This window comes from Melozone crissalis, unplaced genomic scaffold, assembly GCF_028551555.1.
Source record: "Melozone crissalis strain CALT ecotype California unplaced genomic scaffold, PUWL_Pcris_2 ptg000073l_1, whole genome shotgun sequence".
NCBI lineage: Eukaryota > Metazoa > Chordata > Aves > Passeriformes > Passerellidae > Melozone > Melozone crissalis.
Genome location: NW_026535850.1, coordinates 10,653,385 through 10,725,473, shown reverse-complemented (window position 1 = coordinate 10,725,473; position 72,089 = coordinate 10,653,385). Strand labels below are relative to the sequence as shown.

General features: G+C 48.4%; 1 non-coding gene and 1 pseudogene across 1 annotated transcript; one reads left to right on the top strand and one right to left on the bottom strand.

Moving 5' to 3' along the window:
• Positions 1-31,223: 31,223 nt before the first annotated feature.
• Positions 31,224-31,306, bottom strand: LOC128946081 (small nucleolar RNA SNORD45). Its single transcript, XR_008483940.1, has one exon. It is a non-coding gene; the product is annotated as a small nucleolar RNA SNORD45 (small nucleolar RNA).
• Positions 31,307-37,715: 6,409 nt separating this feature from the next.
• LOC128946059 (antigen peptide transporter 2-like) lies at positions 37,716-52,994 on the top strand (annotated as a pseudogene).
• Positions 52,995-72,089: the final 19,095 nt, after the last annotated feature.

Below are 72,089 nucleotides of genomic sequence, written 5' to 3'. Positions count from 1 at the left end.
AATTGCTTTGGTGTCATAGACAGGGGGACATTGGTATTGCCACTGCTGTCATGTCACAGACAGGGGAACTTTGAGGTTGCCACCACTGGGATGTCACTGACAGGGCAATACTCAGTCTTGAACATCTGTGGTATCATAGAGAGGGCAACGTTAGTGTTGCGCCACTGTTGTGTCACAGATATGGGAACACTGCCAAACTTCCCCTGGTGCTGTGCCCACTCCAGTGCTGCTCCTCTGTGACACTGCAGTGCCTCCTGGGAACATTGTCACATTGTGACAATGGGACTATAGGGGCCCTGTGACACTCCAGGGTCTTGTAGAATCCAGGGAACCAAGAGGAGACTGTGAAACTCTGGGACTTCATGGAACCATACATTGTGATACCTCAGGGCCTCATTCTTTCCAGGAATCCTTGTGACACTGCAGAACTAAATGGAACCAAGGGGACATTGTGACACTGTGGAGTTCATGGAACTGAGGGGATGCTCTGAGACTCTGGTGCCTAAAGATGCTCAGGAACCATTGTGACACTGTGGCTTGTGGAACCAAAGGCACATTGTGACACTGTGGGGTCTTATGGAATCCAGAGGCCCTTGTGACTCAGTGAGGCCAGTTGGAACCAACAATCCATTGGGATCTCCCAGAACCTTGTGGTGTCCAGGGATCCTTGTGACATTGTGGGGCCTCATGGAACCAAAGGGACACTGGGACACTGTGTGATCTCAGGGAACCAAGGGGACTCAGAGACACTGTGGGGCCTCCTGGCTCTCAGTCATTTCTGACACTTGTGTCCATCTACAAGGTGGCAAAATTCAACAGCTTGAGCCTGTTGATCCAGAATATTCCCATCTCCATGGAGGGTGCTCTTGCCAGCTGTGGTGCTTTGTGTTCTCTCTGTGCTCTCTGGGGGAATTGCATCCTACAGGAGACCCCAACCACTCCAGTAGCTGACACCACAGAGCCTCCTGTGGGGTGCAGGCAGAGGCATCTTTCACTCCATTATCTTGCTCAAAGCCCATCCAAGCTGGAATGTTTCCAAGGATGGGGCATTCACTGGCTCTCCACCAAGGCTAACGGTGAAAGCAGGGCACTGGGGGAGGCAGCAGGGAGAGCAGACGCTGTGGTGGGTAAGCGAGGGAAGAGGATGAGTGCAGAAGGCACAGCCCACCAGGAGGCCACCAGGCAGAGCCGTGGAGCCTCCCCAGGTGAGAGTGACCTGCCCAGGGAGTGCCCTGCTGCCTCAGGACTGTGCTGCCACCCTTGGCAGAGGTGTTTGCCCAGCAGGATGTCCCCTGGTCACCCGGGGCCGTGCCGCTGCCCCAGGCAGGAGAGCGCTGTCAGTTGAGTGTGCCGTCCCTGGGATCAGTGGTGGAGGCGCCCCGAGCAGCCTGGCTGTGTTAAATGAGCACCCTGCAGCCCCTCCATGCCCTGCCGTGGCTGCCAAGACTCCTGAAAGCACTGGCTGCTCTGCTGCTGTGCCGTCTGCTGCCCCTTGTTCTGCCCTGCTGGCAGAAACTGCCGCAACCGCCCAAGAACAGCATGGGTTGTCAATGGAACGCACTGCTGCTGATCCAGAGGGTGGAGAGATGTCATGCTGCAGAGTCACATTGAACAGGCACTCTGCCACTCTGCTGTGCCCTGCTGCCACAACTGGAACCCCAGAAGCAGCACTTGGTAGCAGCAGCGAGGCACTTTGCCCGTGCAGCCACTGCAAGGCACCCAGCTGCCACCACTGTGAGATGCCTTGCTCCTGCAGGACAGTGCCTAGCCATGGAGTGGGGTTTGCTGCCCCTCCACCAGGCCTGCCATACCAGCTGAGATCTCAGAAGCAGTGCCCGGCCCCTGTGAGATTCCAGCTCCTCTGTGCCATGCTGCTGCCCCTGTAGCCATCTCTGCCTGCAGTGGAACGACTTCTCTCTGCTTTGCTGTGACTGAAAGCGCCCCTACAGTTGTGCCCAGCCATGGCGAGACAGTGTCCGGCCCCGGCGGGAGAGCGCCCTGGCACTGTAAAGGGGTGCCTGGCTGAGAAGCCATTCCTGGCTGCTATGGAGCTGCCCGTGCCTGTTGCCAAGCTGTACCTGGCTGCTGTGAGACTCCCAGCTGCTGTGGAACACCTGGCTACCATCAAGCCGTATCTGTCGCTCCATGTCCTGCTGTCAACTGCTGTGAAAAGGTGTCTGCTGAGCGGTTCACACGGGGGAGGTCACCAGGGTGGTCCCCAGGCGGGTGCCCCGCCTTGGCCAGCACCCAGCAGCCAGCTTAGAACTGGTGCAAACCAGGGGAATCCGACTGTTTAATTAAAACAAAGCATCACAAAGGCCTGAGATGGGTGTCGATGCAATGTGATTTCTGCCCAGTGCTCTGAATGTCAAAGTGAAGAAATTCAATGAAGTGCAGGCAAATGGCAGGAGTGACTATGACTCTCCTAAGGCAGTTTTTGAGAATATAGTTACAAACTTGGCATTGGTGCATAGATTGCACCCCCTCATGGTCCTGCTGGATACCCTGTGTAATGTAATGCAATCAATCTCTGCCCCAGCAAGAGGCAGTGGGGAACGTTGGGCGCCAAAACTGAAGCGGTCCAGCTGGAGAAAAATGGTCCTTCTCAGACGTCCCATCCAGCTCTCCAGCACCACTAGCAGTAGGTGGGCACTATCCCAATCTCCGTGGTTCGGGACAGCACCTAAGGCAAACGCTCTGTGCTATGAAAGTAGCAGTACCTTGTGGTAGGACGTGGCTTGGCTTATGGCTACAGTCAGCAGAAATAAGAAGAGAGCGCTCTCCAGCTGTGGTGAATCCAGGTTTATTGAGTCCCAGGGCAAACCGACAACCGAAGAGGAAGAGGGGGAAGTTGCAATAGCTTATAAGGAGGGAGGGACACAGGGGAGGAGTTAGTCCTTGGACGAATAGGGTTTCAGAGGGGAGTGGGATACCAAAGATTGACTTAGGGAGAACACCAATGGGGATAACTTGAGGGTGGAGCTTCGGCCCCTGAGCCAATCACTCGACGCTCTAGTTAGATGTGTCGTGGTTTGACCGGAAATGGGACATCTGGGATATGTTGTTTTTGCTGTGGTTACCAATGGGTGGTCGGATTTTAAGATGAGCACCTGGTTTGACCAGTGGGTTATTGGATCCAGACGAGCACAAGAAGGACAGGAAGCTCACCACCTGGTAAGATGACGAAATTGCTGATTCCAGCTTACTGATATTTACTCATTTGTAGTAACCAAGCACATTGGAAAATGCTTTATAAGCTTAAAAACAGTATATATACTTTACTGAATTTGTAAGTAGTGTGTGCCGTGAGTGGAGCAGTGACTCCTCGGCCACCCAGCGCTGCTTGCCCACCTTCCTTCAAATCAAAGATATAGAAATAAAATTTGCATTGACTATTGAAATTTTATGTATTAGTATGATCTTTGTGACATGCCAGCATTCCCAGTATGGTCCCAGAATAATCCCAGTTACTTTCAAGCACTCCCAGGATGGTGCCAGTTACCTGCAGCTAGATCAACCCAGTCAGTCCCTGGATTATGCCAGTTGCTCCCAGTGTGCTCCCAGTTGCTCCCAGTCACCCCCAGTCCAGGGATGATGTGCATGGTGTGTTCCCAGTCACTCTCAGAAACTCCCAGTGTTAATCCAGTCAGTCCCAGTACGATGCAGGGATGAGCCCACTGTGGTCCCAGTTGCTGCCAGTATGAACCACTTGTGCCCCACATGGTTCCACTTTCTCCCTTTCACCCTGACTTTTGTTCCAGTCTCTCCCAATATATCCCAGTTCCTTCCAGCATATTCCCAGTCACTCCTGGCATAATCTGAGTTCATCCCAGTGGAAGGCCAGTTGCTTCTAATGACCCCCAGTGTGCACCCAGCATGATCCCAGTTCCTCCCACTTGCTCCTGGCATGATTCCACTTGCTCCCAGTATATCTCATTTGCCTCAACAGGGCCACAATTGAACCCAGCAGGCTCCTACTCAGTCCTGGTATGATCCCACTATGATCCCATTCACCTCATTGTGATCAGAGTCTCCACCAGCAGGGGTCCAGCTGCTCCCAGTATGATCCCAGTATGATGTCAGTACAAACCCAGTACAATTCCAGTCACTGCCCGTACGATCACAGTATGATCCCAGTACAGCTCACTCCCTCCCAGTGATGAAACTCCTAGGATCCCCCAGCCCTCTCTGCATTCGCCCCTCCTGGATCTCCTGAGTGGAGCCCCAGGGGCTGGCAGCGCCCAGGCAGGGTGCCCAGCAAGACCCAGTTTGGATGCTCAGCCCCCAGTTTTCCCAGTTTGCCTCTCCTTTGGCCCAGGCTGGGTTCCCCCCACCCACAGTGGCTGGGAGCAGCCGAGAGCCCTGCGCTGCCCATCTCGACCTGTCCCGGCTCCATCCCCGCTCCTGCCGCAGGCTGCGAGGGCTGCGGGAACGGGGCACCGAGGGTGTGGCTGCTGCTGCGGGAGGAGGAGGGAGGGAATGGGAGGAAGAGGAAGATGAGGGACAAAGGAGGATCAGAGAAAGCAGAAGGAACCACGAGGTCAAGCACTCCATGAATTCACATCCCCACCCATGGGATCTTCACCCCTGCCATCATGCAGGTGACCGGTGAGGGGGGGTGCTTGGCCCAGATATCCTGGGGGTTTCCCTGGGTGGGGTTTTTTTGAGGGGATGTTTGGAGAATGTAGAACTCCAAGGCTGTGCGGAAAAGGCCCCATGGAGGGATATTGGAGGGTCCCAGTGGCAACTGCCAGCAGAGGCAGCCTGGAGGAGCAGAGCCCTGTGTCCCCCAGGAGCCCAAAGTTGGGAGCCCAGAGAGGGGGGAGCACCGCCATTGGCAGGAGCCTCAAGAGCCTGGAGAGGGGAAGGAGGGACTCCTGGGATCCCCTGCACTCCAAAGCAGAGAATTAGGAAAGTAGGGACCCTAGGATCCCAAAACCCCCCAGCATCCCTAAATGAGGAGATGGAAAAAGGGGCAACGTTCTGCTTCTTGGGACTTCCAGCAGGGGAGGGCGGGGACCAAGTAGACAGGGGACCCCCTATCCAAGTGTGACCCACACCAGCTGGGACAGGGGGCAACCCTGAAACACCAAAGGGAAGAGACCAGGGACAGGCAACTCCTGGGAAGCATTTTCAGGGCTGAACCTTGATGTTTGGGAGGTTTTTATGGAGCGCAGATGGCCGGTTACTTCTAGAGATGGACTTGGGCAGAGGGACATTCAATCTCAATCTGTGCTAAACCCTTGTTTTTCCAGAACCAGGATTTTCCATTCCCAATCGTGGTGGCATAGAGGAGAAGGCTGTGAGGAAGATGGAGATGCCTGTCTTAGGTTGCAAGATGTAGCTGGGGGTTTGTCAATTCCCATCTGTTAGAAGTGGGGCAGGTATCATCTGTTAATTGAGCAGTTTTCTTTATCTCTTCTACAACCAATGCCCCCTATGAGAAATATCTTCTCTTAATGGGCCATTGAGTGTCACTATATGACTGATAAAAATTCCATCATCCCATTGTGAGATGCTCTGCCCAGGGGGAGGAGCCAAGCATTCCTACTTGGATATAAGCTCGGCCTTGGAACTCCGCAACCAGCCTTTCCCACTGGATTCTCACAGAAGCAGCTTTCTTATCCACAGAATTCCCAGAGGAAGAAGCAGCTTTCTTCTCCACAGAATTCCCAGAGGAAGACCAGACCCAACACCACCACCACTGACCTTCAGAGGAAAACTCCACCCTTCTACAGGATCCCAACAGAACCACATCTGTCACTGCAGGTGCTCTGCAGCCACCATATAATGGGACTGCTACCAGCACCCTGACCCACAAGGTGTAAGGGTACACTCTGATTCGGTTAGTGGGGTTTTTTTGTACAGCTGCATTTGTATTTTTAAATTTTTTCTAGTCAATAACTGTTTTAACTAGTCCCATATTTTTGCCTGAGACCCCCTTAATTTTAAACATATAATAATTCAGAGGGAGGGGATTAATATTTTCCATTTCAAGGGAGGTTCGTGCCTTCCTTAGCAGACACCTGTCTTTTCAAACTGAGACAATGGCCCCGGACACCCAGGCGGGTGAGGAGGAAGTCACTGCCCCTTTCCCCCTCTCTCCTGCTCCATCTCCCAGCCCAACACGGCCCCCAGCTGCACAACAACGCCGCTGGCAATGCCTTCCTGCCAGGGATGCACTGGGGGGATCTCCTTCCCCTTCCCTGTAGCACAGAGGCAAATCCCATCCTGACCTTGCCCTTCCACCCGCAGGCAAGAAGCTGAGGAGGGAGACCAGGGAGGAAAAATCCCCACAGCAGAACCTCGTGGAAGAGGCCACTTTCAGAGGCTCTACTGTGCAGGACTCCAACGGAGAGGAAAAGCCCTGGAGATCCCACAGGAGATGGGGCTCCAAACCCAGCCCAGGGTGCTCTGAGGAGGAAAGACCCTCCCTGGGCCAGGAAGGTGGACAGAGCTTCAGACAGGGCTCGGAGCTGGTGGTGCATGAGCAGCTTCACGATGGGGAGAAGCCCTACAAGTGCTTGGAGTGTGGGAAGAGCTTCAGGCAGAGCAGCACCCTGATCCGCCACCAGATGATCTGCACCAGAAAATGGCCCTACAAGTGCTTGGAGTGTGTGAAGGGCTTCAGCTGCAGCTCCGCACTCGTCACCCACCAACGCATCCACACTGAGGAGAAGCCTTACGAGTGTTCTAAGTGTCAGAAAAGGTTTCACACCAGCTTCCATCTCCTTCTGCACGAGCGGATTCACACAGAGGGGAAGCCCTTCCGCTGCCCTGACTGCAGGAAGGGCTTCATCCGCAACTCCCAGCTCATCACCCACTCGCGCATCCACACTGGGGAGATGCCCTACGAGTGTCCCAAGTGTGGGAAGAGCTTCACCCAGAGGTCTCACTTGATCAAACGCCAACAGAGGCGCCCTGCAAATGCCCCAACTTCAGGAAAAGCTTCCCCTACTGCTCCAGCTTCATCTCCAATTGGACAACCCCTGTTGGGATGAACCCTGGTGATCCATGTTCCCTGTCATCAATGCTGGGAAGACACCTGTCCCTTTTCCGATCCCTGCAAATGACATGATGTGGGTCCAAGAACATGAGGGTCTGACCATGGTTGTGTCATTATATTCTCTCCTACATCAGGTCATTGCTAGGGGTAGGAAAGGGACTGTCTCTCTCCCTCCCCTGAGGAGAAGGGTGTCCTTTCCAGGCAGGAGTGAATATGTGGCTGGAAAGAGACAGTCAGTGGTGTTGTAGTTTTCCCTGCAAATAGATTTTCTTATCCCTTCTGTTATCAATGTTGTTGCTGTTCCTGTTTGTTCCTTATCTGTTTGCTGTTCCCAGTAAATTGTTCTTATCCCACACTGGGATCTTTGTCTTCTGTGCTTTCCATGGGAGGCGGGAGGGCAGTGAATGGCAGTGCGGTTTTAGCAGGAGCAGGAAATAGGGAAATCCCATTCCTATACTCTGGCCCATGGAGACCGGAGCATCCCAGCTGGTCCCAGTCCTGGTTGCCATGGCAAGGGCCTTGGGAGCCGGTCCCTGGCGGAGGCTGTGGTGAGTGAGAGTAGAAATTCTCCAGACTAGAAATTCATTTTGATTTAGGTACATCTTTGAAATGTACATGTTTGAAATGTACATCTTTGAGTCTGTAGTTTGAAAACATAGCTATTTAGTCTGACTACCTGTTCTCATAAGAAGCCTAGGCTCAGAGAAACTGCTTCAGTGAAGGACAGAGATAAGGGGGGGGAGACAGAAAGACTGCTGTGAAAGCAGGTCAACCTGACCTTGGAATTCTTTCTGATAAAGAAGAACTAGCGGCAAATGTGGAAATGGTGAAATTTGTGTAAATGAATATGTATGAACCTATTGTAAAATTGTATGCATATCTATTTGAGAGGGGGATAAAAAGGGACCTGAAATTCCCAGAAGTACACATGTCTTTTAAGGAGAGTAATCTCCACATGCATCCAGTGCTGTAATAAACATACCGGCTTTACAACTTCCACAAGATTGTGGAGTTTTGTTTATCTCCACAAAACAGGCACTGGCGAGCCAGGTAGGAGGAATCATCTCTGTCCCCACAGGGGCAGAGAGGCATAGACAGACCTCCAAAGCTCACCCTGGGATTTTCCCAGAGGAGCTCTGCTTGTCTTGGTTTGCCTCCTGTGGAGACAGAAAAGGACCTGCTGGTGTGCGGAGGATACTGTATGTATTGAGGGGCCCTCGAGGGAAAAGAGAGATAGGATGGCTGAATAAACCAACAAGAGATGTCTGAGTGCTCAGCCTCATTCCTGTGCCTGCAGGCAGACCGGTCAATAGAGCGACTGGGAGACAGGGGTTGACTATCCAATAGAGTGGCTACTAGCGACCCCGGGGGTGGGCACCAGAAGCAAGAGCCCCCCTCTGGGTTTGCCACCCCACCTCACTGGGTAAGTGAAAAAACGATCAGAGTAGTGGTATTTCACCGATGGCCGGGACACCGGCGGGCAGGTCGCCCCGCACCACCGAGCACACGCCCGGCCTCCCCCTTATTCTACACCTCTCATGTCTCTTCACAGTGCCAGACTAGAGTCAAGCTCAACAGGGTCTTCTTTCCCCGCTGATTCCACCAAGTCCATTCCCTTTGCTGTGGTTTCGCTGGATAGTAGGTAGGGACAGTGGGAATCTCGTTCATCCATTCATGCATATCACTAATTAGGTGACGAGGCATTTGGCTATTTTTCAAACACATATAAATAATATATGTTCCTTTTCTGGGTTAAATAAAGATGGCTTGTCCACCTTGGAAAAATCCGGTAAATTGGTTCAAATACAGTAAATTGGTCTGAATCAGGTGCTAATTGATGCGTTATGAATTAAAGTCTTTGTCCCTACTCACTATGAGCCACCTGTCTTGTGGCTTCCTTATGAACCTAGCTACTCTCTAGTTTATTAAAATATAAAAGTGATACAAAATAAAAAATCGCATACAAAAATCAACATATAAAAACAGCAATAAAAATCTACAAAACATTACAATGTACAAAAAATGCAAAAATTCACTACCCTGAATCATTATTCTTCCGGCCCTGCTGGTGAACATATGTACAATGTCCACAGACAATAGGAGCGCTTCTGTGGATAAAGTCTTTGCCACCATCGCTTGCCTTGATTTGGAGAGGGCAAGTGTACTCAAAAGTTCAACGTTGCCCTAGTACCATTTTCCCCGCGCTCCAAGGGGAAAGCCCATAAAAACAACGTCCTTTGCATTGGTGAGGCTTCGCACCTCAGTTTCCAAATGTTTTTACATGTTTACTTTCTCTGCAGTGGCTTCTTCCAGACATGTTTTGGAGGCTTCGTATCGTACTGTCGCTTCCACGACAAATGCACATCCGTCCTTAACAAATATCAGATCTGGTTTGTACAGCTTCTTCATGGTTTCCCTTATGTGTGGTTCTTTGAACACTACCCAGTCCCTCTTCTTCGCCTCCTCAATAAGCCTTTCACAGATGTGATTGTGCCTCTTGATTTGAGCGTCCTGAGTTCACTGGGCAGTAGCCGACGATGTGGGTGCGGGTTTCGTTGTCCGCATCACAGTGCCTACAGGCCTTGATATAATTTTCCTCTCTACCCCAGGAGAGAAATTCTCTCGTGAGGTAGAGGTTGGCCCTAAGTTGTAGTGCAGTGAGGAGTTTCCTGTGAGGTGTGCATCTATAGTATTGGAGCCAATCACCACTAATTTTATCACCTTTAAAGCTTTTAATTTCATGGCCTTGGGACACTAATTTGGTCCATTTCTGGAGTTCTTTTCTCCGCCAATCACAAGGTTTAGGAAATTTAGTTTTCAGGGTCGGTGCTTCCCACTCTGAGGTTGTGTCTGCACTGTTGGATGGTTCGTTCACCAGTAGTGCTTCCCAAATTGAGGGTATCTTCTCGCTTTCCCCTCCAGCTTGAATCCACAATTTCTTATACAGTTATTCCATTTGATCTTGCTCTAGGAACTCCTTGATTGCTTCATCCGAGGACTGCGCAATCCGGTGCAGTCTCCGGGCCTGTACACTGGGGATCAGTCCCGCCAACTTGGTGACGCCCAAACCGCCATCCTTCGTGCTCAAGTACAAGATGGCATTGCAGGTGCACGGAGGTAGTTGCAACCAGTTCTTGACCGCTGTTCAGATCTTCTGGTCAAGGGCTTCAGGGACCCCTGTTTCATTTCTGAATGGTCAGCCAGGTAGGTCAGTCGAGGGATGGTGTGTATTTTGAGGATATCAAATTTTTGCAAGGTTTAAGTGGAGCTTGATCAATTCATTCGAGCCAGAATTCTAGTTTTGTGGAGAGGTTGGTTTTTGCTATCCCAGTCCAGGGGTCAAACTGTAGGCCAAGGTATTTCTCATATTCCCCAGGGCTGATCATGTTCAGGGGTGTGCCGTTGATGGTCCATGCAGCGCAGTTATTGAAGGTGTAAGAGTGTTTTGTGGGCTTGATGTAGAAGCCGTGGCACTTTTCCCCTTGTGTTTTGAGACCGGTGAGATCGCAGAAGGTCTCTAATATCTTGATGTTTGTTTTCCTGTTTTCCCAGGAGTCGCTCAACAAGACCAGATCATCGGCAAATGCCATTGCAGTTATATTACTCTGTCCTCGGTGGAATCCTTTACCACTCTCTTCTGGCTTGCAAAACAGGGGGTCCATTGCCGGGTTAAATACAAGGGGTGACAGTGGGTCACCCTGCTTTACTCCAACCCAGATCTGGATTTTGTCTGTGCGTGTGTTCATTTTTGTGGTGACATACATACTGAAGTCTTTTTACATATTGTTCGTCAGGGCAATGATGTGGGGATCCACTCCCCTCTGCTGCAAAGCATATATGATGTGATGGTGGCCCGCGGTGTCAAAAGCCTTGGCGATGTCCACAAATACAACACCCAGTGGTCTGTGTTCACTTTTGGCAGTCCGAACCATAGTTTGCAGGAGTTTCAGGTTTTCAGAGCATCCTGCTACTCTAATAAAGCCTCTTTGCCTTGGGTTGAAGGGGCACGCTTTGCTCAGCCTTGCTGTTACAATCCTGGAGAACAGTCTCAACAAGATGGAATTGATTGTGATAGGCCTCCAGTTATTTATGTCCTTCAAACGTTCCGGTTTTCTAGATTTAGCAATCAAAGCAGTTCTGCACCCCGTCACCATGTCCGGGATCTCCCCAGATGTTAACCACAAGTTGAAGAGCTGAGCCGTCCGGGAATACCTGGAATCCATCTTTATGATGTCCCCAAGAGTAATCCCATCTGGACCTGCAGCCAAGCCCTTTCTTATTTCCTGCTCATTTCTTTCAATTTCTTTGGCCGTGATTAAGTCTCTGAAGGTGCTGTTGTCTGCCTTCCCATTAAATTCAAATTCCCCGATGCCAGGAAAATTACCAGGTGTTTCCCATCTGGCTTTAAATACCGAGTAAATTTCACTGGGTGATATATCCCAGGACAAACACTCTACGTCATCCAAAACAATTTTTGCTAGTTTCCCCCTGTCAAGATGGAATAAATGCTGAAAGTGAAGGTAATTACCGTTTTTGATCACTCTGTGTTTCATCCAGTTCTGAAACAGCTTTCTTGGTTGCTTCTCCTGGGTCTCCTTCCCATTTTTTCCATGTGTAACATTTCTTATTTGGCTTATTGATTCTAGGCATTCAAAGCAGTCCTGCACTGCCTGATTAATTATTCTGAGCATCTGCTGGCCGTCCATCAATTGCTCAAATGCTCTGGGAAAGTGGCTAATGGCTCCAGCTGAGAAGTGTTCCTTGATTGTCTTTTGGTAATGAGCCTGCAGCTGCCCCGCCCTCTGCTGGTTTCTGGCGACAGTTATCCTTATCAGGGTGTCGTCTTAACTTATCCATTGTTTTCCCTCCGGCAGCTGGCCTCCCTGGCAGATGGTTCTCCCCAGGTCCATTGTCCACAGTTCTTGCCTGGGATTGCTGACTCAACCCACGTTCCATTCCCATGCCCTCAGCTGCTCTCCTGGTGTGATGACTCACCACAGTTCCTCTGTCAGCTCCATCTGTTGGTTTCCTAGGCAGCAATCTTCTTTTGTCACTAATTTGCTTAGCTGTTTTGGTTGTTATGTGTTCAGAGATAAGTTTATTAATGTTTTTGTTTCCCTGGAACTGTGCCTCCAGTCTTATCAGCAGTTCTTCCTCCTCTTTTGTCCAGCATCTTTTGTGGGCTCCTCGATTTGATGTTTCTTTCAGTTGGGAAGCAATGATCCTTTCTTGATTTCTTATCAATGGGTGTGCCAATCTTTTGTGTTGTCCCAGGCCAATTTTGGTTTTGCAGTCTCGGCCACAGACCTCACAGATCCACTCTCCAGCTGGAACCGTTTCAATTTCTGGACCCCTGCATTTTGCAAAATGACAAATAACACTATGATAGTTAATATTTTCCTTTCCACACTTGGCACACCGAAAGCAAACCCTCCTTTTCCTGTGCAACTCCTTTAGATGTTCAATCAGGCTTAACACAGAGTTTACCCGGGTACCACAGCAGGGACAAGGTGGATTTTTGTCAGGAACAGTCACCTTCACGATGTTATCCGGTGACTGCCCTCCATGTTCCCCAGGCACTGGAGGCAATGCCTCTGGTGTGCCTTCACTCACCTCTTTGCCGCTTCCCTCACCAAGCACAAACGGTTCACTGTCTCGTGGGAGGCTAGGATCTGAGTTTCCACCGATACCCTGGACAGGCGTACTGGCAGCCCCCAGAGCGCCCCCCCTCCAAAGGACAAAATCCGGATTTTGAGCCATCGAATTAGGAGCACATTTATTTAGGTGAGAACGGAGTGGGTGGTCACTCCACTTCGGAGCTCTTTGCCCCTGTCTGCAACCGGGGGCCCAGGTTTCAGGCAATAAGCCACGCAGCCTTTACCGAGGAATTTGTTTCACCGAATTTGGTAGGAGTTCATTGGTGTCTTGGCTTGGAAAGACAGGAGTCTGCTAAGGAAGGCAGGAGCCTCCCCTGAAATGGAGAATGTAAACCCTCCCCACCCCTTTGAATTGCTGTAAATTTTAAATTAAGGGGCTCTCAGGCAAAAATATGGGAGTAAGAAATAACAGTTCTTTAAGGGGGAAAAGAAAAAAAATGTAAAGGATGAAATAAAACAATGCAGTACACCAGAACAACACTGACAGAATCAGATCCCAACCTGACACCCTGTGGGTCAGGGTGTGGGTGACAGTCCACTTGGAAATGTGGCTGCAGACATCCTGAAGTATCAGGTGTGGTTCTGTTGGAGTGAGGGGGATCTGTAGAGAAGGATGTATTCTTCTTCTGAAGATCTAGTAGGAGTAGAGACAGCCGCTGTTCCTCTGGGGAATCCTGTGGAGAAAGCCGTGCTAGTGTTCCAGAATCTCGGATTATATCTGGGTAGCAATGCTTGGCTCCTCCCTCTGGGCGGAGCATCTCACAATGGGATGGTATAGTTGTTATCAGTCATGCAGTGACATTCAATAGTCTGTTATCAGCAGATGTCCCCTCCAGAGGGAGGTGTGAATGTGGTCACTCAAAGAGAGAGATAAGGCAAACTGCCCACTTGACAAAGGTAATCTGCCATACAGATGGTAATGGAAAACATCTTGCATGCAATCTTCAACATTATCCACCCCTTTTTCTATTTCCATCTGCACCACAAAAAAAAAAACAAACCCAAAAAAAGCCTTACACACAGTTCTCACTTAAGACTGGGTCTCCCTGTTGTACACAACGGCTTTCTCCATCTTTCTGCACTACCCACCAAGTGTAAACAGTCATTGAGCAAAAACCATTCCACGGATGGGTTTGTCTCTGCCTGAGGTGGGATCAATCCAAACAGGCCTTCCTAAAATACCTTTCACATTTACAACAGGGACTTTATTTCCACCCACTGTGCGCAGGGGTTCAGACTGGGCAGGACCAGCTCGATTTATGGACCCTCTGATGTTGACCATCCAGGTGGCTTTTGCTAGGTTCATTTCCCAATTTCTAAAAGTCCCACCCCCCCGCCCACGCCGAGTGCCTTCAGGGTTGTTTTAAGTAGTCCATTGCACTGTTCAACTTTCCTGGCAGCTGGTGCATGGTAGGGGATATGATATATCCATTTAATACCATGTTCCCTGGCCCAGGCGTTGATAAGGCCATTCTTGAAATGGGTCTCATTTTCTGACGCAGTTCTCTCAGGGGTGACATGTCTCCACAGGATTTGCTATTCCAGGCCCAGGATGGTGTACCGGGCAGTGGTGTGAGGCCCAGGGTAGGTCTCCAACCAGACTGTGGTGCCTTCCACCATGGTCAGCACGTAGCGCTTGTTCTGGCATGTCTAGGGCAGCGTGATGGAGTCAATCTGCCAGGCCTCCCCATACTGGTACTTGGACCACCGCCCACCTTACCAGAGCATCTTCACTCACTTGGCCTGCTTGATGGCAACACATGTCTCAGTCATGGATAACCTGTGATATACCGTCCATGGTTAGATCCACTCCTCGTGCCCACCTATAGGTGGCATCTCTGCCCTGATGACCTGAGGCATCATGGGCCCATTGAGCTAGGAACAACTCCCCCTTATGTTTCCAATCTAAGTCTATCTTTGACACCTATCTTTGCTGCCTGATCTACCTGCTCGTTGTTTCGGTGTTCCTCATTAGCCCAACTCTTGGGGACATGAGCATCCATATGGTGGACTTTCACAGGTAGCTTCTCTAACCGAGCGGCAATGTCTTTCCACTCCTCAGCAGCCCAGATCGGTTTTCCCCTACGCTGCCAGTTGGCCTTTTTCCACCTTTCCAGCCAGCCTCAAAGAGCATTGGCTACTATCCATGAATTAGTATAAAGGTAGAGCTTTGGCCATTTCTCTCTCTCAGCAATGTCCAGGGCCAGCTGAACAGCTTTGAGTTGAACCACCTTCTCCTTCGGTATCTTGTGCAACCTGTCGGGTGGGGCTCCATACGGCTGCTTTCCACTTCTGGTTCATCCCTATGATGAGACAGGAACCATCAGTGAAAAGAGCATAGTGTGTTTCCTCTGGGGGCAGTTGGTTATATGGAGGAGCTTCTTCAGCACGTGTCACTGATTCTTGATCCTCTTCATCAGTCAGACCAAAGTTCTCACCTTCGGGCCAGTTTGTAATTATCTCCAGAATCCCAGGGCGATTCACGTTTCCAACACGGGTGCGCTGTGTGATAAGAGCAATCCATTTACTCCAGGTAGCGTCAGTGGCGTGGTGGGTGGAAGGAACCTTGCCTTTGAACATCCACCCCAGCACCGGTAGTCGAGGTGCCAGGAGGAGTTGTGCTTTCATGCCAATCACCTCTGAGGCAGCCTGGACTCCTTCACAGGCAGCCAAGATTTCCTTCTCTGTGGGAGTGTAGTTGGCTTCGGACCCTCTGTAGCTTCGACTCCAAAATCCCAGTGGTCGGCCTCGAGTCTCCCCAGGCACCTTCTGCCAAAGACTCCAGGACAAGCCATGGTTCCCGACTGCAGAGTAGAGCATGTTCTTCCCCTCTGGTCCTGTCCTGACTGGGCCAAGGGCAACCACATGAGCGATCTCCTGCTTGATCTAGGCAAAGGCTTGTTGCTGTTCAGGACCCCAGTGCAACTCCTTCTTCTTGCAGGTAAAGAGGGCTCACAACCTGGACTGTATTCGAGAATGTGCATTCTCCAAAACCTATGGCACCCAGGAAAGCTTGTGTTTCCATCTTGCTAGTTGGTGGAGATATCGCGGTGATTTTGTTGATGACCTCAGTGGGAATCTGACGCCGTCTGTCTTGCCACTTCACTCCCAGGAACTGGATCTCTCAGGCAGGTCCCTTGACTTTGCTCTTCTTGATAGCAAAGCTGGCTTCTAGCAGAATCCTGATGATCCTTTCTCAAATACTTCCATTGCCGTGTTCCCCCACACAATGATGTCATTCATGTATTGCAGGTATTCTGGAACCTCACCCTTTTCCAGTGCAGGCTGGATCAGTCCATGGCAGATGGTGGGGCTGTGCTTTCACCCCTGGGGCAGTCAGTTCCAGGTATACTGCACTCCCCTCCAGGTGAAAGCAAACTGAGGCCTGCATTCTGCTGCCAGAGGAATGGAGAAAAATGTGTTAACAATGTCAATGGTGGCGTACCACTTTGCTGCCTTGGACTCCAGCTTGTACTGGAGTTCCAGCATGTCCGGCACAGCAGCGCTCAGTGGTGGAGTCACTTCATTCAAGGCACGATAGTCCACAGTCAATCTCCATTCTCTGCCAGACTTGCGCACAGGCCAAGTGGAGCTGTTGAAGGGTGAGTGGGTCTTGCTGACCACCCCTTGGCTCTCCAGCTCACGGATCATCTTGTGGATGGGGATCATGGCATCTTGATTCATCCGATACTGCCAGCGGTGCACTGTCAAGGTGGCAATTGGTGCTCTTTGCTCTTCCACCTTCAGGAGTCCTACTGCAGATGGGCTTTCTGATAGTCCAGGCAAAGTGTTCAACTACTTGATGTTTTCTGCCTCCACAGCAGCTATGCCAAAAGCCCATCTGAGTCCCTTTCAGTCTTTGTAATAACCATTCAGGAGGAAATCTATCCCCAGAATACACGGGGCCTCTGGGCCAGTCACAATAGAATGTTTTTTCCACTCTTTCCCAGTCAGGCTCATCTCGGCTTCTAACAGGGTCAATTGCTGTGATCCCCCCGCCAGCCCAGCAATGGAAATAGGTTCTGCCCGCACATGTCCTGATGGTATTAGGGTACACTGCACAGCAGTATCAACTAAAGCATCGTACTTTTGTGGTTCTGATGTGCCATGCCATTGGATCCACACCGTCCAGAAAATCCGGTTTTCCCGTGCCTCTCCCTGGCTGGAGGCAGGGCCCTTCTAACCCTGGGTATACATGGTAGAGGTACCTTCCAGGGGATCTGACAGATCATACTCAGCAACTCAGTCATGGGAGGTTGAGGCTACCTTCACTTTACTGGAGTTCCCTTGATTTGTGTTTCCCTCCTTGAGCTGATGCACCTGTGCTGCCAGGACAGAAGTGGATGTTCCATCCCACTTTCCCATGTCTTCCCCATGGTCACGCAGAAAAAACCACAGTTCAGCCCGTGCGGTGTACCCCCCCCTCTCTCTAGGTGGGCAACATTGGGCTCTGACTCTGGCGCCTGTGAATTGTACTGGTGCCATGTGGGAACTGTTCCTCCTCACCTCTTCCCTCACCACCTCCCTCATCTTTTCTTTGAGGTCCTTAATCACAGCAGAGACATGAGCCTGCATCAGTCCATTGATCATACTTCCATAATTCCTAAGATTGTTGGCCACAGAATCCACTGTGTCTCAGTTGGTGTCGGCATTAATTGTTGCAATAAAGGTGGTATATTGAGATGGCCCCAGATTTGCCAGGCTCCACAACATTCTCCCTGTGCACCTGGCTTTGTCGGGGTTATTATCATGCTGTCTATCCCTCCCAAAGAGCACCTCCAATACTGCCACTTCTCTCAGCTGTTGGATCCCTTCCTCAAGAGTCTTCCAGCACATTCTATGGTGCTGCTCCTGCATTCTTTCTCTGTGAACAAACCTCTTTCTGACACTTCGTAAAAGCCACTCCCAGAGGGAAAGGGACCCTGGCTCCCTTACAAAAATCTGATTGATACCTGAGTCCTGGCAAGGGCCCCAAATTCCTTGCCTCACCACTATCCAGATGCATGCCTGTACCCATAAGATCCCAGACCAAAAGTAGCCAGGTTGTACAAATCTCACAACTCCGTCGTACAATGTCTTTGTGCAGATACAGAGACTTTCGTACGTCAGGGACTCGGTGATGATTGCAACCTCTGGCTCCCCTGTGGGTTGTGAGGGCCCTCCCCTATCTGGGTGCTCTGCTTTCATCTTAGATCTCCTTATTTCTACAGGGGCAACTGCTGCTGGCTGTGTCTGCCTTTGCAATTCAGCTGGAAACCTGGACAGTTGTAACATCTGTGGGTTCCGCTGCTGCACTATTAGACTCTCCCTCTTCAAGGCAGGGAGAGGTTTCCTCACCAGCTGGGGAAGTGTATTCCTTCGGCATCTGGCCCATCTCATGTATCTCCTTCACCAGACCCCCCCACCCAATCTGGGTAGTTCAATCTGGGGTGGGCTGTGGGGCAGGGTCAGGCTCTGGGGCAGCAGCATCCCTAGACTCTGGTGGCATGTTAGGTTCTGGGGTAGGTGTCAGGGTGGTTATCCAAGTAAGTCATCCCTTCTCTCTAAATGCTAAATAGAGCAGGCTTATCAGCAACACTAGCCACTGTATGATATAATTAATATTCAGAGTGGAACTGAACCCTTCAAAAACTGGTGGGGAGGACCCAAAGAAATGGCTAAAGGGTTGGGAGAAGATTTCGCCCAGTGTCATTTCATTACAGCAGGTGCCATTATTAAAGTAACCCCAAAAACATACATTTAGTGTGTGATAGCTGTGAATCCATGTGCCTGCTTTCCAGAGGAAGTTAAAAATCCATTAATTCCTCACCTTATTCACCCATAAAACAATCCGGATAACAGACACAGTAGCCTTGGTTATAGGACCCATGTTTGGATAAGGGCCTACAAATGGGAGAAATCAGACCATGATCACATGCCACCCAAACCAGGGCAAGCTGGACCACATGGTGTCACTTAATGAAGTTTCTATAGCCACACACAAAAATTAGATTACTCAAGAACTGTTATTCCGTTTTTTGTTGCTGTGCCCTCGAACCTCACGTTGGGCGCCAAAATCTGTCTGGGTTTGGAAAGACAGGAGTCTGCAAAGGAAGGCAGGAGCCTCCCCTGAAATGGAGAATGTAAACCCTCCCCACCCCTCTGAATTACTATAAATTTTATATTAAGGGGGCACTCCGGCAAAAATATGGGAGCAGGCACATGGATTTGCTCACACAAATTAATGCTCACACATCAATTTGCTCACCAAATTGATGATGTGGGGATATGCTTCCCTTTCCTGTAGGGCATGTAGATAGTGCTGCTGGCTTACAGTGTCAAAAGCCTTGGTGATGTCCACAAATACAATACCCAGGGGTTTGTGTTCTTCTGTCAACCGAATTATGATTTGCAGGAGTTTCAGGTTTTCAGAGCATCCCACTGCTCTTATAAAGCCTCTTGGCCTTGGGTTGAGGGGGCAAGCCTTGGTCAGTGTGGCTGTTAAAATGCTGGAGAACAGTCTTAGCAAGATCGGATCTGGATGGGTCTCCAGTTGTTAATGTCCTTTAGGCGCTCTGGCTTGGTTGACTTAGGAATCAAAACAGTCCTGCAACCCCTCACCATGTCTGGGATTTTTCCTGATGTTAACCATAAGCTGAAGATCTCCGTGGTCCAGGAGTTCTCTGGGTCCATCTTCTTGATGTCTCTTAGAGTTATCCCAAACTGGGAGCTGAGTTTTTGCTCATCTCCTGCCCATTTTTTTCAATTTCTTTTGCTGTAATTAATTCTCTGAAAGCACCATTGTCGGCTTTCCCATTAGTTTGAAAGTTCCCAAGGCTATCAAGTGTTCTCATATGGCTTTTAAAACTGAAAAATGTTCCATGGGTATGATTTCACAGGACAAACACTGTGTCATTCAGGATCATTTTAGCATTTTTTCCCCTATCTAGATGGAACAGGTCCTGGACGAAAATTACCTTTCTCAACTGCTCTTCTTTTTTTTGAAAAGCTCCTGTTGTTCCTTTTTCCTGGGTCCTCATTTTTCCCTTATCTCTGGTTGCTATTCTTATCTGGCTGATTGATTCAAAGCATCAGAAGCATTCCTGTGCTGATTGATTGACTGTTGATTGCATCTCTTGGCCATCTAGGAAGTGCCTGAATGCCTGTGGGAAGGTGTTAATTGTCCCAGCTGATACCATTCACTGAGGGTTCTGAGATAATGGGTCTGCAGCTGCCTCTCCCTCTGTCACTTGCTGTTTCCCAGCTGTTGTTATCCTTATCGGGGTAGTGACTCATGTTGGGATCTGTTTTCCTTCCAGCAGCTGCTCTCCCAAGCATCTGACTCCTCCCAAGATCTTTGTCCAAGTCCGTTCTCAGGCCCTCATGTGGTCTCCTGGTTTGATGACTCATCCCTGTTTCTTTATCTACATCCTCGGCTGGTTTCTTGGGCAGCAATCTCGTTTCGTCGTTGCTTTGTTTAGCTGTTTTGCTTGTGATGAGTGTCTTGCAATGAGTTTATTGATGTTCTTGTTCCCCTCAAACTGAGCCTCCAATCTTATCAGTAGTTCTTCCTCCTCTTTAGTCAAGCATCTTTTGTGGGCTCCTTGGTTGGAAGTCTCTTTTGGGTGGGAAAGCAACCCTTTCCTGATGCCTAATCAATGAATGTGCCAATCTTTTGTGTTGTCCCAGAACAATTTTCATCTTGAAGTCCCTGCTGCATTCCTCACATACCCACTCCCTGCCTGGAGCCATTTCTGCTGTTCCCCTGCATTTAGGAAAGTGACAAACAATACTATGATAATTACTCTACTCTTTTTGACATTGAGCACACTGAAAGCAAACCCTCCTTTTCCCATGGGTTACCCTCAGATGTTCAATCAAGCCCAACACACAGTTCACCTGGGTACCACAGCAAGGACAAGGTGGATTTTTTTATCAGGAACAGTCACAGTAAGGATGTCTTCCAGTTGGCTGGGCACAACTGTAGGGGCGCTTTCAGTCACAGTAAAGCACAGAGAGGTGGTTCCACTGCAGGCAGAGATGGCTACAGGGGCAGCAGCATGGCACAGAGGAGCTGGAATCTCACAGGGGCCGGGCGCTGCTTCTGAGATCTCAGCTGGTATGGCAGGCCTGGTGGAGGGGCAGCAAACCCCGCAAAACCAGAGAGAGACTCAAAGTCAGAAATACAATTTATTAGGAAAAAAAATCATGCAATAATACAAAATAAAAAACACTGATAAAGTCAGAATATAACCTGTCACTCTGTTGGTCAGGGTGTTGGTAGCAGTCCAGTTGGAATGGTGGCTGCAGTCCTCCTGGAGTGGCAGATGTGGTAATGTTGGAGCAGAGATCCTGTAGTAGGGTGTAGCCTACCTCTGAAGATCCAGTGGAAAAGGTAGCTGTTGCTCTGGGGAATCCAGTGGAAAGGCAGCTTGTTTTGTCCCAAACCCCAGATAATATCCAGGGGGGCATGCTTAGCTCTTCCCCCCTGGGTGGAGCATCTCACAATGGGCTGATATCATTCTATGAGTCATGAGGTGGTCCATTAAACAGAAATGGCTCCTAGAGGGCCTTATCTCTGAGTCATGCAGAAAGGCATTGATGGGTTTATTTAACAGGAGATAAGGAATAAAACAATGCCCCTCCTGTTTCAACAGCTCTTGAGGATGGGAATAGAATACATCTTTATATTGTAACCTAGGACATCTCTCACCAATGGAAGGGTGAGAAAGAATAACTTCATATTTGGTGTCATTTCATGCTCTGCTGGGAGTTTCCTGAGGGCTGGTAGTGCTGTTGGCTTCAAGAACAGTTTGGGTAATGGCTGTGGGACTGAGGGCTGGGTAAAAAACCAGAACAGTATTCTTGTATTTATGATCTTTTGCTACATGTCCAGTTTTCCTGCAGTTATAACAGTTTCCACTGCCTTTATTACATTCTGTATTGTGGGGAAGCACATTTGCTGCAACCAGCATTTCAATTGCACCCTGGCTGGTGGCCTTGGCTAGGCTGGAGTCACAGTCTGAGATCGCCTGGCAAATGCAAGCATCAACCATCTGAGCAATGGTCGGCTCAGGGTCAAGGGGGAGGCTGTGAAGAACCTTTCTGCAGTCAATACTGGCATTACAGAAAGCTAATTTGCTAATAAGATAATCCTGGACCTTTTGATCATCTACCTGTTTTTCCAGGGCTTTCATAAGGTGCTTTATGAACTGGATATAGCCCTCATCCAAGCCCTGGTGAATGTAAGTGAAGTCAGTGTGGGGTGTAGAAGCATCAGGTGTTTGGAGGAGGGTGGACCATGCAGCGCCTTTGAGATCTTCCAGTATTGACTGGGAAATGACTTCAGCCTGATACTGCAGTCTAGTATAGTCTCCTTCCCTGGTAATGTGGTCCATTGTGAGGTGTTGTCGCCCTTCTTCCTCAACATAACCTTTTGGTAACTCATGAACTTTATTTATCCAAACTCCTTTCCAGAAAATAAATTCATCAGGTGACAATATAATTTTCATACACCATTTTAAATTTTGTGGCACCATTATGTGGGCAGCAAATGGCATGTCCAGCAAATTGTTAAAATAGGGAGAACTCCTCCAATAATCCTTGGCAGCTTTACTAAGTCCTTCATTTCCCTGTGGAGGTAGGGAATCCAAGATTCAGGTGGCACCTGTGCAGTATAAGCAGGGGCCAAAACCTAAATGGGAATCTATTCCCTATGGATTCCCAGGGGCCAAAACCTAAATGGGAATCTATTCCCTATGGATTCCCAGGGGCCAAAACCTAAATGGGAATCTATTCCCTATGGATTCCCATTTAGGTTTTGGCCCCAGCTTATACTGCACAGGTGCCACCTGAATCTTGGATACCACCTCCCAGTCCCCCTCCTTTGCAGCTTTTCTCCGCATCCTCTGCCAAGAATCCTTGGGCTCATCCTCACTCTCAGATAAGCTATCACTCTTTTCCTCTGTAGAGGAGGCAGGTCTGCTGGCAGAGGCGCAGGCCTTTCTGCCGACCGGCAATGCCTGGCGTTGAAGGCCTTTGGTAGCCAAAATGGCTTCCTTCCAGTTGGCCCCATGTCCGGTTCCAGTGATGTGGGAACTGGAAGAGGCTGGACTGGAGAAGGGGCCTGCCTGGAAGGGGAGAGGTGGAGCCCGCATCGGGGAGGAGCTTTCTGATGACAGGGGAGGGACCCAATGCAGCGGTAGAATTCAACATTAAGGTGGGACCTGTCACAGAGGAGGCGCCTGGAGCAAAGGCGGGAAATGGGGATGAAGGCAGGAGGGGATCTAAAATGGCGGTCTCTCTAACAGGAGTATTGCCATCTTGTGATTTATAGGAAGGGGGATTAGAACTAGGCAATGAAGGAATGTGGGTGAGGGAATATCTCAAGGCAGCATGGCCACTGCCACCCTGAGGAGAGGACAGAAAAGGAGGGGAGATGGCAGACAGCAGATGGCTTGTCTGTGCCAAAGGGCGGGCTCCATCTCCCATCCTGTTCTCAGGGAACCTGGGTTCGGGAACGTGAAGGGTGGGTTGAATAAACCAGGGCAAAGGGTTGGAACCATGAACTCATTAAATGATCCTATAAATTGAATGAAACAACAGATAAAATTTCTCAACTTTTAAAACCCCTTGTGTTTATAAAATATAAAGATTTTCCGCAACAGCATCCCAAAATGGTAAGTGATAGATAGAATCAACAGAGATATCAGGAAGCTCCTCAAATAACCATGAACAATACCTTTTAAACTCCCTTCAGAAAATTAACTCTCCTCTAAATTTAAAACTCTCCAAAACCTAACAAAAGCATCCTTTTCAGCCTGGGAATGAGTATTTCCCGTAGCTGCCCCCAGTGGAAGAGGGAATGCCCACCCACAGGAACAGAAAATCAAAAGCCCAAAGCCCTTGGAGCTCTCTGCCACTCAGTCACTCACTCTCAGTCTCACAGGCACAATCTCCAGCCAAAGTGGGGCTTATGGGGCTGTCAGAGAAGCTGGTCCCACGGCTATTGAGGGGATTGTCAACTTCTTCTTTAGCGAGATTCGATAAAACTGGAGTCTCACTTCAGTGTTGTGGCTGACCCGCAGGGGTACAGCTTCCAGTGACGTCTGGCTGGTAGGATCACTGCTGGAGACACTCACAGGGACCTCAAGGAATCTGGTTCTTCTTCGGGCGCCATGTGTAGCATCATGGCCCTACTGAGGCCCTTGGAACGTCCAGCACTCATGAGCCCAAACCTCACTGCTGCCTTAGAAAGGTGACAGAATGAGCAGGATGGGTCTTCCTATGATCTCCAGCAAACTGGGTTTATTGGTTTACAGGAAACAGGCTACACAGCTGAACAGGGTCCAGGGATGAAGACAGGGTGTAGGCTGAGGGATCAGGGTCTTATATGGGGTAGTGAGGGTGGAGCTGAGGGTCAGGGTCCAATGGATATGGGGGAAAATGGTGCAGAGGAGGGGTCAGATCTCAGGTCAGCCAATAGGAAACAAGGGTTGAGGAATACAGCAAACTAGGGCAAGTGGAGGGACAGAGAGAACATTCTAGGGCCAAACAAATGTGGGCAATAGGAGTTGAACTAGGGTAATTAGGCCAATGGGCCAATGGGGTAACCTAACGTAACATAAATCGGCATGTGTCTGCAAAGATCAATATGAGAAGAAAGCATCTCACCCTAACCTGAAAGCCTATTCCTCTTATCTAGAACCAGTCCTCCATGTCTGGGGGATTGAGACTGTGATGCTATGCCTCTGGGCCTCCACACATCCTCACAGCTGGCCCAGGGCAGCTCTGGAGGGGTCTTGGTGGCAGCTTGGGCTTGGCACACACTTGAGGAGGGTGTCTGTTTTCAACAGGGAGCTTAGGAGTTTTAGAACGCTAAAAGATAAGAAAAAAAACCCCTCTTTGCCTGAGAGCAGCCAGTTCTCCAAGCTAAGCTGATGCCAGGTGAGTGAGGAGAGACAGGATGGGGTTTGGAAATGTGGAGCAAGGCTCTCCACACTGTGTCAGATCTCAAGACACAGCTTCTCAGAGCAGGCCAGAGCTCCTTTAGCAAAGTCCCTGGGTCAATATCAGTCACAGAAGGCTGCTAACATTTCTTCTCTAAATAGAACCATACACCCTTAAAACAGGAATGTGGATTTATTAGAAGCTCTTTGAAATATTTCTCCATAACAATAGAAAAAAAACGTCCTAGTGAACTGCACTACAGTAGAGGGAAATCAAGGCAAAACCATGGTTTGTCAGGACTTGCTTGATTCTAATGAGCCCCATGGTGCATTTGGAGCTGAGCCCTTGAATCTCAGGGCCTGAGAGGAGATTGCACAAACCTTTCGAGGAGTCAAAGACAGAAGAAAACCCCAGAGTGTCTCAAAGCATGAATGAGTCCCACTGAGGTCCATCCGGAAAACATGGTCCTCGTGACTCCTTGGAGAAGAGAATTGGAGGCTAGATGGCACAAAAACCTCTCAGAAGCCTCACTGAGGAAAGGAAATTCCAAAGCACCTTAAAAACCATTATTACCTCAAAGTATTAATGAGTTCCACTGAGTGTCAATACAAAGCTCTCAAGGGACTCGTTAAAGCAGATAACTGAGGCCATGATTGCACAAATCTCTCACGCAGTCTCTATCAAAAGGGAGACACCAAGTACCTTAAAAAAACTGAAGTACCTTGAAGCGTTAATGAGCGCCACTGAGGGTTGTTACTGACAAAGCCTCTCCATGGACTAATTACAGCAGATAATTGGAGGCCGTGATTGCACAAAGCTCTCAGAGACTGCAAGGCCAAAGCAAAACCCAAAGTCCTTTGTAAAACCTGCAGTCCCTGCAGGGAGCATTCAGGAGCCCCCAGCGCCATTGCTGAGCAAGGCTCCCCAGGGACTCCTTCCAGCAGATTCTTGAGGCCGCTGGGATGTGAGCTAGGGGGGGATGCTGAGGGCAGGACAAGGGGCTGACAGTGCCCAGCCTGGATGGGGCTGTGCCAGGAGGCCCCAGTGCCTCAGGACAAGGTGTCTCCTCACAGCCCTTGGTGGCACAGACCCTGCTGTGCCCGTGGGCAGCAAGACTTGGCTTCTCTTTGTCCCCAGCTGTCATCAGTGCCTCCAGTTCTCTGCTCTGCCTGGGGCCTGGGGACACTTTCTCAGTCGTGTCCCTCAGTGAGAGCCATTAAAAGTCAAAGAAACTTTGGAGTTGGATTCTGACTTGGAGTTCTGGAGAAGTTTCTTCAGCTCCCTCTCAGGGACTGATGTTCAGGGCATCAGCACAAAGCCCCAGAGGCTCATTATAGTCTTTGTGCTGTGTCTGTGCTGCTGAGCTGGGCTGGGCTCCTGGCCCAGAGGCAGCTCCTGGCAAGGACAGCACTGCAGAGAGACAGCTCTGCCCAGGAGCAGCTCCTGTGCACAGCCCAGCAGGGCTGGGGCACTGCCTGCAGCCACCCCAGGCACAGCACAGAGGCACAGAGAGCTTCAATCAGGCAGGGCTGGGAAAGGGCTGAGAAGTGCCTGGGGCAGAATCACTGCCAGCCTTGGCACAGGAACCTCTGGCTGCAGGACAATGCAGCAGCAGCTCCTGGAGTGATTTCCTACAGCTGGAACATCCCAATGCCTACAGACTCTGTGAGTACATCTCTGAGTATTTCTGGTGCAGGGAGGTGAAATACTCATGAAGCTCTGATGTACTGAGGGCTTCTGATCAGTCACAGAATATTTCCAAGACAAGGATTTTGATAAAAATGAGGACATTTCCTAAGACTTTGTCTTCAGATTCCTGATACTGGAGAATGACATGGAGGGAGGGATAAATATTAAAGGACGATTATGAATTTTGACAAGTGCCTGAGACATCTGAACTGTTCCTTTTAGTGATCAATAGGTTCACAGGAGATCCCTGATGTGCCTTCAGCCACTCTGCCTATGGTCAGCAGCACCATCACCCTTGCTGGAGTCATCAGGCTGAGTCTGAGCTGTTCTTTCTCCAAGCTGCAAACAGAATCTGCCCCTAGCCAGTGCCCTGCAAACAGGCAGGGTTCTGTAGGGCCAGGGAGAGTGCAGAGATTTGGGGTCTGTGAGAGCTGGCAGGGACAGATCAGGCTCAGGGAAACACCTGCAGAAGGAAAATCTCCAGCAAACAGAGAGAAGATCAGGCAATGAGAGAAAACAAAACCCAGCAATGCTCTGGCAGGGAGAGTTGAGAGATGTCCACAGGATCCCCTCCAGTGCAGCCCCTCCCTCTGAACAAGCCCCCTCCCTCCTGTGCCCCAGCCAAGCCCCTGCCTCAGGGCCGAGGCTCCAAGGCGTGCACAGCCCCTCCTGTGCAGGCAGAGCTGCAGCAGAGCCATGGGGCAGCTCTGCAGCCCCGGGCCCAGTTCCCTCTGCAGAGCACAGGGCTGGGAGCAGCTGCCCAGCCCTGGGGGCTCTGAAGGGGGCACCGCTGGCTCAGGGTGATGCTGTCTCCAGTACCCGGCTCTGGGCAATGCTGTCAGGGCAGCCAGGGAAGGAGCTGCATCTCCCTTCATCCAATGCCAGCATAAGGACACTTGGATGTCCCTCTGAGATTTCAGTCCAAGCCGGGAGCTTCAACCCAGCATGCAAACCTGTCCTACATCATCTCTGAGTGATAAGATCCATGGGGAAAGGCAGAGGTGTTGTGACACTGAAAATGCTGCTGGGTTGGTGAAATGAGCAATGTGAGTCCTTGGCTACAAATGTGGAGCTGGGCTGTGATGGATCCATCTGCTCTCAGCCGTGCCTGGGGGTTTTTAAGAGAAACGTGGGACTGTGAATATCCTCCACCTGAGAAAAGTGAAAGCCCAGAGGAACTGCAAACAGAATGAAGTGACAGATCATCTGCCCCCAGTCTCCACTCATTATCTTGCCTCAGGGAAATCACTCTGTTCTACCAGAGGGCAGCAGAAATGCTGAGGGTTTCTGATATCCAAGAATACCAGGAAGTACATGGAAAGAGCTTAAAAAGGAAACATCAGAACTCTTCAACACAAGAGCATGTCTCTGTGTGTTACAAAGGAGGGTGTATGGGAAATTGCTTTGATTTTGGTTACAGGTATCTCCTCTAATCCTTCACTGTCCCTTTCTCCATGAACAGGTGCCCAAGTGCAGCCACAGCAAATGTCCAACAGCAGCTCCATCAGCCACTTCCTCCTCCTGGCATTGGCAGACACGTGGCAGCTGCAGCTCCTGCACTTCTGCCTCTTGCTGGGCATCTCCCTGGCTGCCCTCCTGGGCTACGACCTCAGAAGGGGAAGGTGGGATAATTCACCCTCTCAGTGAGCTCCCAGTATTTCCACATCCGTGCTCCAAGTGCTGCTCCCAGCCCTGATCTGTGGGGATGGGAATGTCCCGCTCCCTTGCTGGGGCAGGGTCACACCTGAGCCAGGTGTGCAGGGCAGGACCTTGCCCTGACCCCAAGCACTGTCCCAGCTGCAGGATCTGCTTCCCATCGGCCTCTTCCTCCTGCGGCCCCAGCCCAGCTCGGTGCTGAACAAAGGGGCTGGGCCAGGGCCATCACCCAGCAGGGGCTGCTCACTCCCTCTGCCCCCTCCCCAAATTCCCTCTGGGGCAGCAGAGCTGGGGCAGGAGTGCTGTGGGGAGGGACAAGGGGGTGACACTGGCATGGGGGGGTCACACAGGGCCCTGGGGAATCCCCCCTCACTCTCAGGGTGCCAGGAACACAAACCCCTCCATGGAGCCCCTGTCCCCCAGCAGCACCTTGTGCGCAGGGTCTGGGGGCAGCTCTGGGGGTCTGGGGGGTCATGACTGCCCTAAAACCCCCTCCCAGCCCCACAGCCACTCCAGCTCCATCAAACCACCCCACAGATCCCTGCTGTCCCCCACACCCCGAACCACTCTGTGCAATAGAAATGGCCCCAAGATCCATCAAAACTCTTTCCCACCTCTCCCTAGACCCACCCAAGTTCTCTCCAAGCCACACAGCCCTTCCAGAACTCCAAAAACTCTCCCACAGACCCCTCCAGAGCCCCCTTAACCCCTTCCCAGCACCACAAATGGAGCCAAGAGCCACCAAAACCCCTTCCAATCCTCTCAGGATCCCCTAAACTCCTTCCCAGCCCCCCGTGGCATTGACCAGGAGAGGTTTGTGGACAGGAACATCCACAGGTGAGAGCAGCTCAGACACTTCAGCAGCATTTTAGGCACTTCCATCCCTTTGGGCTCTTCCCAGAGGCTTAAAGACGTTAGAGGGAGGACTGCAGAGGGGTATGAGGGATGCCAAGAGTGGCATTTTGGGGACTGGCTGTTCCTCTTGCCTGAGTCCATCTCTAGAATTCACCAGGTGTCTGATGTCCATAAAAGCCTCCAGACCACCAGGATTCAGCCACCCTCAAAAAAACCCAAACCTCCAAAATTCAGCAAAAAAACACCCACCAAGGAGTTCCCCTCTCTGGTCTCCCTACTTTGCAGTTCAGGGGCTCCCTCCTCTCTGGGCTCCTGCAGCCCCAGTGTGTATTGGTGTCCCCTCTCTCTGGGCTGCTGGGGCAACCCCAGAGGTTCCTTCCCTGGGCTCCCCAGGTGAGTCAGAGGGGCCCAGGGGTGCTGCCTGTGCGGGGTCCCCGTTTCAGCACCCAGGGTACCCAAGGGTGAAAAACGCCAATCACTTGTTTTTAAAATTTTAAAAGTTTAATAGTAATAAAATGGTTATAAAAATAGTAATATAATTAGAGCATTAGTAATTTGGAAAATTAGGATTTAGGACAACATGAGACAACAAAAACAAAGAGTAACAGACGTACAGGTACCTTTTTCTGGGCAGCATAAGCCCAAAAAAGGACACACATTAACCGAGGATTAACCCTTAAAAACAATAACCTGTTGCATATTCACACACCTCATACCTGATGCATAAATTCCATTCAAACACAGGATTGTGTCTGGTCAGTGTCAGCTTCTTCCTCTGAATCCTGATGGCATCTTCAAGCCTGAGGGAGGCAGGAAGCAGTTAGTTTCCTCTGATAAGAGAGCAATAAATTCTCTTTCTCTGAAAGATTTAGGTGTCCTGTGGCTGCCATCTTGCTGCGAGTACCTCATTCCTTTCTTTAAAAAATACCTCACATACACAGTTTCTATTTTAACATTATGTTATAACCTAAACTACATTTAACACACTTAAAAAATCAATTAAAAAATCAATACAGCATAACATCCTAACATAACACATAACATTCGTTTTAATATTTGCAAAGAGCCAATCATAAAATATGCATTCTTCACACCATGGGTGTCCCTTGTCCATGGTGCCACCATCTCCGGGCTCCTGGGCTCCCCCTTATCGGGGTGTCTGACACCGCAGGCTGCAGAGGCTCCCCCAGCTCCGGGGCCCCCTCTCCGCTGTGCCAGCCCCCAGCCTGCCAGGCCCGGGCCATCCCCCTGTGGCTCTGGGCTGACGCTGCAGCGCCTGCCCCGGGCAGCCCGACCCCCCCCAGGGAGGGTCCCTCGCACCCCCGGCCCAGCGCCGGGGCTCTGTCAGCACCAAACACCAGGACCCCCAAAATTCTGCCGGGCCAGAGCCACCGAGGGGCGCCCGGCCCTTGGCCTGCTATAGATACAGACTGCAATATTGGCTTTGTGCAAATGTTAACATGGATTTTAGATGGGTGCTGTTAAAATAACTTTGTTATAAAGATACAGTTTTCATTTCTGTTGTTAATTATAAGCTTAGACATAATAGTGATGTAGTTGATATAAGTGTGCTTGTGTTACAGTGCCTGCTTGGATGGGATAACATCCAATGAACATGGGATGAAGACACCTGGTACAGATGTGCCAGCTATCAGCACCCATCCTCTGAAGGCAGTGTGGGCAGCGGCCAAAACTGAAGATGATAAGAAAGGACCAAAACCACAACCAAGGAATACACATGCCCTAAAAAGGTAGAACTGAGGAGGACCCATGCTAAACAGCTCTTGGAATATTTTCTTTGGGAAAAAAGAAAATATTGGAATATTTTTTCTTTGGGAAAAAAAGTTTACTATGCACAAGTGTCACAGACATCTTTTATGGAAAATCCTTTCCTTAGGATTTTTCCTCCTGAGAAGCTGACAGGCCTCAGGAACAAAATGTAAACATTGCTTATCTGCTGCTGTGGAACACAACAGGTGGATCTGATTGGTCTCATGTGGTTGTTTCCAATTAATGGCCAATCACAGTCAGCTGGCTCGGACAGAGAGTCCGAGCCACAAACCTTTGTTATCATTCCTTCTTTTGCTATTCTTAGCTAGCCTTCTGATTAAATCCTTTCTTCTGTTCTTTTAGTATAGTTTTAATATAATATATGTCATAAAATAATAAATCAAGCCTTCTGAAACATGGAGTCAGATCCTTGTCTCTTCCCTCATCCTTGGACCCCTGTGAACACAGTCACAGTCAGACTAAACAACAAGCTGCAGACTGAGCTCACAGATGCACATTTCACCTCAATCCAAATGGATTTCTCCTCTGGAAAATTCCCCCTCTGCCTCAGAGCCCTCTCCCCAGGCTGGGTCCCAGCCTGGTCTAAGCACTCGACGCCAGCAGTGGGAAAAGCTGCACTGCCAGAGGGATCGGGGGCTGGCCGGGCCTCAGAGTGATTCTAGAGCTAAAGCGTGAGAGACATCAGCGCCGCTCAGATAATACATGCCAGCGCTCATCGCGGGCCCGGCCACCGCCTCCTCCTCCTCCTGCTGCTGCTGCTGGGGCCCTCCCAGCCCGGAGCCGCCGTTTCCAGCGCCCAGGGCCGCTCTCTGTGGCTGCAGCCGGGCCCCGCCACTGCAGCCCTTGGCCCGGCGCTGGAGCCGGTGCCGCTGCTGGCAGCAAACCCCGCCCCGGGCAGAGCCGCCCCGGCCCGGCTCTTTCCGCGGCCCCGGCTCGGCGCCGCCGCCATCGCCCTCAGCGCCCTCGGCCCTCCACCGCCTCGCCGGGCCCGGCCCGGAGCCCTGGGCCTCAGCGCCCTTCGGGGCACCGCGCTCGGGGCAGCGACCGCTCGGGGCACCGCGGATCTGCCCTGCCACGCCCGGCCCCGCTCGGGCACCGCGGATCTGCCCGGGCATGCTCGGCCCCGCTCGGGCACCGCGGATCTGCCCAGCCATGCCCGGCCCCGCTCGGGCACCGCGGATCTGCCCGGCCCTGCACAAGCCCCGGGCCCGGCCCGCACCACGCACCCGCCGCCGCTCCGCTGCCAGGGACACGCGGCCGGAACGGGCAGGGCCGGGCTGGCAATGGGACCCGCCCGCAGCCGCCTCCGCCTGCCCCGGCACCAATCAGCGCCTTCCACCCACCGCAATGGGCATTTTGAATAACGTGCGGTTTCTGATTGGCTTTTGGCAGATATTCAAACGAATACTTGATGTGTTACGTTAGAAAGTGATGCTGTAGTAGTTTTCTTAAGTAGTGTGTTAAATCTAGTTGTAGGTTGTAACAAAATGTTAAAATAGAAACCATGTTATGTAAGATACTTTTTTTTTTTTTTTAAAGAAAGGACTCACACCAGTCAGCAGCCACAGGACACCTAAATCTTTCAGAGAAATAGAATTTATTGCTCTCTTATCAGAAGAAACGAACTTCTTCCCGCCTCACTCGGGAAGAAGCCGTCAGGATTCAAAGGAAGAAACTGACACTGACCAGACAGAATCCTGTGTTTGAATGGAATTTATGCATCATGCATGAGGTGTGTGAATATGCAACAGGTTATTGTTTTTTAAGGGTTAATCCCTTGTTAACGTGTGTCCTTTATCAGGCTTATTTTGCCCAGAAAAAGGTACCCGGACATGCATAACTCTGCTTCTATTGTCTCTTATTGTCCTAATCCAAATTGTCCAATTATTACTCTAATTATATTGCTATTTTTATAACCATTTTATTATCATTCAACTTTTTGACATTTTAAAAACACGTGATTAGCGTTTTTCACACTTTTTAACACCAATTCGTACATTAAAAGCAGGCATAGCTTTATTTTGTCGCTGGGATCACCCAGCCCCAGCTCTTTCACTCCCCAGCTGGTACCTGTGTCACAGGTGAGCAGGCAGATGATGCTGCCCTCAGGAGCTGGGGCCCAGCACCCAGGTGCAGGTGAGGTGCAGCAGTTCTTTTCAGGGATTCTGAAGGTGAAGGAAAAGGAAGTTTATTTTCTGACTCTAACATTTATAGGTTTTTAAAAGTGACCATGGATTGGAGGCTGAAAGTGCCACCTCTCCAATGACACTGGAGAAACCAACAGTTTAATAAATTTCTTTTCTTCTATAAAAGAATGCAAAACAAATCTCAGGAGCTCATTCCTTCCAGAAAGATTATTGATACTGCTCTAGAAGGCACCTGGGAACAGCATCTCAATCCTGCCCATGTTTTCCCAAAATCGCTCCCTGCAGCAGGAACAGCTGGGTGCAGTTGTCACTGCAGATGTTCAGGCACCCAAAGCAGCTGCAGCTGTTTGTCAGCAGCAGAGCAGATATTCCCTGTGCCATCACCTTTCCATAGGGATACAGAAGCTCTAGTTCTGGGGTATGTGATCCTGCCTGCTGAACTCCAGGGAAATCCACATTGCTCATTGGAAAACCCACCTGAACTTTTCTTTTAAATGTGATGGAGAAATGTCTCTGCATCCGGGGGCTACTGTGGTGCTAAATCACCTGAGGAGTGTTGGGGTGTGCAGGAACCCTACAAGTAAGGGATCAATAATCCCTGGACAGAAGCTGGGCTGCTCAGGAGAAATAATCCCTCGACAGAAGCAGGGTAACTCAGGATCAATAATCCCTGAACAGGAGTTGGGCTGCTCAGGATCAATAATCCTGGACAGGAGCTGGGTAGCTCAGGATCAATAATCCTGGGACAGAGGCTGGGCTGCTCAATCATCTGAGGAGTACTGAGGTGTGCAGGAACCCTACAGGTAAGGGATCAATAATCTGTGGAGAGAAATTGGGGTGCTCGGGATCAATAATCCCTGGACAGAAGCTGGGCAGCTCAGGATAAATAATCCCTGGACCGATAATGGGCTCTTTAGAAGAAATAATGCCTGGACAGAAGCTGGGCTGCTCAGTTTTAATATAATATATGTCATAAAATAATAAATCAAGCCTCCTGAAACATGGAGTCAGATTTTCATCTCTTCCCTCATCCTTGGACCCCTGAGAACACAGTCACATACCTCCCTCTCAAATACATCTGCATGCAATTTCACAACAGGTTCATACACATTCATTCTACTGATTTCCTGTTACATTTCCTGTGAATTTTTCTTTATCAGAAAGAATTCCTGGGGTCATTTTGACCCTGCTTTCCACAGCAGCCTCTCTCTCTGTTTCAGAGTTCAAGGGCCCCCCCTTTATCTCTGTCTTGGGCTGCAGCAGTTTCTTAGAGCACAGGCTTTTGTCAGAACAGGCAGTCAGGCTGTCACAGACATCTCTCCTGAAAAATCCTTTCCTTAGGATTTTTCCTCCTGAGAGGCTGAGAGGCCTCAGGAACAAAATGTAAACATTGACATTATTTGCTGCTGTGGAATGCAACAGGTGGATCTGTGATTGGTCTCATGTGGTTGTTTCTAATTAATGGCCAATCACAGTCAGCTGGCTCAGACTCTCTGTCCCAGCCACAAACCTTTGTTATCATTCTTTCCTATTCTATTCTTAGCTAGCCTTCTGATGAAATCCTTTCTTCTGTTCTTTTAGTATAGTTTTAATGTAATATATATCATAAAATAATAAATCAAGCCTTCTGAAACATGGAGTCAGATGTTCGTCTCTTCCCCAATCCAAGAACCCCTGTGAGCACAGTCACAGTGAAGTTCTACCTGTCTGTTATTGTAATCACCAGTCGTTTTAGTTAATCGCTCCTTTTGTATCGGGATGGCCCTGCCTGAGGCTAAATTGATGGCCCTTCTCTCCAAACAGTGAGAGGACAGAATATGGGGGGGAGGGCATCAGAGAAAATGCAAAATAACCTCGGGACCAGCATGCCATGGGAAGCAACCCCACCAAACTTACCAAAAAAAACCCAAAAACAACGAGCCAATACAGAATTAAGAGATCAGTGTGATGTCTGGAGGTGAGGAACAAAGTACCCAGCCTGCAGAGATGCTGAGAACCTTTGCTGCCTCTCACCCTGAGCAAGGACCTCAGCTGCCAGGCTGTCACAGCCCAGCTGGGTGATGGCACAGCCGGGATGGACAGAGGGGTCAGGGGTGTTATAAATAAACAATCTGCCAATTTTTTGGGCAAAAAAGGGTTGCAGAGTGAACCAGTTATACCAGTTGCTGCCAAGGTGAAGTGTCGCAGGCATCTTTTCATGAAAAATCCTTTCCTCAGGATTTTTCCTCCTGAGAAGCTTAGAGGCCTCAGGAACAACATGTAAACAATGATTATCTGTTGCTGTGGGATGCAACAGGTGCATCTGTGATTGGTCTCATGTGGTTGTTTCTAATTAATGGCCAATCACAGTCAGCTGGCTCAGACTCTGTCAGAGACACAAACCCTTGTTTTCATTCTTTCCTATTCTATTCCTAGCTAGCCTTGTGATGAAACATTGTCTTCTATCCTTTCAGTATAGTTTTAATGTAATATATATCATAAAATAAAAAACCAAGTCTTCTGAAACATGGAGTCAGATCCTCATCTCTTCCCTCATCCAAGAACCCCTGTGAACACCGTCACAGGTGGGACGCCCAGCTCTGCCCTTTAGTGGACAAAGCTGCACTTTCCTCCTCCTCCGAGTCACCCTGGGAGCAGTTTCGGACCCATCGAGTTTCCCAACCTTGAGCTGATCACTTTTAATAAAGGCATTAAAAAGGAGAAAAAGTCTCCTGCCCTGTTTATTTCACCCGGCGTCACCCACCTACCCAGCCCCAGGGGCCACACAGTGCCTGAGGCGTTCTCCTCCTGTGCCACCCGGTGGGTGACATGGCCCGTGAAGTAGGGGGCGGCCACCTCACCGGTGGGGACACAGCATCAGCGTCATCACGATGGGTGGTGACCCCTGAATTGAGGGAAGAGGACTGGAAATTGTGTCCTGACCACTGCGAAAATTGTGTGTTGAACCCCAAAGTCAGATCCTGATTTCCCAGACTGGGTGCTCAAAACTTCTAAATTGGTTTTGGCCTCAAATTGGCCTTGCAACCCCCCATCAGGTCCTGTCCCCCTCCCCAGTCATGTCCAAACCCACAAATCAGATCCCAAATCCCCTCAAAGGGGTCCTGTTATGTCCAAACCCTCCACATTGGATCCCAAATCCCCTCAAATTGATCCTGACCATTCCCAAAATTGCGTGTCGAGCCCCAAAACTGGATCCTGATTCCCCAAACCCGGTGCTCAAAACCTCTAAATTGGGTCCTGACCCCTCAAATTAGTTTCTGACCTCGCTCAAATCAGATTCTGCCTCCCCCAAATTAGGTCCTGGCCCCTCAAATTGGCCTTGCAACCCCCCACGGCATCCTGTCCCCCTCCAGTTATGTCCAAAAAGCCTCAAAATCAGATCCCAAAGCCTCTCAAAGGGGTCCTGTTATGTCCAAATCAGATCCCAAAGCTCCTCAAAGGGGTCCTGCTATGTCCAAATCCTCCAAATCAGATCCCAAAGCCCCTCAAAGGGGTCCTGCCCCCCCGGTCGGGGTCCCCCCGTACCAAGAGCAGAAGCCGACATCAGCTCCCCACCAGCGTCCATCGCCCGCGCTCAGGGCTCAGCAGGGCCAGGAGCCGGCGAATGGGGGGAGACAGTACCGGGGACACGGGGTCCGGTGGGTTCTGCTGTGGCCGGTGGGTCTCGGTCTGTCCTGCTGGCTCCCGGTCCTGCTCCCGGTTCTTCCCGCCGGTGGTTCCGGGCAGTCCCGGGGGCCCGTGCGGGCCCCGGTGCTGCTCGCAGCGTGTCCCGGTCCGGACCGTGTCGCCCTCGGACGGTCCCGGTGTGGTCCCGGCGTGGTCCCGATGCCGCCCCAGTCCCTTCCCGGCAGCCGCCGCCGCTCCCCGGAACGCGCGCGCGGGAATCCCGGCCTGACACGCCTACGCCTGAAATAGCGCCTGTGATTGGTCAAAGCGGAGGTGACATCATCGGTTGCCAGGCAGAGGGGGCTGGAGCGGGTTGAGAGGCGAAGGAGACGGTGCTCGGAGGGGGCGTGGTCTGGCCGGGAGGAGGCGGGGTCTGGACGGGGATGGGGCGGGGCAGGGCGGGGAGAGGGCGGGGCAGAGCGGGATGGGTGGGGGCTCGAAAGCGAAACCTTAACGGAGCTTTTGGGAGCTGAACTGGGAGGACTGGTGTGGACTGGGGAGTGCCCCAGGCTGGACTGGGAGCACTGGTGTGAACTGGTGAGTGCCCCAAACTGGACTGGAGACATTGATGTGGACTGGGGAGCTGAGAGGGCTGAACTGGGAGCACCGTAGTCTAGACTGGGAGCACTGGTGTGGACTGTGGAGAGCCCCAGGCTCGACTGGGAGCACTGCTGGGGACTGGTGAGTGCCCTAAGCTGGACTGGAAACATTGATATGGACTAGAGAATTCCCCAGGCTGGACTAGGAAGTGCCCCAGGCTGAACTGGGAGCACTGGTGTGGACTGGTGAGTGCCTTGTCTGGACTGGAGAGTGCTCCAGGCTGAACTGGGAGCACTGGTGTGGACTGGCAAGTGCCCCGAGCTGGACTGGGACCACTGGTGTGGACTGGAGAGTGCCCCAGGCTGAATTTGGAGCACTGGTGTGGACTGCTGAGCTCAGGGGTCTGAACTGGGAGCACTGGTGTGGACTGCTGAGTTCAGGGGGCCAGACTGGTAGCACCGTAGTCTGGACTGGGAGAACTGGTGTGGACAGGGGAGCACCCCAGGCTGGACTCAGGGGCGCCCCAGGCTGGACTGGGAACACTGGTGTGGACTGGTGAGTGCCCCAAGCTGGACTGGGAAGTGCCCCAGGCTGAACTGGGAGCACTGGTGTGGACTGCTGAGCTCAGGGGGCCAGACTGGGAGCACTGTAGTCTAGACTGAGAGCACTGGTGTGCACAGGAGAGCGCCCCAGTCCTAACTGGTTTTAACTGGTGTCTCCACAGGCTGTTGCTCATTCCCCGTGAGCCCCACAGAGAGCACTGTCCGTACCGGTCCCACCATGGCGCTGCCACCCGCCACTCTCCTGCCCGGTGTGCTGCTGGTGGCCGACGCCCTGGCACTGGTGTTACTGGTGCCACTGGTGCCGCTGCTGGCGCCGCTGGGCATGCTGGGCGTGTGGCTCGAGGCTGCCCTGCGCTTGCCCATCCTGGCCGTGGCCACCCGGCTGCCAGCCCCTCGCTGTCCTTCTGGAGCCACCGCGGCCGCCGTCACGGCCGCCGCCACTCCCGCGGTGTTCGAAACCTTCCGGAGCCTCCTGGGGCCGCCCGGGGCCGGCCTGGGGCTGTTGGCGGCCGTGGCGCCCGCCTGGCTCGGGGTCACCCACGCCGCTGCCGCCCTGGCCATGCTGGCCTGGGCCGCGCCCCCAGCCCCCGGCAGCATCCCCGAGACCCCCGGAGGCGTCCCCAAGGCTCCCGGCAGCGTCCGGCGCGCTCTGGCACTGACCTGGGAGCAGAGGAATGTCCTTGGAGCTGCTGTCCTCTGCCTCGTGCTGGCTGTCGTTGGTGGGTGACTGTCTTGGTTTAGGGCAAATTTGGGAGAAAACCTCCAAAAGGGGCCCCTCCAGAAAGCAAATCCACACAGCCCGTCCCCAAACCAGTTCAGGAAAGATTCCTCAGAGAGAAGTGGAAAGAACCTGTTTATTTAACATGCAAGGCACACAAAATGAACAATACCAGATGACAACACTCTTTCACCACTCTGAAAAAGATGACAAATTCAGAAAGTCTCTCTTGGGAGTGGTCGCTCTGTTCTCAGTCCCTCTGGTCCTGGGGCAGCTGCTGCAGCCACAAAGTGCAAACTCTCGGTGTTCCCAGGTCCCGGTCTGGAGCAGGCTCAAGTAGGTCGAAAAAAGGGAAAGGAGAAACAGTCCGGGGAAAAATTCGGACTGCTTAGCTAAACTAAATAATGAGCGGAAACAAAAGCAAGAGCGAAGCAGGAGCAAAGCAGAAGCAAGAGAAAAGCAAAAAGGCAAGCAAAAAGCAAAAGCAGCACCATGTACTGCCCCGTGTCTGTGTCCCGCCAGCCGTGGGGGAGCGGCTGATAACAAAACCAAAGCAAAACTTTCACTCTTCAGAGCCAGTCTTGAAGGCACAGAACATGATATCCAGCATAAACAGAACACACAGATGGGGATACAAACATCCTAATGTCACCTTAGGACGTTGACATGTGGTGACAGGCGTTGACACCCCCAATTTGGGCTCTGCAGCCCCAAATTGGGAACCCCCCAATCTGGGATACCCCACCAAATTGGATGCTGGCACCTTAAAATTGAGTGTTGAGCTCTTAAATAGGCGATGACCACCCTAAAATAGAGTGGTGACCCTCCTAAATTGTGAGTTGACCCCTTCAGTTGGGTGCTGACCCTGCAAAAATGGGGTGCTCACTTTCCAAAATGGGTTCTGACCCTGCAAACTTGACTGTTGGTCCCCCAAAATTGGGTGCTGACCATCAAACTAATGGTCTGATGCCCAAATATGGATGTTGACCTCTAAGACCTGGGATCTTAAGGTCCTGATCTCCTATGTTTAGGTTCTGATCCATAAAACTGTGTGCTGAACCCCCCCAAAATTGGTACTGACACTTTAAATTGGGTGTAAAATCCCTAAATTTTTCACGAAACCCCCCAAATTGGGTCCTGACTTCTCTAAATTGTCTCCTGCCCAAATCGTGTCCCGCCCTTCCAAAATTAGATCCCCGTTCCCCAGACCGGATCCTGCCCCCCACAAATCAGGGTCCCCCTGTGTCAGTGGTCTCACCCGTGGTGACGCAGCCTCGGTGACACCCAGGGGAGATGGCGGGGCCGTACACCACCGGGAAGGTGCTGGATGCCATCGGGAGTGGGGATGGAGTCACCACTGGAGCTGTCGGGATGGTGGCGGCTGCTGGAGCCACAAGGTGGGTTGGAGCATTCCCAGGGCCTGTCCCCGTGTCCCCAACGTCCCCGATGTCACCATGTCCCTGTGTCCCCACAGTGTGCTGTTTTCTGGCTGCCGGGGGTCTCTCTTCATGCTGTTGATGGCGCGTCTCCGTCAGAGCCTGAGCCTGCGGCTTTTTTCCCACCTGGTGCACCAAGACCTGGACTTCTTTCAGGGAACACCAGCAGGTAACGGGGTACGGCCCAGCCCAATCCCACCTGACCCATCCCACCTGTTCCATTGCATCCCAGCTAGTCTGTCACCCCAGTCCCATCCCCACCATCCCATTGATCCCATCCCATCCCATTAATCCCATCCCATTGATCCCATCCCATTAATCCCATCCCATTGATCCCATTCCATTGATCCCATCCAATCCCACTGATTCCATCCCATCCCATTCCCACCATCCCATCCCATCGATTCCATCCCATCCCTTCCCATCCCTTCCCATCCCATCCCATCCCATCCCATCCCATCCCATCCCATTCCCACCATCCCATCCCACTTATCCCATCCGTTCCCATCCCATTGATCCCATCCCATTGATCCCATCCCATCCCATCCCATTCCATTCTATTCCCACCATCCCATCCCATTGATCCCATCCCATCCCATCCCATCCCATCCCATCCCATCCCATCCCATCCCATCCCATCTGTCTGTTATCCCATCCCACGACTCCATCCCCATCATTCCCATTCCCACCATCCCATCCAATTCCATCCTATGCCATCTTCCTGGCTTCATTCTACTCCAGTGTTCCATCCTGTCCCCATCCCACTTTCCCATTCTAGCCACTGTTCTGTCCCCATTATTCTCACTCCCGTGCCTCCACCCTGTTGCGTATCCCCAGCTGCCTTACACCATCCCATCACCCCATCCCACCATTTCCTTTCCCACCATCCCATTTCCCCTGTCCCTCCCCATTCCACCCTGACCATCTCCACAGCCATTCCCATCATCCCATCCCACTGCTCCCCATTACATCATTCCCATCCCAAATGGGATCATCCATGATGGGATCATGGTCTCACCCACCACGATCCCAACCTCTTTTCCCACCCTGCAGCTGAGCTCCTGGCTCAGTTTTCCATGGAAGTGCCACGGGTGTGCAGGGCAGCACCGAGTGGAGCCAACCAGCTGCTGCGGAGCCTGGTGATGGCCCTGGTGGTGGAGGGGTTCATGGTGGGGCTGGCACCGGGGTTGGCACTGCTGGCACTGCTGGAGGTGCCCCTTGGAATCGCCACCCGCCGCATCCAGAGCACCCGCAAACAGGTCAGGAGTAGGAGGGAAAGAGTGGGGGGGGACTGAAGAAAGGTGGGAATGGTGGAGCTGGGATGGAGGCTAGGGGAATGGGATGGTGGGGATGGGATGGGATGGGATGGGATGGGATGGAGAATGGAAAGGAGGACGATGGAGGTGGAAATGGTGGGATGAAAGGGGATGAAGACAAGGGGAATGGGATGATGGGGATGGGATGGAGAATGGAAAGGAGGACGATAAATGGTGGGATGAAAGGGGATAAAGACCAGGGGAGTGAGATGGTGGGAGTGCTGACATGAGGATAGAACAAAATGGTCGAGATGGGACTGGTGTGGATGAGAAGGATGAGATAAGGTAGTGGGTATGGAATGAGACAGTGGGGATGGGGATGGTGGGATTAGGAGAATGGATGGGAATGGTGAGGGTGAGAGAGAAGGGCGTGGGATGGCGGGAATGCAATAGTGGGGATGCAGTGGGTGTGGTGGGATGGGATGTGGATGGTGGGCCAGGAAGGTGACCTGGGAAAGTTGGAGATCCCCTGTTGCTGCCACAGGCCCTTCAGCGATCCATGCTGGAAGCATCTGCCCGCACAGCCGCAGGGGTGCAGGAATCTGTTGCCGCCATTGAGACCATCCGAACCTTTTCAGCAGAGGAGGAGGAGCAGCACAGATGTAACCTGGCCAAGGAGCTGAGGCTGAAGGAGCAGATAGAGCTGGAGCTGGCAATCTTCGTCCTTGTCTACAGGGTCAGGGGGGACTGGGAATGGGAACAGCAGAGAATGGGGGATGCCAGGGTCAGGGATGAAGACACTGGGAATGAGAACACTGGGACCAGGAATGGGAAACCAGCGGCTGAGATGGGGGCACTCAGAGTACAATGGGGACACCAGGAATGGGGACAACAGAACAGGGACATTGAGTTCAGGAACAGGCATGGCAGGAATGGGAATGGTGACATTAGAAACAGGATGGGGACACTGGGATAAAGGTTGGGAACATCAGTGTGGTGGTGTTTGCAGGTCCCCAGGATGAGAAAAGAGACAAAATTCTTGACTTCATGTTTCAGAAAGCTGATTTATTATTTTATGATATATATTATATTAAAAGAAAATTATATACTAAAGAAAGAGAAAGGAGACATTAGAAAGCTAGAAAGGACTGAATAATAAAGTCTTGTGACTCACCAGAGAGTCTGACACAGCTGGACCTGTGATTGGTCATCAAGTAAAAACAACCACATGAGACCAATCAAAGATGCACCTGCTTCATTCCACAGCAGCAGATCATTATTGTTTACATTTAGTTTCTGAGGCCTCTCAGCTTCTCAGGAGAAAAATCCTGGTGAAAAGATTTTTCAGAAAATATGTCTGTGACACATCAGGATCAGGTATAGGGACATCAAGAGTGAGATGGGGACACCAGAACTGGAATGAGGACACCAGGAACAGAGATGAGGCCACCAGGAACAGAGATAAAGACACAAAGGAGTGGGATGGGGACAGGCAGAATGGGGACACCAAAAGTGGGTTGGGGGCAGATGGAATGGGGACGCCAGGAGTGGGTTGGGGGCAGCAATATCCCTGTCCCACCTACAGGTGATCAAACTGGCCATCCGGGTCATGGTGCTCTTCAGGAGCCACCAGCAGCTCCGTGACGGATCCATCACTCCTGGGGTCCTCGTCACCTTCCTGCTGTACCAGGACAGAGTTGGTAGCCATATCCAGGTGATCCCATGGAATGCACGTGTTTGTCCATCTGACTGTGCTTCTGTCCATCCTGGTGCCACCCCCTTCCTTCTCCCCAGGTGCTGCTCTACGGCTTCAATGAATTCCTGACCAACGCAGCTGCTGGACAGAGGATCTGGGAATACCTGGATCGGAAACCCGCAGGGAATGTCGGGGGGACGCGGGAGCCTCCCGAGCTTCAGGGCCATGTCACTTTTCAGAAGGTCTCCTTCACATATCCTGGAAATCCAGAGCACCCTGTGCTGAAGGTGGGTCTGGGGGGAGGTGGGGTTTCCCAGGAGTGGGAATTTTGGCATCACCTGCTGTCACAATCCATCCTTACGAACGGGTTTCTTGATAGTTCATGGATTGATCTCAGGGTGCAAAAAAACCAACACGGCACAGGAGGTTTGCAGTAATAAAACAAATGCAGCTTTATTGAATGACCACAACAAAATGCAATAGAGGGATTAAGGGAGAGAAAAAGATAGAGATAGAAAAGAGAGAGAGAGAAGGAGGGGGATATAGCTACCAAATGCAGAGACAAAATCCTTTGGTCCAGTCCAGTCGAGGATCCGCCTGTTACGTCGGGGAGATCTCAGGGTTGCAGTCCATCTGGACCCCAATTATACTCTTTTTTTGATGGGGGAAGGGGAATGGATTTTGCAACCGAGTCAAAGGTAGTTTATTGTATCTTTGGGGAGGAAAGAATAATGTTTGGAAAAGGGGTACACACAGTCCATGTTCAGCAGTGGGCGTGAGCCATTGTTTTCGTGGTCCACTGCTCACACCTGCAACATCCATCTTGCTTTGGTTAGCTTGCCTCCCCCACACACCTCTCCCAGGTTGGGGGTCTCAGTCCCAATCCTTGGAAAGAGTGTGGGGGGCCTTTTCACATGGGGGTTTCATGTCTTGGTCTTTGATGGAGAGGCTTCTTACATCTCAGTCCGTCTGTCACGGCAGTTATAAGACGAGTGAGGGGTCTTTTGTGGAGGACCACCCAAAACTCAGGAGAAGTCCAGCCAGGCAAAGAGGGGGCAGCTTCCAAGGCTACTGTTGCAAAAAGGCAAGGTGCCCTCTTCTTCTTCTCATTGGGCTCAGTGTAGCATATAGTAAATACACCTGTGGACAACAGCTTAACAATGCTCTCAGGTCTCGGGGCCTTGTTGACATGTGACTTTCTCCTTCAGAACCAGAGATTTTAGACAGTGGGGACTCTTCAGTGGTCCCCCAATGATGATGGTGAGGCAGATGAGGAATATTTCAGACAGACTCTCACACCTGTCCCCATCCCACAGGACGTGAGCTTCGAGGTGCGCTCTGGGGAGGTGACGGCGCTGGCGGGGCCCAATGGCAGCGGGAAGAGCACGGCCATGGCGCTGCTGGAGCGGCTGCGGGATCCTGGCAGCGGGACGGTGCTGCTGGATGGGATCCCGCTGCCAGAGTATGAACACCAGTACCTGCACCGCAAGGTGGGACAGCAGAGACACTGGGAACACTGGGCATGGAATGGGGAAAATGGGGACAGGGGTCAGGGGACAATTGTGATGGTGTTCACAGGGGTTTTTGGATGAGGGAAGAGACCAGGATTTGACTCCATGCTTCAGAAGGCTTGATTTATTATTTTATGATATATACATTACATTAAAAGTATACTAAAGGAACAGAAGAAAGGATTTCATCAGAAGGCTAGCTAAGAATAGAATAGGAAAGAATGATAACAAAGGCTTGTGGCTTGGCTCTCTGTCTGCACCAGCTGGGTTGTGATTTGCCATTAATTACAAACATCCAACATGGGCCCATCACAGATGCACCTGTTGCATTCCACAGTAGCAGATAATCATTGTTTACATGTTGTTCCTGAGGCCTGTCAGCTTCTCAGGAGGAAAAATCCTAAGGAAAGGATTTTCCATAAAAGATGTCTGCAACAAACAATGAGATGAAACTGGGACCACAGGAGCATGGGAGCAGAAATGGGGATACTGGGAAGAGGATGGGGACATCAGGAATAGGGTGGGGACAACAAGAAATGGGATAGGAACATTGGGAAATGGGATGGGGATGACAGGAATGGGGATGGGAAAAGTGGGAAGTCAGGGGTGGGGACACTGGGGACACAGATGGGGAGAATGGGATCAGGGATGGACACTATGGGGACACCAAGGTGGGATGGGGTCATGGAACAGGGGTGGGGACACCAGGAGCCAAGACAGCATCCTAGGGCTTGGGGCTGGGGCAGGTGGTGCTGGTGGAGCAGGATCCCGTCCTGTTTTCTGGAACGATCCGTGAGAACATCCTGCTGGGGCTGGAGCACTGCAGAGTCAGAGCTGCGGGAGGCCGCCACTGCTGCTGGAGCCATGGAGTTCATCCAGGGGCTGGAGCAGGGCTGGGACACTGGTGAGAGCCAGGGGGATGGATGGGGCACCCCTGGGGCACATCCCCCTGATCCCAGGATCCTCTGGCAGCGATGGGAGAGCGGAGTGGGTGGCACATGGTGGGGTGTGCGGGGAATCCCTGAGGTCACATCCCACTGATCCCATGGGATTGCTCACGCAGGTCAGATCCCACTGATCCCATGGGATTGCTCACACAGTGGTGAGGGAGTGTGGGGGGTAGGGGAAAGGGGGGGAACCTCTTGTGCTGGGATCCCACTGATCCCAGGGTCCCCCCGCAGAGGTGGGGGAGTGTGGGGGGTGGGAGAAGAGGGGAGAACTCCAGGGCTGCACCCCACTGATCCCCTGTGGTCGCTCCCACAGAGGTGGGGGAGCGCGGGGGGCGGCTGGCGGCGGGGGAGCGGCGCCGTGTGGCCCTGGCCCGGGCTCTGCTCTGGCGTCCGGCCGTGCTCATCCTCGACGAGGCGCTGGATGATGGATATGATGGAGCGGTGAGTGGGGTGGGATGGAGGGGGTTGGTGTGGATAGGGGTGCAGTTGGTGAAAATGGGGTATGATGGGATGGCTGGAATGGGATGGTGGGATGAGGTGGTGGCAATAAGGGATAATGATTGGCATGGAGTGGGAATGATGTGATGAAGACAGGGATTGGATGGGGTGGTGTGAGTCAACGAGGTGGAGAAATAGGACAGGATAGTAGGATGGGATAGAGACCAGGGGTGTAGGATGGCAGGAAAGTAGAATCAAAGGATGAAGACAAGGAGATACGATAGGGTGGGGTGGGAATGAAGGGGATGGGAATGCTGGGATGAGGACAGAGATGGAGTGCAATGGGAAGGGTTGGAGTGGTAGGAGTAGGATGGGATGGGACAGTGGGAATGGGGATAGTGTGGGCAGGATGGCATAGTGGGCATGGGGATGGGATGGAGAACAGGGAGATGGGATGGTAAGAACAGGATGATAGGATTAGGGTGGGACTGAGAGTGGGGTGGGATTGGTTGGTTGGGACTGGGTGGGATCAGGTGGGACAGGGTAGGACTGAGTTGGATGGGCTGGCATGAGGGTTCTCTGATTGGATGGTTTGGCATGAGGGTTCTCTGATTGGATGGTTTGGCATGAGCGTTCTCTGAGCTGGATGGGTTGGGATGAGAGTTCTCTGAGCTGGATGGGTTGAGATGAGGGTTCTCTGAGCTGGATGGGTTGGGATGGGAGTTCTCTGAGCTGGATGGTTTGGGATGAGCTGGATGGGTTGGGATGAGTGTTCTCTGAGCTGGATGGGTTGGGATGAGCATTCTCTGAGCTGGATGGGTTGGGATGAGCTGGATGGGTTGGGATGAGCGTTCTCTGAGCTGGATGGGTTGGGATGAGTGTTCTCTGAGCTGGATGGGTTGGGATGAGCTGGATGGGTTGGGATGAGAGCATTCTCTGGCTGCAGGCACAGCGCTGGATGCGCACTGGGCTGGCCAAGACTGTGCTGGTCGTGTCCCACCGGCCGCGGGTGCTGGACGGGGCCGATCGCCTGGTGCTGCTGGAGCATGGGGCCGTGATGGAGACGGGAACACCAGCGGAGCTGCGGGAACGCCGTGGCGCCTACAGCCGCCTGCTCCTTGGAGGAGGCAGCACCGGGCAGCCCGAGGGCCCCGGGATGGGCAGCGAGAAGGGGGCTGCATCTGGCAGGGAATAAAAGGGAATCAGCCCCAGTGTCCCCATTCCCGGTGTTTGTGTCACCAGCCAGCTCCTGGTGTCCCCAGTCACAGTGTCCTGTGAATCCCTTCTCCCCACATCCTCAGGATCCCAACTCCCTGTGTCCCCCATGTCCCCACCGTGTCCCCCAGGTCTGCCCATTCCCTGGATGTGTGTGTATCCCCTGTATCCACCACGTCCCCATGATCCCTGGTCCCCATGTCTGCTCCTGGACATGGGGCACAGGGTGGGAAATCAATCCCAAGGAATGGATCTGGGCATGGGTGTCACGTCCTCATCTCACTCCTGCTGTGCTCACTCCAAGCTCCTGGTGTCCCCAGTCCTTTCCCAGTGTCCCCATCCCCAGTGTCTTTATTCCAGTTCCCAATGTCCCCTTTTCTATTCCTCATTCCCTGAGAGGAAGTGCTGGGCACTGGAGGATGGGACGGAGATTTATTGCCCAAACCAGGGTATTTATACATGAGAAATAAAACATTTTGAACAACTGTAATTCTTATGTTTAAAACATGGGAAAACAGGAAGTCAGTCCGTTGGGAAGGGCTGCTGTGTGATGAGTGGGAACAGCAGGATGAGCTCTGCCAGCAATTTGTGGCTTTCTGCAGGGAGAGGGAAGGGGTTGGACCTGCACCATGGATCATTCAGCTGGTGATGAGAGTAAGAGTTGGTGTCACCCTGTCTCTGTCGCCATGGGTTGGATCTGGCTGAAGAGCCCACAGAGAGCAAGGATCCCACCAGATCCTACTGCATCCCTTGTACCCCAATCCTGCTCCACCAACACCACCTGATCTGTTTTGGAATCCCCTCAATCCTGTTCTGGAATCCCACTCCAATGCTGCCCCATCCATCCCACCTGATCCTGCTCTGGAATCCAGCCCACATACACTTTAGAATTCTACCTGATCCTGATCGGGAATCATGCCCTGGTCTGGAATCCTGCCCTATATCCCTTCTGGAATCCCGCACAGATTCCCCTCTGTACCTGTGGTCAAGCAATTGGTTTCTCTGCCTGTTTCTGCAGAACGAGAGGATCCATGAGATTCCAGCATGGATCACACACCAGGATTCACCTGCATGGAGGTGATCCAGAGCTGGATCTGCCTCTGTGTTAGGTGACATGTGGAGGGTGAGGGGCACAGGAGACAGACACCACTCACCCTGATGTTTGTGTGGCAAGAGAGGGTTTTGTTTTCCACTCCCTCCTTTATATAGAGCATTTGAAAGGCCTGGTCTGGATGCTGTCACTGGTTTGAACTCCGCACCCCTTTGGGTCCTGAGCCACTGAGATGCCTGCAGGCTTATGAGAGATCAAATTGGCCAAAGCTCTTGTCACTGAGCCCAGGGGCTGGCAAGGTGACACCAACATCTCACCCTTTCTTTGCTATAAATTTTGATTTGCATTATAGCTGCAGCATTTATGTCCAGGAACTGCTAGGGGAGAGCTCAGGTAAATATGCCCCAGGCATTAGGCTTATAGGTTACAGATTGCAACTTATTTGTAAAAACAACAAACCATTTAAGCCTTGAAGAAAATAAAACAGTCTGTAAGAACAAGAATCATTCAACCCTTATTAAAGAAAGAAAAGCAAACACAAAAACTAGGAAACAATCTGTAGACAAGGAAAACAGTTTGTAAACAGGGGAATAATTTGTAAACAGATGAATCTTTATGTGAACTGCAGTCCCAGATTTCCATGAGGTTGTCACCAATCACTGATCACACGGCTCTGTGTCTGCTGAGGGTTTATCAGCAGGTGCTGTCAGGATGCAGTGCAGGCTGGATGCATCTGGCAGGTACCCAATGTGTCCCACTGTCTGTTGGAACACATGAATGTCCCCAAGCCCAGGTAATGAGATCCCAGGGACCCCCCCATGTATTGGTAAGGAGGTCTCGTGCCATTCCCTTGGATTTGGGCAGCTGAACATTACACGATTGCATTGATAAGAAGTGATTTAGCATAACTGGCTTCTGGGATTTTCCTAAGACTGTTAAGTGATTTAATGTGTATAGAGCTTTAGCTATTCTACTTTGTGGGGTCTCACCACATACCTCCCTTTTGTTTATTAACTATACCTTTTCAGGCACCATGTGCTCTTTCCACTATTGCTTGTCCAGCTGGTAAATGAGGGATGCTGGTTTGGTGTGATACACCCCAGAGCTGTAGAAATTGCCTGGTTTCCTGGGAAGTGTAGCAGGCCCTTTATCAGTTTTGATGGTTTGAGGAATGCCCAAGGCTGCAAAAGCTGATTGCCAGTGTACCATGGCACCCAGTCCCCTTTCCCCTGTGTGTACTGTAGCCCATATTGCTGAGGAAAAGGTGCCAATTGAGACACGGGTGTGTTTTAAATGGCCAAAATCAGGGATGTGTGTGACATCAATTTGCCAGATTTGCAAAGCACACAGTCCATGAGGGTTCACTCTTATCTGCAATGGTGCAGCGTGACCTTGACAGCACAGATGCTAACAATATTACAAACCTCTGTGTTTGACAGCTGAAATTGCTGTTGTAAAGCTCAAGCATCTTGGTGGAAAAAACTGTGCAATGCCTTTGTTTGTGGAAGCACATCTGGCTGTGGTGCTGAATGGGTACCAGAAAAAGGTACCTGGACCGTCTGTAACTCTTTGTTTTTATTGTCCCATATTGTCCTAAATCCTAATTGTCCAAATTTTTATTACTCTAGTAATATTGCTATTTTTATAACCATTTTATTACTATTAAACTTCTAAAGTTTTGAAAAACAAGTTATTGGCGTTTTTCACACAGTGCCTGACACAACATCCCACGGACAGGGAGGTCACAGGATGTAAAAAACGCCAATCATGTCACTGCTGTGTCCCAGCGCTGCACCGAGGACATCCCCCAGCGTGATGGCCATGTCATCCCCAAGGGTATGACAGGGTGTCCCCAGTGTCACCACCCACCCTCATCTGCTGTCCCTAAAGTGGCCATTCCCATCCCACCAGGGGTCATCTGCCTGATGAGCATCTACGGGACCCACCACAGCCCAGACCTCTGGCCCGAGCCTGAGGTAGGGCCACCCTATGAGGTGTCCCTTGAGGAAGCAAAGGGAGTCAACCATATCCTAACTGATCAGCATCGAACTCCGATTTATTGATCTAGCTTACACTCTTTTATAGTGGTGTTAATTAAGCTTATACATATTACAAAACCCGAGCTCATCATTGGTTGTAGATTACACACCAACCCCTCTTTGTTGCCAATACCTGTGGTTTTCTTGTTGAGACTAATACTTGTTTTTCTCATTCTGTTATTGACTTGTTATTAACTGTTCTCAAGGCCTCCATGTTTTCCACCATGTTTTTTCTCATCACTTCCTCAAGGACATGGTGTTTACTGTTGTTAAGGGAAAAGCCTGAGAACTTGCTGCGTACAGCTGCCTTTTATTCTTTAACCAGCTGTATATGTTCATGGCCTTTTTTCCTTCAAGCCATGTCTGAGCAAAATTCTCCAACAAATTCCCCGTTTTTCTTTTTTGCGCAAGGAGGTTAGTCTGCCAGGTTTTTTCTATCATTCTACTGACCATATTTTGAATATAATTAAAAATACAAGGTAAAATAAGCAGAAGCATTAAAAGCACATCTAATATCTCTACAGCATATGTCACAAGGTTCCTCAGCCACGGTCCAAGCAATGGCTTTTACCCCAAAGGGTTAAAACCACCCCCAACTGAGCCATAATGTCTTCCTTATCAGGCATTGCACGGTAGGTGGTAATTGGACCACTGAAAAGGAAAGCTGTTAGATGTTTTTCATTCATGCGAACCCAGAGAGGAGGCGAACGGCTAGGGCTAATAATGCTGGAATCGACTCCAGTGTCCAACAAGCCTGAAAATGATCCTTTCTGTCCTTGAAATTCCACTTCCACCCTTTTCTTGGTCTCTCAGAAAGGTTCAAAGCCAGTAAGGTAAGTCCTCTGGTGGATTCAAAACCATTTTCCCCCCTCTCTTGTCCTTTCATAGTCTGTAGTCCCTTAGTCATTTGGCTCAAGTGGCACCACCTGAGCAATTCTCAGTCCTTTGTTAATTTGGAGTGGTGGGAAAAGAGTATGCACCATAACATATAGTCCACATCAATGACGCCAGGCAAAACAAATAATCCCAACGCAGATGATCTTCCGAAAAGCAAAGCACCCACCGCGTGACCCTGTATAACAATAGGTCCATGAATCCCTGTCGGGATCTTCTGTGGGTGCAGGGTCATCAGCATAACTTCTACGGCGGCTGCCGGTTCCAAGCCGAGGCTCCCTGTGGTGTCGGGTTGGAGACAGGAGAGGGTGCTGATGCTGCAGTGACGACTTCTGTTGGTGCGTGGTCACTGCGGTTCTGGCACCAACTAGGCGTTGAAGGCAGTGCTGCTGATGTTTGAAGAGGTCCAAGAGCAGATAACACCTGATTTTGAGAGGTCTTTGCCTGTTCTTGTAAGCCTAGCCCTAACTGTGCTACACATTCATTTACAAGCCCTTGCCAATGAGCATTGAAAAACAATTGCTGAGGCTGAGTAAAGATCAATTTATCTATCTCATGACAATCATTCACCAAAAGAAGAAGGCTGGCATCAAAAATATAATCTAACATCTGTTTGGCTGGCTCACTTTTCACTCCAAACTGACTAACAGTAGACCTCAGCTGAGACAGCAATTTCCAATCAAGAGCTGTAATAGTAGCCTGCATGCCCCCTCCCTCTTGCGGATTGAATACAACAGAACAAGCCAGCTGGGTAGCAGCGCTGATAAGCTCCCCATCCCCCTTTTTAATAGCGTCTCTGGCAAGCACAGCCCAGGCCAATCTCCGCTCCCTTGCAATAGCCCCCGCTAGGTCATTTTCCGCCCCAGGGATCGGCTCATTGATTTTCGGGAGATTATCGGGTGGTCTTGGCCATAGTTCGTGTTGTTCAGGGGGTGTGGAAGCCTCAGAAGCGCTCTGTGTAGCCTGGCTTAAAGCAGAAGAGGGCGGCGAAGCAGGTAATAAGACCGTCCTCATTGCAGGGGCTACTGGTAATCCCCTATCCTGATCGTATCCCCTGTCCTGGTCGTAATCTTTATTACACCCATGAGCGGCGCTAGCCTGCTGGGCAGCCTCTTTCTCAGCCTGAAACTGCAGTAATTCATTGCGAATGACCCGCCATAATTTACCTAACTTCTTGGCAGTTTTATCGCCCTCTAAAGTAGCCTCCCATAATAAATCACGGAATTTACGCCACTCCGTTAACTCGTGAACTGTATGGGGGTTAATAAAAATTCCCCTATCGTAGCCATAAGCCAAAAGCCCTGGTAAATCCTTTTGCAAATCTATCCCCTTAACCTGCCCTTTTTGTAAAAAGGCAGTAAATAAATCATATACTGCTTGCCTTTTCATACCTAAAATCGTCAGCGCTGTTGCAGCCTCTTCAAGGTCCGTGCAGCACGTATCAGTCGGGCTCGCCTGTACGACACCCGAGGCACGAGGCGTCTCAGCTTCTTTTTTATCCGCTTTTTTTTTCTGTTCTCCGCGTTTTCTGCCGTCCCGGCTGCTTCTCAGGACCTGAGCGTGTTCTTCACTCCTCCGTGGTGCGTTGCTGTATCACGATCGGGTGTCACCATTTGAGGAAGCGAAGGGAGTCGACCACATCCTAATTGATCAGCATCGAACTCCAATTTATTGATCTAGCTTACACTCTTTTATAGTGGTGTTAATTAAGCTTATACATATTACAAAACCCGAGCTCATCATTGGTTGTAGATTACACACCAACCCCTCTTTGTTGCCAATACCTGTGGTTTTCTTGTTGAGACTAATACTTGTTTTTCTCATCCTGTTATTGACTTGTTATTAACTTTTCTCAAGGCCTCCATGTGTCCCTGCCACCACAGTGATGACAGCTGTGTCCCCTCAGTGTGACTGTGTCGGTGTCACCCCAGGTGTTCAATCCTCTGAGGCTGTCTGGAGAACAGCAAGGGACAGTCCCCGCTGTCCTTCATCCCCTTCTTTGTTCGCCCCAGGTATGTGCTGGAGTGGGGACAGGAGTGTCCCCACGTGCCACTCCTGTCCCTGGCTGGGTTCACAGTGGGATGACAGTGACAGTGGGGACGTGGTGGCAGGAACTGCATCGGGCAGAGCTTTGCCATGGCTGAGATGAAGGTGGTAGTGGCATTGACACTGTCCCAGTTGGTGCTGCGGAGGGACAACGTGACGTCACCCCCGCGCCGCCAGCCCGAGCTGATCCTGCCTGCCAAGGATGGGCTCTGGCTGCTGCTGGAGCCACTGGTGGGAGTGGCCTGAGTGACACGGGTCACCAGGACATGGGGACATCCCACAAGGCGGGTGTCACAGCCAGGGGAAGAGCAGGGAACAAATGGTAGCATGAAAGGGACAGTATCATGGTGGTGGTGGGGATGTGTTGTCCCTGGCCATGGGACACCTCATGGCATGGACATGTCAACGCATGGACTTGTCCCCTAGGCCACTTGTGTCGCCATCCATGGCCATGTCCCCCATGTCCTCATCCATGGCCATAGAGCCCCATGTCGCCATCTCTATCTGTGACACCCCCCCATGCCCAATATCGCCATCCACAGCCATGTTCACATCCATGTCCTTGTCCCCATCCCCATCCCCAACATGTCCCCACCCATGTCCCACAATGTCACCATCCGTGTGATATTTAAATGTCTTTATATTTACCCCAATGTTGGGTGAAGGGCAAAGAAAAATGAGAGAAAATAAAGGCCAAAATAAAAGCATTTACGTGTCCATGCTGGCTGAGGATCCATGTGCTTGGGTGGGTAGAAATGACCTGTTTTAAGAGGGATTTCCACTCCATTGTCTCCAAAATCCTGGTTTTTTGCCCCAGTCCATCACCATTTGGCTGTGGAAGATGCTGGTGGGCCAGAGAGAATTAGAATCATGGAATGATTCAGGTTGGAAAAGACCTCCAACACCATTTGGAATTCCTGGATGCCACCCGAAGCAATGATTGGATTCCAAAGGTCAGACTTTTTGGTGTCAAAAGTAAAAAAAATGTCCTGTCCCCTATGAAATTCTGATGTCAGTTTGCATCCCAATGGATTTTTCTCTGGCTGTGTCCAAGTGCCCAAGGGAAGCCAGGAAGATGTGGAGACCACCAGCCAGGTGTCTTCCCAACATGGATCACAAGGACCATGGATGACCAAGTCTCTGCCCAGTGAGGGTCACTGTGGACCATCCAGTGGGGGTCCCCAATGGGGGATGGAGTTGAAGCAGCGCTCAAAGCTCTTCCTGTCACTGTAGGACACAAAACAACACGAGCGCACACACTGCTGCTCTCAAGGGGGAGAAAAGGGAAGTTTATTTTCTGACTCCAACATTTAGAGTTTTCTAAAAGTGACTGGATTGGAGGGTGAAAGTGCCACCTCTCCAATGACACTGGACAAACCAACAGTCCATCAAATTTTTCTTCTTCTAAAAAAGAATGCAAAACAATAAGTTATTTACAGAAAGTGTGTGAGAAAGTTTGCTACAAGAATGTAAACATCAGAAGGCTTAGAAAATCATAAAAAATCAAGGCGACACTCTTCCTGCACACAGGGCACTTGTAGGGCATCCCTTACTGCTGCCTCCCTTGGTGTTGGGTCACAGCAGAGTTCTGGGAGAAGCTCTTCCCACACTTAGGACACTGTCAGGGCCTCTCCCCAGTGTGGATCTGCTGGTGGGTGACAAAGGTGGAGTTTTTCTTCAAGCCCTTCCTGCAGTCAGGGCAGCAGAAGGGCCTCTATTCTGTGTGAATCTGCTGATGCTTGAGAAGACAGTATTGGCTCTGAAAAACCTCTCTCCACACTCAGAACACTCATAGGGCCTGTCCCCAGCGCAGATCCTCTGGTGGGCAATCAGGCTGGAGTTCTAGCCGAAGCTCTTCCCACATTCTCCACACTTGTAAGGCCTCTCCCTGGAGTGGATCCTCTGGTACAGAATCAGCCCACTGCTCCTTCTGAAGCTTTTCCCACATTCCCTGCACTTGTAGGGCCTCTCCCCAGTGTGGATCCTCTGGTGGGCATTCAGATGGCAGCTCTGCCTAAAGCTTTTCCTACATTGCCTGCACTTGTAGGGCCTCTCCCCAGTGTGGATCCTCTGGTGCAGAATCAGGCTGGAGTTCTCGATGAAGCTCTTCCCACACTCTGAGCACGTGTAGGGGCATTCCCCAGTGTGCACTGTCTGGTGGATGATCAGGCGAGAGCTGTCACGGAAGCCCTTCCCACATTCTCCACACACAAAGGGTCGTATCCCAGTGTGGATCATCTGGTGGAGTTTCAGGCTGGAGCTCCTCCTGAAGCCTTTCCCACATTCTCCACATTGATAGGGCCGTTCATTGGTGTGGATCCTCTAGTGGATGATCAGGTGGTAGCTCGTGGGGAAACTCTTCCCACATTCCAAGCACTGGTGGGGCTTCTTGCCATCATCAAGCTGCTCATAGACCACCACCTCAGAGCTCTGGCCAGAGCTCCACCTGCCTTCCTGGCACAGGCTGGGTCCTTCCTCCTCAGAGCATCCTGGGCTGGGTTTGCAGCCCCTCCTCCTGTGGGATCTCCAGGGCTTTTCCTCCCCATTGCACTCCTGTGCCCTGTAGCCACTCAAAGTGGCCTCTGCCACGATGTTCTGCCATGGGGATTTGCCCTCCCTGGTCTCCATCCTCAGCTCCTGCTCTGGGGGAGGAAGGACAAAGAGAGGATGAGATTTGCATCTGTGCCACAGGGAAGGGGAAGGAGATCCCCCCAGTGCATCCCTGGCTGGACACCATCAGCAGCATCAGTCCTGCAGCCGGGGGCCGTGTTGAGCTGGGAGATGGAGCCGGAGAGAGGGGGAAAGGGGAAGCAATGTCCTCCTCACCTGCCTGGGTGTCCTGGGGCATCTTCGGCTTCCTCGCAGCCTTCTTCTCTATCCAGATAAGGTTTGGGAATGGGAAATCCTGGTTTGCGGAAAAAACAAGATGTGAGTGCATTGCCTTCGAAGGTCCCACTGATCAAGTCCATCTCTAGAAGTCACCAGGTGGCCAGAAATATCTCCAAAATCAAGGAGTCCAAAAACCTCTCCCAGGAGTTCCCTGTTTCCAGTGTCCTCACTCTGGGGTTATGGGGTCCCTATTCTCAGAGCTGCTGGGGGGCCCATGGGTCCTGGGAATTCCCCCTCTCCTGGGTCCTGCTTACACAGCCTGAGGGTCTTTTGTGGGTCCCAGGGATAATGGGCAAATTTATGATGCTCATATCCCCATTTGTCTGAAATAAGCTTTGCACCTTTAAGGCTGGTTCTGAGAACAAAGATGGAGGAAGAAGAAGCATGGAGTTTGTTTTCAGAACCTCTCTCACTCCTCCACATTCCGGCTCCTCTGTTGTCTGTGGACAGACAGACAGCGGGACAGAGCCCTCCTTTGCTTTTAGTTAGTTTTAGCTAGCAGAGGAAGAGAAGTTCCCTGGACTGTGGTTTTTGGTTTTCCTTTTCTTTGGACCTGTCTAAACCTGCTCTGTACTGAACACCCAGAAGAGCACCAGGTGCTCACACCTGTGCCCCACCGGGGCTGGGCCACGGCATTTCCAGCACCAGAGAGACTCATAAGAGACTGATAAGAGACTGATAAGAGACTGAGCAAGCCAAGCTACAGCCCATGGAGGGACTTTGTGAGTTCGTCATCTCTTTTGGAGCAGCAAGCAGTTTTATTGTTTAATACTGTTAATTTTTGGGGTTGGTGAGTGCTTTGCCTGTTAAATAAACAGTTTTTTCCACTTCTCTCAAAGGAAATACTTTTCCAGAATCAGTTGGATGAGGGGCCGCTTGACTTTGGTCTTCTACAGGAAACACCTTTAGAGGTTTTTCTCCCAAAACTGCCCAAAACCAGGACATTGGCTTTGAAGGTCCCACTGGCCAAGTCCATCTCTAGAAGTCACTGGGTGTCTGGTGGCCAGAAATACCTCCAAAAACCAGGAATTCCAAAAACACTCTTCTAGGAGTTGCCCATTTCCAGTGTCCTGACTTTGAGGTTATGTGGGTCCCTCTTCTCAGAGCTCTGCTCTGGGGGGTCTTGGGCATTCCCCCCTCTCCCAGGTCCTGCTCAGGCATGCTGAGGGGGTTTTGGAGGTCTCAGAGCTCATCCTCCCCTGATTCTGTGGAAATTGTTTTTGTGATTCATGTCAATTGGCAATGGAATCAGCAAATCCTTCTATCCGCTGTGTCCAAAAGAGACACAAAGAAAAGTTTTGAAACTTTATGACCAAATAGCCAAACAAAGCATCAAAATCAAAGAAGTATAGTAGAGCAAAAGAGATGAGGTAGCAAGATGACTGATGCTTAGAATAAAATAGAGGAAGTTGGGGTAAAGCTAAGAGATATTGCAAAAAAGTAATTAAAATCTTATGTATAATAAAAAACTTGATGCATTTGACAAAATCATGTAGCAGACATCAGTCTAAGACCTCCCTCCAGACAACCACAACAAGGATAGAAATCAATGACCACCTGGAAAGATTATGAAATTGGTGCTCCCAGCTTTTTGATATTTGCTAATTTGGACTAACCAAGCACATTGGAAAATGCTTTGTAGGCTTAAAAACAGTATATATACTTTACCAAACTGTGTGTGCTGTGAGTGGAGCAGTGACTCTCCGGCCACCCAGCGCTGCTTGCTTGCATTAAAATAAAAGGTATAGAAGTAAAATTTGGATTGGCTATTGAAATTTTATATCAGGTGTTCCAGGGTCCCCTTTCTCCAGCATCCCTCCACTCCAGGCACTCAGCGCTTCCCCTGCTCTCCTTTGCACTCCTAAGAGATCCAAAAATATCCCCTCATCAAATGAATTAAAAACACCTCTCTCAGCGACACTGAAACATATTTGGGACTCGACTCCTGTGAAAAACGCCAATCACTTCTTTTTAAAATTTTAAAAGTTTAATAGTAATAAAATGATTATAAAAATAGTAATACAACTTGAGTAATAATAATTTGGACAATTTGAATTAGGACAATACGAGACAACAAACAGAAAGAGTTATGGGCGTCCGGGTACCTTCTTCTGGGCAGCACAAGCCCAGAAAAGGACTCCCGCTAACAAAGGATTAACCCTTAAAAACAATAGCATGTTGCATATTCATACACCTCATACATGATGCATAAATTCCATTCAAACACAGGATTCTGTCTGGTCACCATCAACTTCTTCCTTCCAATCCTAACAGCCCCTTCGAGGCAAGATTCTGGCTGGTCAGTGTCAGCTTCTTCCTTCTAATCCTAACAGTGCCTTAGAGGCAGGAAGAAGTCCATTTCTTCTGGTAAGAGAGCAATAAATTCTTTTCTCTGAAAGATTTAGGTGTCCTGTGGCTGCTATCTGGTGCAAGTGCCTCATTCCTTTCTTTAAAAAAACCCCACTAACATAGTTCTTATTTTAACTACAAGAGTTACCTTTTAATTACAAGACTACATTTATTATTAAAATGTTAATACAGCACTATTAATCAATACATCAAAATACATATGGTAAATGTGAAAAATGCATGCATTTTATGATTGGCTTTTCGCAAATATTAACATGAATATTATATGTGTTGTGTTAGTAATGCTGTATTAATTCTCTTAAGTACCATGTTAAATATAGTTTTAGGTTATAAAAATTGTTAAAATAGAAACAATGCTATGTCGGATACTTTTTTAAAGAAAGGACTTGCAGCAAGATAGCAGCCACAGGACACCTAAATTTTTCAGAGAAAGAGAATTTATTGCTCTCTTATCAGAAGAAACGAACTTCTTCCTGCCTCAAAGGCGCTGTTAGGATTAGAAGGAAGAAGTTGACCATGACCAGACAGAATCCTGTGCTTGAAAGGAATTTATGCATCATCTATGAGGTGTATGAATATGCAATGGGCTATTGTTTTTAAGGGTTAATCCTCTGTTAGCGGGATCCTTTTTCGGGCTCGTGCTGCCCAGAAAAAGGTACCCGGACATCCATAACTCTTTGTATTTCTTGTCTCATATTGTCCTAATTGAAATTGTCCAAATTATTATTACTCTAAATGTCTTACTATTTTAAGAACCATTTTGTTACTTATAAACTTTTAAAATTTTAAAAACAAGTGATTGGCGTTTTTCATACACCATAAGCACACGTACCTTTGGTTAAAACAATCCTTGTTTATTTCGAATACAATACCTGCTTGTAAGCCTTAAAACACAATACAGAGCTCCATTCTTAAGCTTTAACCTTCCTAATATCTTGCTAGATAAACTTTCTGCAGCTTAGAGAGCTATTCAGACAAGCATTAATACACAGGCCAATGTTCTATTTGCCTTTGCTTTTTCTACAGTTTAAATAATTTTTCTGCTGACCAATCTCATGGCTGCTGCTTTAGCTCCAATCACAGTTCTGCTGTCTCTTGCAGCTTTCCCAAACCCCTCTGATTTTATGGATTCCCACAGTAAATATCTGCATAGAGCCATATAATATACACTTTTCACAACTCCGGAATCGGCAAGGTCCAAACCCCAGCAAAATCCCCCTCTCCCCCCCAAAAACCCTCCCGGAGCTGCCGCTTCCCCTCGGCGCTCACCTGCGGGACGCGGGGCAATGCGATGCTGCCGGGCCCAGCCGAGCTGCGGGCTCGCCGTGGAACCCCGCAATGCTCCTTCCCCGGCTGCTGCTCCTCCTCGGGCTGCTCCCTCCGTGCTGCTCCTGTTCCTGCTCCTCCCCTTCTCCTCTCCCTCTCCTTCCTCCCGCTCCAAGCCCGGATCCCCCTTTCGCACCCCCTCTGCCCCACGGCCGCAGCAGCGCCGGCTCTGGGGTGTTGGGGGAGATGAAACAGGAAAGCCTTACAAATATGATTGTCTGGCAAAAGATTTTGAGAATATGGAAACTATAAGCGAGATTGAAATGAAAGCAAGCTTTGAGATCCCTTAGTTACTGAACAACGGGAAAACAACGCTGTGGCCGCTGAAAGTAATCCCCTTTTGATGGAACAATTCCTTCTGCTTGCAGGCAGGTCCCAGGGTCAGAACAGCCCCTACTGTAGGGGTCCAAAGAGGAGTTTTTAGGGTTTAAAATGTAGCACTGTATGGTAATGTAATGATTCTTATAGGCGGTATGGAAATGCTATAGGATTTGTATATTGTACTAGATTGTTTAAGTGAGAATCAGAATATTCAACACAGAAGATTTACTGTATTGTAACGGGAACTTCACTCTCTTAGCTCTTACCTCTCTTACTCTTGCTCTTACCTCTTGTCTAAGCTCTTGCCTTTGATGCTCTTACCCCTTTTACTCTCTTATGCTTTTACTCTCTTACCCTGTCATCCTCTCTACCCCTCTCTTCTCTTGGGCCTGCTCTGAGCTGTGGCTGCAGCTCCAAGCAGGGCCCTGCACCCAGGCCCTTTGCAATAAACCCCAAATCCCAGCAGAGCCCTGCACCCAGGCCCTCTGCAATAAACCCCAAATGCCAGCAGGGCCCTGCACCCAGGCCCTCTGCAATGAATCCCAAATCCCAGCAGGGCCCTGCACACAGGCCCTTTGCAATAAACCCCAAATCCCAGCAGGGCCCTGCACCCAGGCCCTCTGCAATAAACCCCAAATCCCAGCAGGGCCCCTGCACCCAGGCCCTTTGCAATAAACCCCAAATCCCAGCAGGGCCCTGCACCCAGGCCCTTTGCACTAAACCCCAAGTTCCATGACCTGGCTGCAGTGATCTCTCATCTCCGTCCGTCCTGACCGTGCCACCCCCATCAATCCTACACTGGGGCAGGGGTAGAAACCCTCAGAGCCCCCAGTGATGGGCAGGGGGCTCAGGGCTCGGGGATTAAGGTGTACTTGTAGTTTTCTTGTTATGTCTAGGCTCTGAAGCAGGGTTTGTCATTGTTGTGAAACCAAGATTTGTCAGGACCCAGGACATCCCTCTGGCTGTCTGGAGCAGCCAAGACCCGTGCCAGGGGGCTCAGAGACCCTGGCACAGAGCCCAAAATGCCCCTGTGGTTTTGATTATGACCCATGGAGCAAATTACCAATCTGGTATGAAGATCAGCAAGCCACAACACTTTAGGTAGCATATTAGTGAAGTTATTATGGGATGGAAAAGTAGATTTTAGGGTTTTTGGTATGGGGGTTCAGGAGGCAAGATGGAGGGAACTGTGTGTGTCCAGCTTTCTCCTTCTTCTTCTTGGCCTCCATCTTCTGCTGTGATGTTGGCACTTACAGATTGGTTTAGAGTAGAAGCTCACTGTCTAACGTAGGTGATACGTAAGTAATTGTAAACATTGTATATGTAGTTTTTAGTATAAAGACATAACACTGCCCCGGGGGAGGCAGAGTGCCTGGAACTGTCCTGCTGGAGGGACCTCGGCAAAGCAGGAGAATATATTTTATAGATAAGATAAAATAAACATCCTTGAGACTGAGAAATGAAGAGCCCTGACTCCTTCTTCAAGCACCAGGCTGGGAAAAGAGACTTTGGAACTTTTCTCAGGGTCACTCTGAGCAGCAAGAGACCCTGACAAAGATTAATCAAGGATTAATACTGAAATAGATGTTCTAATCTATCCTTGCACTTCTGCTGGTCCCTAGGAAGGCTGGTTGGTGATTTCTGTCTGTGTTCAAATATTTAAAGCAACAACAAATAGTCCCATACTTCACCTGATATTTCAGGTGAACAATTTAATGGCATCCTAATATTGTTTACACAATCTTATAACATGCATATTTTACTCCTTGTGAAGCTGAAATTTTTTAAATACAAAAAATTCTACTGAAATTTTAGAAATTTTGAAACCATTTTAACATACAGAAAACAAAACAGTCTAAAAAGACCGGTCTAACAGCCATTAAAATGCAGGAAAAAGCAAGAGGACTTCAGGTAAAAGAATATTCATTTAACAGCTACATTTCTTCCACTAAGTATTTATGTGTTAAGAAAAACAGAGCAAATTTAAAAGAACAGAAGTTCTTTAAAACCAGAATTTCTAATGCCAGAAACAGCTTTGAAACAACTTTCTATGTAGTTCTGTTTATTTCAAAATTTAATATTTGGCCAATTTTTGTTACAACATTTTGAAGTATTAAACACACTGAGTATGACAGAAAAATGCAACAAAGCACTAACTCTGAGAGAAAAACAACCCTGCAAGCAATGCCAGGGCACTGGGTATTTCTGCATTTTAAGCAAAGAGCTTTACAGCAACTTTAGTTTTCCTTTTCCTGTCCATTTTGGAGAGCGTAGCCCAGCCCGCCTGGCGCATTCTCCTCATGGTTTTGAGTTTCAGAGCAGAGCCTGGAGATTTCACACTGGATGGAGCTGGGCTCTAGGAAGGAAAATAAAGCCATCCTTTAGTTTCTGTAAGCAATCTGATTAACTGCTTGGTTTAATCTTAGGAAAGGCTAACATACCTTTTTTGGTGCTGTGAAGTGTAATTGTGAAGCTTGCGGATAATCCTTGTACAAATTTTTAAACGTTTCTTCTTCCGAGACTATGCTCTAATAAATGAAAAGTTAAAAGTTAAATTAAAAGTTACTTAGTCACACTATATTAAAAATACTTTTTCTTTCCCCCTAAGAATATTAAACTCTGAAAAAGAAAAATTAAGATGTCATTATGAGGCAGTTCAATCAAACATTATAACAGTTCAATAAAAAGAATGTTAATTATGTACATGCAATGACAATTCCAGAAAGAACCAATAAATTAAAAATATACAGATAAATATTGGCTTGAATGTGGAAGCCCAAACTCTTTATTTCCATTCTCAGCCCCAGCAGTGAGCACAAAGAGCTGCTCAGCACATGATTTGTTCTCTGGCTCTTACCAGGAGGTCAGTGTGCTCAGAGCTGTCTGAGTGTCCAGCTGCACAAGCACTTTCTGCTTTTTCCTGCTGCTCTGCCCTGCAGGCAGGTTTGTGCTTCTTCCACTCTGCATTTTATCCACTGGAGGAGTCTTTATAACATATGTCTGGGAAAGAAAATGTTTCTAGTTTTAGATTATATTTTATGGGCTAAGTGTGGAATCTAAAGCCAAACACAGGACCCAGTTTACAGTCTGAGTGCCCAAGAATTCACCTGACAGAAATGGTGGAACTCTGATCTTTCCATCCAAACATGGAGCAAAGACCCAAACAAAGTGGGTAGGGGTGGAAATATAATATTTTATATCATTTTTGTTGCCAAATGAGGAGAATGAAGGGGAAGCTATGGAAGAGCTGAGTTTCATGGTACATTGTATTTAAGTTCTCCATGCTTATCTGCAGAAATTCAGGCTATTCTGAACTGTAGCCACTGCATTGGACTCTATCAAACATCAAAGAAAATGGGAACAAACAAAACTGCAGGAAAAGGCTTTCAGAGAAAGATTGATAGCTACATCAAGATTGGTGTTATTTAAAATAGTCTTTTCACTAGAAGTTAAACTGAGAAGCATTGAATGGTCCAGTGCAGTCCTTTTTTTGACAGATAACATCAAAATGGTGCTGGATTCCATTGTTCCAATATGAAAACCACAAGTGAACTCCTGGCAGGGAAGAAGGGTGAGTTCTGCAGTCAGGACTACTTTGATACTTGGACCATTTTTACAGCTGTATCAGCTTTTTTCTCTTCCATAGAGGAAAAGTGCCTTTACAAATGGACATTTTTAAGACTAAGTAAAACAATTCTAGAGACAGAAAAAAATCAACAACTGAGCAAGAAAAATTACACACTGGGAGCCCTTCCAGAAACTGCTGGCTAATATCTCCATGGAATGGTGTGACCCTTTAAAATCCCTTCTTATCCCAGGGGGGAAAAAAATCATCGACAGAGAAGTAAGAAATACAGGCAGAAAAATGCAACAAGAAAAATTCACGGTTAGGAGTTATAAAATATCAGTGTTGGACTGCCCAAGGAGCTTCCTGTACTGAAGGAGGCATTTTTAATTATTATTTTTATTTTTTTAATGTTAGGAATATAATTTGGAGACCTTCTATTTTTTACATGAATAGATTCACTGTATAGATCTAAACAAGGTTTAGGAATCCCAGGAACATAAATTTTTACTTTCTATAATTTAAAATTTTAAGTCAAAAGCATTCCAATGTCTTTTGTTGAATGCAAATAAATTCTCATGGCACTTCAATTGATTCTACACATATAACACTACCAAATTCTAAAAGCAATTAAAAAGTTAAAGTTACCTTGTGCTTCTTTTCACTTTCAGGAATCTTACTGCCAGAGTGCTCTTTTACAAGATTCTCCTACAAAAGAGTTTTGTGACAGCAAGAAAATATTGATTTGAATTCAGTTGTTAAAAATCTTCTTGGTGTGATTACACAGCACAGTCTATAATCACAGACTGTACAAAGTTCACACAAAAATATGACCAGATTTAGCACAACCTCAGCATTTAAAAGTCACTGAAAAATCCTACAGTTTAGGGAACTTTTTTGCTTAACTAGTTAAAATTAACTAAAATAAAGAAGAGTTTTGTTTTGTTGTTTGTTTATTTATATATAATCTATAATCACAGACTGTTACAAAGTTCACACAAATCTATGACCAGATTTAGCACAACCCCAGCATTCCAAAGTCACTGTTTTTCTGTTCAGTTTCATTTCTTACCCAACTCCTCCCACAGCACAAGCCCAGGCCACACCTCTCACCCCCACTGCTCAGTGAATAAAAAACTCCACCTTTTCTTCCATTTCTGCTCTCAGTTGTTCCTTAGGGGAGGACAGTTCCCTTTTCAAACATGACAGCTCATCTTCCTACAAACCATTAAATAAAGAACAGGGTTAACTATGCACAGCCCAGAAAAAGGAAAACAGTCCCAAGTGAGACAGTAATTAACAGGGACACTCATTAGATACACAAGATAATTCTATTTGCTTTTCAGCCCTATACTTGAAGCTTTGCTTTAGCTTGTTTAACAAAGACTGAAGCACTGTAAGAAACAGGTACTTGATCAGAAGTGTTCAAGGTAATACCTTAAAACCCTTGGGAGAAGAAGGGTGAGGGGGCACAATCTAAACATTTAAAACAAAAGTTTCCTATTCAAAGTGGGGAGTCAGAAGATGACACAGTATCTGGAAGAGCAGACACAAATACTCTGCTACTCCAATTTATTTTTAGAAACATTTTGAGTTTTTAATGCCCAGAATAAGATCTGTTGCAGCAGGTTGGGTGGGACTGCTACTGGTAAAAATTCAAACCACACTGGAAAAGTTCCCAGAGAACTGTCTCTGGTGGGAAAGACCCCAGAGCACAGCAGGAAAAGGAACTCTCTAAGCAAACTAAAAAAAGATTTTGAGAAGTCACAAACTGACTGAAGATCACATCTTTTGTCTCTCTGTGCTGTGGGTGGGCAAGAGGGAGGGATTGAGAAAAAAGGTGTTTTAAAGGTTTATTTTAATTCTCATTACTCACTTTTAATTCTATTAGTAATAATTTTTTGATACCACTTAAGTTTGAATCTGCTTTACCCTCAAAGTGTTTTTCTCCTAATCTTTATCTCAACTTGAATTTTTCTTTCCCCTCCTCTGCTCAACTACAGCAGAGAAAAATGAGTGAATGTTTTTTTTGTGTGTGCCTGCACTTAGCCAGTATAAAACCCCTACACAAGGACATCAGCCCCTTCACTGAATTACTGACCATTGGAAAGTGCTCCTTACCAGGGCTCATTCTGATGAGAACTGCTTTTGCTGTTTCATTTTATATACTTTTAACTCTGCATCTTTTTCTTCAACCATTTTATCATATTCATTCTGTGGTAAAAAAACCAAACCAACAACAAACTCAAAACATGTGACTAAATGTTACAATTATAGAGTTATCCAGTCTTAAAACATCATTTTTCAAACCAGGCTCTTAAGATTCATAAAGAAAAGGTTCATTGATGCTTCTGTAGAAACTGTAAAACAGGAAATGCTCAATTCAAGTATTATTTTGTGGACTGGCAGAGAGTGCTTTATTTCTGTGCAGCAATATGTGCTCAGCACTAAGAGCCAGCTGGGCAATCTTTATTAATGTATCTGCTAAAGATATTGCAAAATAGAGGAATAGAAAGGTAAACTAAAATGTGTCAGGCTAAACTGCTGACAGTCACTAAGTAATCTCAGAGAAAGAACCAAACTGATACTGAAAAATATTCACATGGTATCAAAGGAAGCCTGAATTGAAAAAAATCTAAATATCCCAGAAGTTTAGATGAATGGAATTTATCTGCCCATAGGAATGTGTTCATAATCTTCAAATGAATGTGATTTTAGATGATGCAAAGTCCAGCATGTGTTCAGCTTCCTTTTCCCAGACTCAGGCCTGTTTCTGCTTTGGAAAGGTCATTAACGTGGTGTCACAAGTTATAAACATGGTATTGACATGGTATCACACATTGCAAACCACAGCAAGCAGGAAAATCTCTGACCTTGTGCTTTTCCATCAATGCCATCATCTCAGTTATCTTGTGCTGACATCTGGCATCAGTTTCTCTCTGTATCATTGCAGTTTCATCACAAAGCAACCTCATATTTTCTACCTGTCAGTAATGAATTGCATTTCATTCATCAACATAACAATACATTTCTTTTAAATCTTAATTTCTTCTTCCCCCTGTGGGTGCAAAGTTTGCAGTCCCACTTGGGCTTTATTTGCTTTTAAGATCCCTTTCAAATCCCTCATCTTTTCTGCAGATTGTTAAAATGGGCAAGATCAAAGGTACAGCCATGGCAGGCAAGCTCACTGCAAACCAAAATGCCATTTCAAGCACTCTGCCCTAACATTTCTTAGCATTGCCATAAAAAAAGTGTGGGCAGAAAAATTCTAATGTGGGAGAAGTTATAATCTAATTTAACTGTGCTGACTTTATACCAAAGGTGGAATTTCTTTGAACTACATCTTGAAAGAAAGAAGTTTTAATGGAGTTCTTATTTTCAAAGACACATTCAAATACTTCAACTTCAGCACCTAATGTACTAAAGCTTTGCTCACAAGGATTCACAACAAGTTCCATTTATGTTGAAAAGACTGAAATATGAGCAAGGATCCTGCCAATAAAGCTTCATAAAAACATTTTAAATTTAAAAAAATAAATTGCATAAAAATTAACACCTCTCACCTCTTCACAAAGTTTATTTTCATTTACTTTTCTTGTTTCTATGTCTTTTTGATAGATGTCAACTTCTTCCTTATGTTGCTTGTTCATATTTTCCATCTCTAACTGCAATTTATTCACCTTTGGAGAAAGCAGAATTGCTGCTGTTATTTGTTTAGGAATTACTATGTTAATGATTTTTTCTTACCTCTTATTTTTGAGCACAAACACTGTTACTTTTCAGGTATATGATTCAAGTGTTTCCTATATAAAGTTCAGCTTTTTTTTTTAATAAAGAGTTGAACTTTTGCCTGAAGTGAGTTAGAAAATACTCAAAGGAACAATGGCAACAGCAGAGTGGGGAAGACTGCCCTAAGCAGTCACCTGAAATGCTGTGAATGCCTTGGAAAAAAACCAAATACAGATGGAGATTTTATTCCCTCTCTTGTAAATCTGTATCAGATTTTCACAGGTTTTATGGTACATTTTCCTCTCAGCTGTGCATTTTGATTACAGTTTTTCCCTTTTAAGTTTATCATATGAATATCCTCAAAAAAGTCCACTTTTCTTCAAGTGCATTACCCAAAGCTGGACACAATATTCCCATCAGAGGGATTGCCACTGCAGAACACATTTAAAGAACAGCCTAAAAAGAGTAATATGCTTATATATATATATATATTTCTTTTAAATGCTTTTCTGTTACAATGAGGTTGCTGAGCCCTGTTCAGTCCACTATCAACAAAAGAAAAAAAAGGAACAGATTGGAAACATCATTAATTGCAATGTGAATCCATCTCTTAAATGTCCAATAGTCAGTGCCCAATGATTACAAATGGAAGCATCTTCTAAAAACTATGAGCTCATTCCTGCAAAGTCTGTATTCCAGATCCAAAAACCAGTTCAGAATGTATTTAACAAGTATTATCATTATTTACACTGGAAGTTAAAAACACTCACCTCATCTTCTACGTGATGTTATTTAAACCGACCTTCCCTTCATAAGTATTGCTTTTCTTGCTTTCTTCAGTCATTTTCTTTTTCAGCACCTTATTCTGTTGAAATAAAACAAAACAAATACTGTACCTTAATAAGTTCATAGAATTATGTCATGGTTTAACTGCATCAAGAAATTCCAGCTTTCATCAGGCAAATAACTCTCTGTTGTGCAGCTCAGGTTCCAGAATAATTCTTAAAACAAATGAACGTTCAGCTAATTTCTGTGATAATTACTGTTTCTTCATGACCTTAAGAAAGGCTCCTCCTGAGCAGCAGCAGGGAATAACAAATGAGGTGCAGAATGGGAATTAAAACTAAGATGCTGCTGGCAGAAGGTGTGAAGATGTCATGACCAAAAATACAAGTTATTTATTTTTACAGTGAAGTTACTACAGTTTGTGCCAGTGCAGAATTTTTTTATCCTAGTGGAACTGAGATACTCATACAAGTACATAAATAACACTATGCACTAAATGAAAAAGAGTAGAAGTTTATTAAAGATATTATTTTTGCAATTGTTTTTTTCAAATTAAGGCTCATTTAACAAATCAAGTGATCCCTAAGATGACTCCCTAATTTGCTCAGGGTTAGGATAAGAAAGGAGAATTTTTAAATTACATAGGTGTATCTAAAGACATCACAGCAGACACAAACCTGCTGAAAAGGCAACCCAAAGTATGATGTGTTTATGTATTTGTGAAATTAAAATCTCTACACACCTCCTGCTGCAACTCTTCAATGCATTTGGTTTTATTTTCCACCTGTTTCTTTAAATTATTCATCTGAAAGAGATATTTCAGACATGAATTAGTAAGTTCTACAAATGACTCCCTATGTGAGCAATTCCTGAAAATGTTCTCAAACCTGCACTTGCACCAGTCTGGTTTGTTCCAATGGGACTGAAACACCAGCTGACATGTTAGAGTGATCAGAGTTTTAGCCATAAAGTCCCACAAGACGTTAATTTATAGCAGTGAACCAGTTCCTTAGTGGTTATAGAGTTAAGAAGGAAGAAGAAAAAAAAAACAAAACCAGGATCTTCACAATTTAAAAAATGCACTTGTATGAAGTTCCCTACATCCATGAAAAAATGAATTTTCCCAGTTATTTTCTAGAATCTTCAATGGCTTTTCCTTTCTTGAAATTTAATTTTCAATACTCTTAACCTGAAATTGCAATTGTAGATCTTTGACTTTTACAATGAAATTCTGAAATCCATTCTAAAGCTAAAAACCCCAGGTTGCTTTGAACCAATAGAAAGAAAGTAAAAATGCTTGAATGTATTTAAGCTAAAACTCACACTACATATAAAAAGCTAATCCAGAGCCCATCCATCACTGAGTGGGTATATGAAAAAACAGAAAAGCAGGTTCTCTGTCTGAAAACAAACAAATCTTTAAGATGTTTCACTCTTTTAGAGTGAACATCCCAGTGACTGTGCTTGTCTTTTGAAATACCAGGGCTCACATGTGGACACACCATGGCACAGCTGGCAGCAGCTGGGAAAGAAGAAACCTCTGGCAGAGATCACATCCCCCAGGCAGAGACTTGCAGAAAAAACCCCAACAAAGATTTTACATTGAATGCTGTCCTACAGGTTCTGTAAGATATTTTCATGACACATGACATACATTTTCTTCTCTTTCATCCAGTGTACTTTTCATCTCTTCACCTGTCTTTGCCATTTTCTCCTTCAAAGACTCCAGTTCATTTCTAAGTGCCAAATTAACAAGCATTAGTAAATATTTACTTAATGTCTTTAACTTATTTTCAGTACTTCTAACAAACCCATATTTTATTTTCTAAAAAGAGCTGCTAATGTTGATGGGAACTTCATAAGCTGCTCAATGAAAATGTTCTTAAAATGCAGCCACACGCCCAGTAAGTCAATATGTGAACTGTCCATACTTCTTTTAAGTAGGAAAAGATGTTCCAGGAACCCAAGGAAGATACATCCTGACCTGGACTATTGCAATGCAGCTGTGAAACATGGGAGCTGCCTGTCTGTTGAACTGGGGATACAGAGAGTAACTCTGATCCAGTTTTGCCTTGTCACATTTCATCCATAACCTTCAGCTTCCATTTGAATTTCCTTCACACCTGAGATGTCTAATGCAAAACAAGACAGCTCCTACTATGGAATACAAAATGATGGCAAACATTGTTCCTGCAGCAATTGGTATTTCTAATCTGAGAAAATTTCTACTTGGCCAACAGCAATTCTGAATAGTTTCTGTTTAGCTATGTAATCTAGAAAAACATTAATCAAAAAATCCCAGAAAGCAGCATTTGAACACAACTATTTGAGTCTACTTCCTTTAACAATATAAGTTATTAATATTTGTTTTTGCTTGCCTTAGCTGGCTATTTGCCTCTTCTAGGATTTCAACTAACTGCTTCGTGTTTTCTTCTTTTTTCTTACTATCCTAAATAAAGACCCATGTGTCAGCAAAGAAATAAAATTCAAAGTGACTTCTTAAACAATTCAAAGACATCCAAAGCACACTGACCTGCCTTGTTCACAAGTGTAAATACTCTTCCTTTCCAACTCAAACACAAAAAATAGCTCAGGTACTCTACAGACCCAAATCATGTTGCAGCTCATCGTCTAATTTGTAAAACTGAGTAATTTGTCAAATTGAGTATTGTCCTTTGAAGGAAGCTGGAAGTTTACAACTTGCCTCTTGTTGTTCTTGCAGCTTCTGGAGTTCTGCAGCCACCGCATTTTCCTCTTGTGCTGTTTGTTCTTTCTCTAGTGAAAGCTTACTGAGATACACTGTTAGTTGTTCATTCTTTAACCTAATTTCAAACAAATGGCCAAGAGGAATAAGAAGATGCATTTTGAAATTTCCTTTTAAATGAAACATACCCATTATCAAGTGTTATTCCATGCTGAAAGAAGTCCAGGCCTTTATCTACAAATATAAGCTTTGCAGCAGAGTCAAAGAGATGTAAAAAGGTGACAGAAGAAGGAAAGAAAATCAGAGTCAACTTTTATATAAATATAATGGTTAGTGAAGGTGATGTAGTTCAAAACAAGATTAACAATGAATTCAGAAACTTTCTCTTCCTGTTAAATAAGTCAGAGAGATATGGAACAACTACATATGCCATAGAATGCATACAAATAGAGAAAATGGAATTTAGAAATGTAAGTATATAATTAATGTCACATATATGGTTCAAAACTTTCATTAGAAAACAATCATAGTTCATTTCACTGTGGATTAAAGCAACTTCTATATTACACCAAAACTAATTCAATATTATATTTTCAAAATGGTCATACCCCTCTTGTTCAAGATCTGTTTTCAGAGTCACAAGCTGCTTTAAATAATCTTGTTCCTTCTCAGCTGTACTTGTTAGCTGTGCTTTCAAACCATGGAATTCTTTCTGCAAAATGAAAAGGAAGAGTTCTGAGTATCCATGTGCAAACTCCAACTGCTGGAGGTTATCAGACATGAGCTAAGAGCACAAGGCTTTCAGAAGAACCAAATAACATCCATGTCATGGATTATCCAGATTGGATCTTTCCAATCTCTGCTGGGATCTGGAAGTGGTGTGAGATAGTGAACTGCGACACCAGTGCTGTTCATGTCTGTCCTCTGCTGTGAGTTTCATTACCTGGGCTGCAAAATTAGGGTGGGACCCTGCTCTGGGTGCTGTTTCTTATGTATAAACTTGTATCCAAGTCACGATGTGCAACTTCACTATTTCTAAAAACATGTTACTATTGCCTTGCTTCAGACCTCTCTCATTTGGAGAGCATTTTCATTTCTCTCTCCACATTTTTCTCTCTCTGCATATTTTCTACAGTAGCCTCAAGATTCTTCTTCAGTAAAAGTCCTCCAATTTTCCCATTTTAGAAAATGAGTGAAACTCAGTTCAGAACACTCAATGCACAGATTATAACAACAAGCAGACACAGTAAAACGCACAACTGATTTCACACTCTCTTAACTTTAGTTGATATGGATTCTCGTTAGGTTTGTAAATTTAAATCATAATGAAAATAAACCTCTGTTAAGAGTGTATTTCATATCGCTTAGACTTCTGTGACAGAAAATGGGCCTGTGTCACAGCACAGCAGGGTTCACAGAGGGAGTGGCATTTATATCCAGAGGGAGTGGCATTTGAATGGGCATGAACAAAGAAGGAAATAACCAAAAACCTTGAGAAGGAAAACCAAAAGCACAGGAGACAAGAAAAACCAAAAGCACAGGAGACAAGAAAAAACAGAGGCAATAAAGAAGTTCTTCAAAGAAAACACTGGAATTGTGTGTGAGAAAGTTTAGTAGAAATGTTAAGGTTGACTAGATGGAGTTTATTTAT